Genomic DNA, 56150 nt, shown 5'->3' with positions numbered 1-56150 from the left:
TTCATATTCCATAATTTGTTCAGCTACTTCCCACTAGATGGGCATCTCCTTAGCTTCCAGCTCTTTGCCACTACAAAAAGAGTTACTCTAAATATTTTTGTACATTTAAGACTTTTTCCTCTTTTTATCTCTTTGGAGTTCAGGACTAGTGGTGACATTACTGGGTTAGAGGGCTTGCATATTTTAATAACTTATGAGGCATGGTTCCAAATTACTTTCCAGAATGGTTAAACCAATCCACAGGACAGCATCAATGTGCCTGTTTTCCTGCAGCCCTTATGACATCTGGCATCTTCATTTTTTACAAACTTCAACAGTCTGACAGGTGTGAGGTGAAATCTTAGAGTTGCTTTAATTTGCATTTCTCTATATTATTAGCTTTTGGAGAACTTAATAGATAGCTTGGATTTCTTCCCTTGAGAACTGCCTGTTTGTATCCTATGAACATCTATTAGTTGGGAAATATCTTTTTTTTTTTTCTTTTTGGAGGGCAATTGGGGTTGACTGCCCAAGGTCACACGGCTAGTTTTTGTGTTAAGTGTCTGAGGCTGGATTTGAATTCAGATCCTCTTGAATTCAGGGCTGGTGCTCTATTCACTGCGCCACCTAGCTGCCCCGGGAATATCTCTTATAAATTTGAATCAGTTCCTTGTATAGCTTATCCTTATTTATCTTTAGCAGAGAAATTTGCAAAGATTCCAGCAGGGGGCTTTCCCTCTCCTCTCCCTGCTAGTTAACTTTCCATTCTAATCTTAGATAGATTGGATTTTTTTTGTATGCAAAAACTTAAAATTTTATGTAATCAATATTATTCATTTTATCTCCTACATTTCTCATCAATCATGAACTCTTCCTCTAACCATAGATTTAAAAGGTAATTTCTTTCTTGTTCTAATTAGTTTATGATGTAACCTTTTATGTTTAAGTCATGCTTTCATGTGGTGTTTATCTTGGTGTACAGTGTAAAGTATTGGTAAATAAGCCAAATTTTTGTAGACTGTTGATCAATTTTCTTAGCAGTTTTTCTCAAACTGTGAGCCTTCACCTTTGTAGCTGGGATCCTTGAATTTATCAAACACTAGACTACTAGGTTCATTTGTTTCCATTTGTTTAGTACTTAAACTGTTCTACCAATCAACCTATATTTTTAGGCAGTACCAAATAGTTTCAATTACTGCTAGACCTCTTTCCTTTCCACCATTTTTTTTCATAATTTCACTTGAGATTCTTGACCTTTTACTCCTCCAGATGACTTTCATTATTTTTTTCTGTTTCTCAATATGGCACTGAATAAGGAAATAATTTAGGCAATAGTCATTATTATATTTATTTGCCTTATCCATGAGAAATTAATATTTCTTCAAATACACAGGTCTGTATTTAGTGTTTTGTAGTTGTATCTAGGTAGGGAGTTTCCATGTATTTTACAAATTCTATAGTTAAATGGAATTTCTCTTCTTGATGTTCCAGAAATGCCTATAATTTATGTGATCTTATTTAGTAAATATATTCTTAGCAACTTGATAGGTGTACTTCATCTCTGGCCAGGAATGTGTCAATTCTAAATTGTAATCCAGAAATCCAAATTCCATTCTTATACACCACCTTTTTTTTTGGGGGGGGGGGAGAGAACAAAAGTAATTGGGGTTAAGTGACTTGCCCAAGGTCACACAGCTAGTTAGATACCACCATAAATGTTCACTTCCTAAATTAGTGTGTGTATGTGTGTGTGCATGCGTGTGTGTTGCTTTCAAAGGGCAAAAGTGAGGAAAATACAATCCATTATGGCATTCAGTAACACTCTTAAGGTATTCATGTTCTTGACTAAGATTTCCAAATCACTGGCAATACTTTTTGGTTCCTTCTTGAATTGACATTGTAGCTACATGAATCATCATCAGAAGTATTCTTATCAATGCAAGGTTCTAAGACAACTCCAAAAGGCTCATGATGGAAAATGCTATTCACATCCAGAAAAAGAATTATGGAGTCTGAATGCACATCGAAGTATACTATTTGTGCTCTCTCCTTTGTTTTATTTCTTCTTTCTCATGATTCATTCCATTAGTTATAATTCTTCTTTACAACATGACTAATGTGATAATATATTGAATGTGAATGTATATATAGAGTCTATATCAGATTGCACGTTGTCTTGGGGAGGGAAGAGGGGAGAAAATTTTAAACTCAAAATCTTGTGGAACTGAATGTTCTTAACTAAAAATAAATAATTTTTTTTGCTTTTTTAGAGGCCACCTAGCCACCCCATAAATAATTTTTTTAAGTACATAGTTGTTACCCATTTTGATAAGTCTTAGAAGTTCTTTGTTATGTCTTGGATACATGCTCCAGAAAGAAAGTGGGCATCTCTATTATTGTTATCAAATCATCTCTCTCAGTATCATCAAGCAAAGAATCACCAATTAATATTTCTCTTTTCTGCCCCTTACTGGATGAACTCCTATCTATATTATTCTTAGAAGAACAATTAGTTTCTTTTTCCTCAAAGAATCCAGCTCTGGAGTGGCTAGGTGGTGCAGTGAATAGAGCACCAGCCCTGGAGTCAGGAGGACATAAGTTCAAATCTGGCCTCAAACAACACAAAAAACTAGCCAGGACTTGGGCAAGTCACTTAACCCCCAATTGCCCTACCTTCCCAACCTCTACAAAACAAAACAAAACAAAAGAATCCAGCTCTGTCTTTAGGAAGAGCCCCAAGTTAAATCTGGTTTTAATCTCTAATTATCCATAAAGGTCCTCCTTTCTTCCCTTTTCACTTCTGTAACATTCTTCTATTCTTTATCCTTCTGACGAGGCTCAAGTCTCCACTTGGAACCCTTCGGATCCTCCCTTTGAGCCTTGCTCCTGTTTCTTTTGGGAATTCTTCATCCTCCCAAACAACAAGGAGTATAAAGAGGTATCCCTCTAGTACCTTCACCCATCTCTGGGAAGGAGGTATGAACAGCACACATTTAACTGTAGCAGAAGTACAAACATATTCCATGCAAGTCACTACACAATTTGCCCTATTATCCACAATGCTTGAAATTTTTATCCCTTCTTGAAATTATTTGTGGGTATTTACACTTCAATATTAAATACCTAGCTAAAACTTTTTACATTCTATTAATTTTTAAAAGCTAAAACCATTTGCCCTACTTACCAATTGACTATCAATTTACTAATCTTCTGCTTCTAATTTATCTTATTTACCTTGCCTTTAACTTTTTTCATAATCTTCAGTGCATCTCCAGTTTTTCTCCTTAATCCTTATTCAAACTTTTTATATCTTTCTTAATTGTTCTTGATCTTGTTTCTTATAACCCCAAAGTAAAATTTGGACCAGCTTCTGACCCAAGATTGTTGTTTTTCAATTTTTCTCAGTTTTCCCCAAAGTTTGCCAAGTTTCTCTTCCCCAAATAAAACTTTTTGCTTGCCTAAACTTCCTCCAAGACATCTACATGACTTCCTTCTTATTCTGCTCAAGATCTCTTTTCTCCCACAGAAGCCAGAAGTACCTAACTTCTTTCCTTCCCCCCTTTATTTTTCAGTTGAAAGCCTTTTTGGTTAGATTGACAACACACCAAAAAAAAGTACATTCTTTTCACCTAACTAGGAACACTATCATTCCTGTATTTTAAGGTGTAGTTGAAAAACCCAAATCCCATTCTTAGACACCATCTTCTTTTTTTAAAAAAATTTTAAATTAAAAAATGGCTGTCTTATTTTTATATCATCTCCATTCCCCAATATTTCCTTCCTTCTCTCTTTCCCAAGAAGCAGTCCTTATAAGAGGCTCTTGGGAAGTCTTCAGTTTTCCAAAATGTTTAACCCTCAAAAAGATTAACCTGACTAGGATATAGAGATTAAAAACACAATCAAAGACTGTAACAAACATAGGAGAGATTCATATTTATGTGGACAAAATCTTAGAGCAATACATATATGAAGTGCCCCTCAGTGATTACAACTGCTATCTATAAAATGGTGATAATAGGAACTGAGGATCAAATGAGATGAAAAGAGCTTTGAAAACCTTAAAGTGCTATATAAATATTAATACATTGCTTGGAAGATGGTTTTTCAGTAAAATTATTACAGCTGTCTATGTATCCTTCTAATGAATTCTTTGATTCTATGTGACAGCAGACAACTACTGGTTCCCATAGGATGTTGTCACCTTTTTTCTCCATTCTTTCTTTTGTGATAGCACAGGAAAAAGGAGTAAGTTGAGCAATTTCCTTCTAAAGAGATCATCCTTAGGGTCAACCAATTCATCCTAGAATAGCCCCAGTCACTGGCAATTGTCTGTTGTGCTCCTATCAAGGAATCTATGGGCATATCTACAACCTCTGTAAGAAGTACGGACAAAAGTTCTGCATCAAATTGATTGGGGAACCCCCTATTATCTATTATAGTCAGCATCTAAAGATCTTCAACATAGAAGACGACAAAGCAAAAGTCTAACTCCTTACCTATAGACCCTCTGTATTTCCAGCACCTTAAGCACTAATGGGATTAATTCCCTTTACCAAAGGGGGCACTTTTGGAATGCTGGGTGTTCAAGATTCAGTCATGACATGGCTTCTACATAATTCTAGAACTGACAAACCCAATAAAATAGTTAAAAGTGCCCTCCTTAAAGGGCTCAAGAATCAGAGGATTTTTTTTTCCAAAAATTTTATTTGATGTCTATTCAATTTTACAACCAAAAGTATATTTAAACATGCACATAGCAATGGCAAATTATCAACTTCATCTCCCCTTCTGATCCTTAGAATTCTCTACATTAACATTGTTATCTACACATACTTGAACATATACTATATACTCCTTACATGGATGTGGTATTTGACCAACACATTAAAAAAAAAAAACATGGCACTTCAGTTCTGATTTTTTCGTACGGCATTACTCCATTTTGTACTTTTCTTACTTCCACATATTCTTAGTAATTGTTATATTGCATGGAGTCACCTTCATGTTGGTGTGCCATATTCTTCCTGACCCTAACCCCAATGCATCCAGGTGGGATCCAGTAGTTGGACATTTAGACTATTTCCAGTTTTCCCACTATTACAAATAATAAAGCTTTAAACAAAGTTTTTTTTTCTTTTAAAGTTATTTCCTTGGTGGGGATATTCCCATGATTAGAATCACTGGGTCACATGGCCAAGTTATAATTCTTGCTGGGCACTGCCACCTCGCACTTTAGAAAGAATAATCCATTTGTGAGGCCAGCAACACTTTTTTCTCACCATCCTACCCTTTTCATAATTTTTTATAATTTTCCTAAAGTTGGTAGAAATACTCTAGTATTATAGAGTCAGAAGGAACTTTGGAGACTATCTAATCTAACCATGCCTAAACAGAACATGCCCAATTGTGACCATCAAGCCTGAAAACTTCCAGCACTGATAAACTCACTACCTCCCCAGATAATCCCCTCTACTACAGAACAATTCTACTTGTTGAGTTTTTCCTTATAGGTTTAAATCTGCCTCAACACAAGTCTTCAAATCAACTGAGTTAGTTGCATCATTCCCCCCACCTCCCCAACCCCCCAGACAAGGAAGATTGCTAATATTTTTCAAGTCTTCCTTTGTCATTGCTTTAGTTTCCTATATATATTTTTCATTTTTCATCATTGTGAATATTCATATATTTAATGTTAGTATTCTAAATGGGGTCATTGATTATTCTATTATTTTTGCCATGATTAATTTTTGTACATTTTATCCTATAACTTGTTAATTTGCTAATTGGTCACTAGTAAAATCCCTTAGCTTTTCTAGGTTTATGATATCAGTAATGTCTTTTTCTTTTCAATGTTTGTCCTTCCAATTTCTTTTATATTTTTTTCTACTACTTTGTCACACAGTAACATCTAGTAGGCATCTGCTTCCAGTTTTTAATGGGAATGGCTTTTCTATTAATATTTGAATAGTGACACAAAAATTTTAAATAAAATACTAGTACAAAGACTGCAACAATATATTACAAAGGTCATACACTATGACCAGGTGGGATTTATACCACGAATGCAGGGCTGGTTCAATATCAGGAGAATTACAAACGTAAAGTGATATTGTCTCATTCCTTACACTTTGAATTAAGAACATCTCTCTGAAGTTTGGATAAACCTTATTTCATCATGGTAAATAATTTGATGTTGAGTTTGGCTTTTGTTTTATTTTGAGATTAAAATCATAGGGATAAGAACTGGACCTCTAATTTCACCAGTATTCCCTAGTGAAGAAACTATTCCCAATAACAGGTTAGCACTTTCACTGTAACTCAGTCTTAGAGAGTTGGCTAAAACACTGAAAAGTTAAGTGACATGCCCAAGGTCAAACACCATATATGTAAAAAACTTGAACCCTGAACTTCTTAGCTCAGAGGCAGGTCATCCATTATTTCATGCAGCCTGTTAAAAGATCAAAATTATATCTTGCCTCAAAAAAAAAATCGAGGGGCGGCCAGGTGGCGCAGTAAGAGCGCCAGCCCCGGAGTTGGGAGTCTTGGGATCGGTTCTGGCCTTAGATGCTTAGCATCCACACAAAATAACTGGCCGTGTAACCTGGAGCAAGTTACTTAACCCCAATTGCTTAAAAAAAAATCGAGTAGTGATACTGACATGTTTAGGAAAAAACTGTGATTGGTACTATTTGTTCTTTGGTTGGTTTAAAAAACTACAAGGTCCTTCTCTGCAAGACAGCAGACATGATTCTCTCATAATTCCCAGAAATTTTCTCCATAATTGATCCCTTCAACTTTTTTTTTGTCTTGCTGGGTTAACCTAGGTATAATTATGTGTCTGTCCTTTTTTATTTAACTTCTGACATTATAGCTATATAGTAATACCTGATATTTTAAAGTTTTATTTTTTTTTCTCAGTTTCACCTATAAAATAGGGTGGTGAATTACAGATCCAGTACTGAAGAGGCACAATAGTGTTTTCTTTACATTGTTAGGTATGTGATTTCTCTGATTTGGTGAGTCATCTTCTGATGATGAAAGACTCCATAAATATTAGCTCTGTTCTTGTGGTGGTGTTACTTTTTCTCCCACATAGTATATTACTGAGGAGCACCCATTCACTCTCATTCCACTTTTGTTATTCATTATGCCTTTCACATAAACATTCTCACCTCTCTCAAAACAGAATTCAAGTCAGAAAAAAATGTTACTTTAACAGACAGTCCTGCTTTTCTTATAGTAGCATCTAGATTTTTAGAAAGTGGTATGATATGAAAAGTACACTGCCCTTGGAGTCAGGAGTTCAAATCACATAAACAACTCTATATGTAAATATATAAAAGTGTCAGAACACTTACTAATGTGACTCTGAGCACTCTTAGTTACTTAAACTCTCTGGGCTTCAATGTATTCATCTGTAAAATGGAGTTGTTGTGAAGGAAAAGCCCTTTAAGTCTTTCTTTTTTTTGGAGGGGGGAAGGCAGGGCAATTGGGGTTAAGTGAGTTGCCCAGGGTCACGAGGCTAGTTTTTGTGTTAAGTGTCTGAGGCCGGATTTGAACTCAGGTCCTCCTGACTCCAGGGCCAGTGCTCTATTCACTGCGCCACCTAGCCGCCCCGCTTAAGTCTTAAAACACTAGGGAAATGAGTTACTATTATCTGTTCCATTTTAAAATGTTTCATGAAAACATGTTACTGACATTTAATTTTTAACCAGGCTATATAATTTCCACAGAATTTTAGTCTGCTTATATTTACTATTGTAACTACATTTGACACATCTTCTATCCTTTAAAAAATCTACTCCTGTTGAAAATTAGAAATGAAGTGCATGGAGGGAGGGCTTTTACAATCAGGAGTCTATCTCCTTTACAACTACTCCTTATGCCTGTCTAAACCAAACTGCCTTACTTACCGTACTCTTTAGCAGCTGTGCACATTTATATGGCCTTAGGTTCATTTTCTATTGGAGACTAGGGCTGTATTTTCACTTGTTCCTTCTCCACATCCTTCGTGTCATTGTCTTAAGTTCACAAAATAATTAACTGATATCTCCCTTTTAAAAATAAATCCTTAATATTAAACACTATACTGCTCATACTTGATTTTATCTTATGTGAGCTTGTGTACCTTAACCTATTTTCTAATCTAGTAATTGAATATAAAGAGCCTCTCTGGCCTTAATAATTTAACATGTTATACTTTTAAATGTGTTGATGTTGCCCCAACACATTTCAGAGATCCGTGTGAATGAATATGGGCTTCTCATAATGATTTCTATATGACTTATTAATTACTGAATGTTCTTCTGACTTCAGAAAGAATATTTAGCTCTTTGACACTCAATTTACTCTCAGATCTTACCCTATGTTTTGGTTTTATAAGGTTTGGAGGCCTTTCCTTTCATCTCATAACAATATCTATACAAAATTAGAAGTTGTAAACTAATGGAAACTTTTATATAGGGTGTGCCAAAAGTTTAAAATGTATTGCTAAAGCACTAAAGCTTCCTGTAATTACAGCTTTAAACTTCACTTAAGACGTGAATGTATATACTTTTTGTCATTGCTTGGAGAAATCTCCCTTTATCCGAATTTGGGAATTTCACCCCTACATGCCATGGAGTCTTTTGGTGAGGGTTCTTCTTAAATGGGAGCTAACGAATTCTATCAATTTCTATAGCTGGTTTTGTTTCAAGTAAAGAAAAATTTTCTCAATTCTCTAAAAACTATCTCAAGGGGGGGGGGGGGGGGCTATGTGGCACAGAGAACAAAGCACCAGCCCTGGAGTCAGGAGGACCTGAGTTCAAATCCGGCCTCAGACTCTTAACACAAAAACTAGCCGTGTGACCTTGGGCAAGTCACTTAACCCCAATTGCCCTCCAAAAAGCAAAAAAAAAGAAAAACCCCCAAAAAACAACAAACCATCTCAAGGTTAACTTTCTATACTTACTCTGATTCTACATTTGTGGCATAGATGATCCTAAGCCAAGTCCAGTCAGAACCTAGAAACTTGGAACAAAAAGTTCAAGGTCCATTTAAGCCTTACTTAAATCTTGGAAATACTTGTCCCGAGTACTGGACCTGGCTTTTATTAACCTCTAAATTATTTTTTATATTCTCAATGCAAGATTTGATCCCCTAGCATCCTAGTCCTTATTGCTAAAGATCTAGAACCACCCAGTAAAATTTCTTGAATTTCTCCTTTCTCCTTTTAAAAAATTCTTGTCTTCTTTCATTTCTTTAAAGACATATATGTGATCTCTCTTGTCCTTCATCATTTATCAAGTGAGTTTTGCTCCAGCCTTTATAGCATTTCCTCCATCATGCTCTTGATGCTTTGATATTCTTCCCTGCAGAGCAGAATTTTTTCAATTGTGTCCTGACCAATGACTACCATTTCTTTTTTATATCCAAGTTGATTTTAAGTATTCTGATTATATTTGTTTCCAACATTTTCATTTCTCATTGTGGGTTTTATCTAGGCTAGATACCCCACACTACTTTTTGCCTTGCTACCTTCCCTGAAATCTTCAAAAAAACAGAAAATTAATGTCTAGTCCCTTTCACTTCCCCTATGAAGTGAAAATAGCAGTTCTTTATCCCCATTTACTTCCCAGGAGGAGTCCCTTCATTTAAAAGAAAGCAAAAAACCTAAGAAACCCTTTACTGTCACTAGGATTCAGGTTGCAGCCTCTTATCCAGTGAGCATGATTACCTTTCCCACCAAACCCTACTCTAAATCCCCAGCAATTGTATTAATAATGCTCTATAACAGTCACATACTCATTTCAAGAACTTAGAGCTACACCAAGAGCTATATCCAAGAGATAAAAATCTCAATCATGTCTCAATAGGAAAAATAGACTGCATACTATCACAGGAAATGTATGAATTGGGGATCAGAAAATAAAGGTTTGAATCTCCAGTTCTGCAACTTCTCTGGATTTTAGTTTGTTGAATATCAGGAGGTTGGGACTAGACCTGGGGTGGGGAACCTATGGCCTTGAGGCCACATGTGGCCTTCTGGGTCCTTGGATGTTGCCTTTTTGTTTTGTTTTTTGCCTTTTGGAGGGCAAATAGGGTTAAGTAACTTGCCCAAGGTTACACAGCTAGTATTTTTGTGTGGGTGTTAAGTGTCTCAGGCTGGAACCGAACTCGGGTCCTCCCGACTCCAGGGCCAGCGCTTTACTCACTGCTTCACCTAGCCGCCAAGAGGGATGTTGCCTTTTTGACTGAGTCTCAAGTTTTATAGAACAAATCCTTTTATTAAAGGGATCTGTTTTGTGAAATTTGAATTCAGTCAAAGGGTCACAACACTTGAGGCCTCATGTGGTCTTGAGGCCACAGGTTCCCCATCCGTGGACTAAACAATTTCTAAGGTTCCCACTATAAATTTTATGTTTGACCCCTTAGTCCAAAAGGTAGTTGCGACTCTGTTCTTAGCCTATTCATAGGTTACATATTTCAAGAGAGGTATGAAGGACTGACCGTTCCTATTGATTTGCCTTTTCATAAGTTTGAGCTACCATCTTCTAAAAATTATAAATAACTCCTGTGTTAAAGTCCATGCTACTGTTAGTATAAAAAAATTCCTTCTATGTAGATTCCCAAGAAAATTCAAAGCTCCCATAACAACCCTGCATTATGACACAGATGTCTAACTCAACTAAATCTATCAAAAAGGTATGAATCAGGGGTGGCCAGGTGGCTCAGCGAATAGGAGCACTGGCCCCAGTGTCGGGATGACCTGGGGATTGAATCCGGGCTCAGATACTTAACACCACACCCAGAAATAACTGGCCGTGTAACCTTGAGCAAGTTACTTAACCCCGATTGCTTTAAAAAAAAGTATGGATCACCTGGAGTAGAAAAACTACAATTGGGGGCAGCTAGGTATACAGTGAATAGAACACCAGTCCTGAAGTCAGGATGACCTGAGTTCAAATCTGACTTCTGAGCAGATACTTGACACTAGCTGTGTGACCCTGGGCAAGTCACTTAACCCCAATTGCCTCACCAAAAAAAACCCAACCCAAACAAAAAGCATAATGAATTTGGGCACATGATTTCCTGGGTTACAATAGCAGACACTTTGTTACCCCTATCCTCTGTAACTAAACCATGGTACAAGTTGGTACAATGTCCCCTTTAATCTAGATCTTAACCTGGGAATCCATAAAACTTGTTTTTAAAAATTTAAAAAGAGAATTTCAACATGATTAGTTTCCTTTGTAATCCTATGTATTTTACTCTGCATTTAAAAACATTACTCTGCAAAGGATCAACTAGCTTCATCAGTACCAAGAGGGTCCATGACAAGATGTTAAGAACCCCTATCCTGGGTCTACTCCTTGGATAACAGAGGCTCTTAGTTCTAGCAGAATCATTCATGTCAGTTTCCCTGAAATTAAGCTTCAAAGAGATTAAGACATTTAGAATCAGAAAAACAATGCCAACTAAAAATATTAAAAATGAACAGCAGGATTATATATGCCATACCAGTTATAGATTATGAGGGTAAAGATAATCTTAAGAATGTTAGCGCCTATGACCTTTAGTTCAGGAATTAACCCCAGCACAAAAGAAGTAAACAGATGAAAAAGGACATGATAGAAATTCGCCCATAATACCTAGCTGTATGAAAGAGCAACAGTTAGGAAAATTAGTTATTTAACTTTTTAACTGAAGAAGTATGCACTTCCTGATAATGTCTGAATTCATTTCCCAGGTACTGAGAGAACTTTAAGCACCTGGAAGAATTAAAAACAACTGTGCATAGGAACCAGCTATAGTCATTTGTGATTCATCCCTTCAGGAAAATTAGTAGTTTGAATTCCTTGAAAAATAATCTATTACTCAAGTAAATTTTAAATGTGTACATGTGTCCAAAGATATGTGAAAATAGTTTTATATGCAAGGTGAGAGTTTAAAGTACAAGAAAATATTCTGCTGAATGATATATCTGCTACTTATGTGGACTGTGTACTGTTATATTAGAAGTGGAGTAACTTGGAGACTAATTTGGCTCTAAAATCATTGAAGATTTCTCACTTGTCTAGAGTTAAAAAGTATGCTTTTGAGATTAAAAAAGGAACTACATGAAATATGAACCATGCTAGAATAAGACAAGGTGTATATGTATGTATAAATATATTTTTATTGTTAATCACTGAACTGCTTTCTGGATATAAAATCCAAGCTGGCTTATTTTTATTACTTACTTTCACTCAGGGAATCTGCTATAATTGGCAAGGGGTATCCAACACGTAGACAAACGCAGAAGGCATAAGCAATATTAAGTACACCCCTTAAAAGAACAGCAGGAGATGCAGGTCTTATCTAACTTTACTTGTCAAGCATTAATGATCCTTCAAGAAATGGGACACTCCCTATAGCAACCAAAGGAACACTTCCATCGAAACAAAGGCTTCTGGATCTGTACCAAACAGTGACCAAGCTACTGGCTCCGCAGAATCAAGTCCAAACAAGAAGAAATTTGTTTGGATTTTACTGGAATTAAGCTTTGCAATTTGAAAAGGTATAATGCTGTGGTACATAATGCATCAAAGGATGTTATATAAAGAATACAAAGAAACCAGAGATCCTGACCTTCACTATAGTGGCCCCCTATTCCTCCTTGGTAGAACAGAACCCCTCTTAAATGAAAAGGGGGCACGCATTTAAGGATAACTTCAGTCAAGAAGGGGGACTCTCATCCAGTTCCTGTGCTATTTAAGTTCCCCCCATGGGGAACCAATCTTAAATATGGACCACTTAGACACTCTCCCCTAAAATGAACAAGAACTCAAACAATAACCTGGGAAAAGACAATAGGGAGCCCATCTGGATAACTTTCTAGCTCCTACACAATCCCTGGAAGATACAATAGGAAATATATATCAAAAAGAAGACATCAAATAATGTAGGAGGACCTCACTCAATCTAAAGACAATACTATAAAAGAAGACAAAGAGACTTCTACTCTGTGTCTACACTCATGATTTGATTGGTCAATTCAAATATCCCCAAACACCCAAATGTTCAACCACAGAATTTAATGGGCAAAGACGAGAAAGTTCATGCTACTTGCTTATATTAGTCATTTATCCACAAAAAAAGTCACTATGGGTCAGAACTAAGTAAGCATATTGAGCCCACTGGATGGCTTGAGTTAGATCCTTAGGGACTCTGAAATCAAACCCCAACACCAGCATTTCATACTGGTCAGGGAAAACTCCTAAGTCTCCTTAGTATACTCAACCATCAACTGAGCACAATAATAAGACTTTAAGTGCTCCTCTGGGCTAAATCACTCCAGTGTGTCCTGAGGACATAAGAATAAGCCTTATAAAGTGAGAGAAATATGAAGACTCTCTCCACCCCCTTGGGATTGATATAGAGAAAAAACCAGACACATGTAAGGACAACCTTTTCTGAACACCTGGCCTGGTTTATCTGCTGTCATTGACAGGACCCTATAAGTCCCTCTGACCCATTTTTTGATATATCATACACTAGAAGGTAACCTAGCTTTCCTAGGTTCTCATAAATGTGATGGATTCTCATAAATATTACTCCAACAGACATACCTTCCCAATCCCTCCCATCCCCAAGCTATAAAGTTAGCTCCAGGCTTCTGCTAGATAAACTAGTATTTAAGGATGACAAGCAGCAGGAGAGAAGGCCTCAAGACTCCTTGTGCGCCCCATTAAGAGACAGCACAGGAGCTACCGGCAATCTCCTCTCAAGTCCAGGAAGAATGCGTAACTATGAGGTCCTCTCCATCCCTGGTAGGCAGCCCACCAGTTATAAGCTAAAGTAGTCAGGCATGTTAGGACCATAGACATCAGTGGTCCACAGCACATTAGCTCGGTCAGCTGATATTAACATCTGGCGTAATTCAGCCTGAACATGGGCAAACTTCTCCTCATCCAGGAGGATAGCAGCAGGGGGTGGCCATGGCAAAATCTCATAGCAGTCCACAGGAAATGGATATACCACCAGTTGGAGCTCAGGCAGTACCTCTGACCGAAGCAATAGGGTTTTGAGTCCAGAGGTAGAGAGGGGATTGCCATAGAGACCAAGGTAGTGGAGATGGACACAGCGGCACAGGCTTGGTAAGGTGGAAATAAGATGAGTGTCCATGAGCTCACATTCGGTCACGTTCAGGAGCTTCAAAGAGGTGGAGACTGCCTTCAGCACAGCCTGAAAGGGGCCCAGGAGGGCACCTGAAAGGTTATTGCCACTGAGGTCCAACTTCTTAAGGTGGGTGGCATGTGGGCTTTGGGCCAAATACCTCAAGTCTGTGGGGAGGAGATAGCAGAAGGCCAGTTCCAGGCTTTCCAGAGGACCCTGTAGGCTGCTGCAAAGAGACAAAGATATGGTATTATTTGACATAAAAAACCCAGAGATTCACTCATACCACCAGAGGGACAAGATATATATTGATGGTGGTTCTGCTAAACAGCTTTGCCACACTGCTGGGAGATACAGGTTCTTACCACAGGGTCACTGAAGGAATCGGGGTGGGGGGTGGGGGTGGGGGGGAGAAGAACACAGGAAAAAAACAGGTTAATAAGGATAAAAATCCTTATGTTATAAAGTTCTCTCTTTGATGATCATTAATTTTACCAGAATAAAGAATTGGCATGTAAGAAGATAAGAATAGGAAGACAGACAAGGTTACTTTGTTGTCAAAACAGATTTCTAGCAACCTAAATGGTTATAATGAAAGAATCTTGGAACATTTTCTCATGGAAGCAACCAAGAACTGAGCTGGTTGAAATCAGCCTGTGCTAGAAGAAGCCACTCACTGACAACTGCTATGAGTACAAGTGAGTACAAACAGAAAACAGAAGCAGTATGAAGGGGACTCCCAGGCCCACTTACCTGAGCAGTTGACAAAGCCGACCAGAAAGGCAAGAGGAACCCATATTAAGCTCTTTGAGGCGGTTCAACTTATTAAGCTCAGCGATAAATAAACGGAAGCTGTCTTCTGCCTCAGTTGAGAGCTGCCATAGGTCCACGTAGCTGTACTGTAGTTTTAGGCTCAGCAAGTTGGTGAACTTCACAACAGAAGCCATGAGTTCACAAAGGCCAGATAACTCCAGGCTATTGAAGCACAGGTCAACTCGGCGCAAGTGCATGGGATCCAGTAACTCCAACATATCTACAGTGCTGTTCAGAGGGAGTTCTTCAGCCCGGAAATCTCGACAACAAAGGCGCAGAGGGCTAAAAGCACTTGTTTGTAATGTATCCTTTAGAAACCCATAGGAGCTGTGGGTTACCCGGAGATCTACTCGAACCTCTATAGGGGTAGGAGTATAAATTGGTGGTACTGCCTTTCTGCGCTTGGCCCGCCGACGTCTCTGTCTTAAAGATTTATTTAGCTGACCCATGATGCAGGTTTGGATCACAGACACGGTTCGGGACCACATGGTCATGGTTGTGAGGTCTTCCTCATAGCCAGAATCCAAAATTCCTGTCATGTCCAACAACTGCAACTGCAACTTTCTAAAAGAAAAGAGAGAACAGTTTCCATCCTAGAAACCACTACTACATAATTTACACTACCCAAAAGGTACAGTTCATCCAATGTGTACTTGATTTACTGTGGTGAAAAAAATCAATAGGATTTGTAGTACAGTCAGGAAAGAAAAAGTTATGAAGGGAATGGTACAGACATTCCAACAGACTTTTCTTAGGTACATAGGGAAACAAAAAAATAACTGGCCTTGATTGTGCTTGAAACCATCACTGTAGTTTAATTATTTCCTTAACGTCTAGAGGGAGGATCTTGCTATCCCTGTAACTCGTGAAATGGAAAAACATTTGGGTCAAATTCCTGGGTCCTAGGTCAGTCTAAAAGCACTTATGGTAAAGACAATCTCCCAGATCAATATTCACATGCTCAATAGCTTCATAAAGAAGCTGGATAGACTAGAAGACTATATAAAGATTAGTGTTGGGGTGGCTAGGTGGCGCAGTGAATAAATCACTGGTCCTGGAGTCAGGAGGACCTGAGTTCAAATCTGGCCTCAGACACTTGGCACACTTACTAGCCGTGTGACTTTGGGCAAGTCACTTAACCCCAATTGCCCTCCAAAAGTAAAAAAAAAAAATTAGTGTTTTAATATCAAGGTGGCCAGTAGAAAGCCCCTTTATGGAATTTTTTTACTTTTCTCTTTTTACAGTTTCTCAGAAACTGATGGTGGCACATCAGCTGCAATTATTTTCATGGCATTTGTTATAATAACTAATGGCTATAGTTATTGTATATATATATATATATACACCTTGATGGCCTAAAAGAAGCTTGCAGGATGGCTCTCTCATTCCCTCCTTAACTTTGATGAAGAGGCCTTGGAAAAACATGATCAAGATTTCTCTGATAAAGGCTTCATTCCCCCAAAATATAGGTAATAGAGTTACACTTATAAAAATAAGAACCATTCTTTAGTTGATAAATGGTCAAAGGATACAAAAAGCGGTTTTCAGAAGAAAGCAATGTTATCAATAGTCAAATGAAATGATGCTCTAAATCACTAACAATTAGAAAAATGCAAGGTACCACCTCACATCTATCACATTGGCTAAAATAACAAATTCTGGAGGTGATGTGGAAAAATAGGGACACTAATGTACTGTTGCTGGAATGAACTGGTTTAACCATTCTGGAGATAATTTGGAACTATGCCAAAAGGCAAATTATGCATATCCTTTGACCTAACAATACCATTACTAGGTTTGTATCCCAAAGAAATCAAAGAAAAAGAAACAGACATATATTTATGAAGATTTAGCAGCTCTTTTTGTGGAGGCAAAGAATTAGAAATTGAAGCGATGCCACCAATTGGAGAACGGCTGTAGGAAACGACAAAGGGGATGATTTCAGAAAAACCTGGAAAGATTTATAGGAACTGATGCAAAGTAAAGTGAACAGAACCAGGAGAACAATAATCAAATGCTAAAGACTTAACTACTCTGATCAATATAATGAGCCATGAAAATTCTAAAGGACACATGTTGAAAAATCCTATCTACCTCCACAGAGACACAGAAACTGATGAAATCTGAGTGCAAATTGAAGTTTTTTTACCCCCCTCCACTTAATTTATCTTGTTTTTGGAATTCTACCCCCCCCAAAAGAATGTTAAAAAAAAACTAAATAAAATATAATATACAGTACAAAACACAAACCATGATTGAAAGAAAAGCTCTCATTGCAACATGACAACAGCAACAACATGATGAGGATGAAGATAGCATTTATATGGTGCCTTAAGGTTTACAACCAAGTGTTTTACAAATATCCATTTTATCACAACCCTGGAAAGCAGGTAGTATTATTACTCCATTTTTCAGATAAGGAAACTGAGGCAGATAGGACAGCTAAGAAATATCCAAGGCAAGATTTGAACCCAGGTCTTCCTAACTCCAAAGTTCAGAATTCTAATACGGTACCATATAGCTCCTGAGGAATAGGGGGAAGTTGGCCACTAGAATGAGGGAAGCAGATCTCAAATGCATTATAATAAATTTCATATACTTAACAAATATTTATTAAATAAACTATTAATAGGCACTGGGGATACAAACCTAAAAATAATACAAAATCTATCATCAAGGAGCTTATACTGTATTGGAGAGAAGGTAACTGAGAGGGGGGCTGTGTGTAGATGATATACAAATAGAAGTCTTATGCAATTTGGCCATGATAAAGAGAAAAAATTAGAAAAATCCAAAGTACTTAGGAAAATCTGAGGGAGAGAACACTTTCAGGGGGATAAATCAGGAAAGGGTGGATAGAGGAGGTGGCACTGGGCTAAACCTTGAAAGTAGGTAAAGATTCTGAAGTAATATGGAGGATATTCATTCTCGGCATAGGGGACAGCCTGTGCAAATGCATGGAGGCAAGAAACAGCAAGTGAAACTTGCAAAGTAGCTATTAGGATAGTTTGGTTGGAACCTAGAATGCATTAAAATGAACGATGTAAAATAAAGCAGGAAATACAGATTAGAGCTACATTATAAGGCCTTAAAAGTCATGCTAAGGAGTTTGATTCAACTCCTAAGAACTATAATACCATAATGCAATTCTGTAGAAAGTGGAGAGGGGTGTGGTCTGTGGACAAGGGGCTTTTGGCAATAGGAAAGAGGGATGGTATGATAGCTGTGTCATAACAGGAAAGGAGAGCTTAGAAAAGAACTGTAAACTATCTTGACTTCTATTTTGGATTTAGTTTCTACCTGTTTTTATGGGCTAGCCAGAATAAGCAGGGGAGGAATTCTGACATTAGCCATGGCTATGATTGACATGAGGATGACCAATAAAGTCTTAAACTCATTACTCAAGTTTGATACTTTGTCTCTGCTTTAATGACTACAGTCACTGTTGATCAGCTGCAGTTCATAGGATAGCAGTCTGTTTGCATATACCCTTTGTAAACACTGCTAGGCAAGATGACCAAGTATTCTGAAATTATGTTTTATATTACCTATGACTGCACAGAAAACTAAGTCTGCCATTTAATTTGCTTCTTTGGGGAAAGCCTATGAGCCTTTTTCCATTTAACTCCAAGTTTTCATAAAAACTGTCAATATTGGGAGCAGCTGGGTGGCACAGTGAATAGAGCATGGGACCTGGAGTCAGGAGGACCTGAGTTCAAATCCGATCTCAGACACTTTAACACTTACTAGCTATGTGACCTTGGGCAAGTCACTTAACCCCAATTGCCCTACCCTCCCTCTCCAAAAAAAAAAAAAAGCAAAAAACAAAAAAAACTGTCAATATGGTTATGGTTCAGATCCTGCATTTACTCACTCATTAGTCTTGAGACAAAGATCATGGGTAGGGAGTACCAATAATGTTCATGCAAGTTGTCTAAAAACTGTGTGATCCTTAGCACATCCTGCCCTTTTTTTAACACTGCCATAATTATGAAGTAGAAGATCTCAGTCTTAACGGCCACCTTGCATTTTTAAGCTGTTTCTTCCCTACACACATGCACACAAAATGTAAACTCTTTCAGGAGCTGTTTTTGTATCTTCTGTGCCTACCACATAGCAAGTGCTTAATAAAAGCCATCAAATAAATTTTTAAAAAATAACATCTGATATAAAGGTTTTTTCTTTTTTTTTGGAGGGTAATTGGGGTTAAATGACTTGCACAAGGTCACATGGCTAGCTTTTGTGTCAAGTGTCTGAGGCCACATTTGAACTCAGGTCCTCCTGACTAGAGGGCCGGTGCTCTATTCACTGTGCCACCTAGCCTCCCCCTAAATTTTTTTTTCAAAGATACTTCCAAAATCATTTTTTTGTAATTGTGAGAAGCTGAAAATCACACTACTGTCCAATAACTGGGTAATAGCTGAGCAAACTCTGGTAAATTCAAGCACTGGATAATATAATAGGGACTATAAAAAAAATTTTAAAATATGAAAAAATGCAAAGTGAAGAAAGCAGAGCTGGAAGATCAATATGTATAATGATGAAAACTATAGCAAAGAAAAATATATGCACAAATAAAGGGTAAAATGGACAAAGACAATGGAAGGAGACAGGAAAAGTAATTATTAAATTGATTAGTTGTAATTTAAAGTTTGGTTATTTTATTAAAGTTAAATTCTTAAATAAATTACTCATTTTAAAAAGAAAAATATTCTAAGTGGCTTCTGTCATTCATCTTTCAGCCCCAGGAAGATGTTTTATATGATTTTTTTTGCTGGGTAACCGATAACTCAACTTCCCCAGGTCCAAGTTACCTGCGGGGGGGTGGCTCCCTTAGTCGTGCGGAGAGCCCCAGGATCACAGCCTGTACACTCTCCTTTGTTGGTCTTTCCTGTAGCGGAATCCGGCGGCAATCTGAATTCTCACGCAGTAGCTGTTGGAAGCTAAGGAGAGGGAAAGGCCACATCTGTACCAGCTTCTGCAGCACCAATGTTTTTCTGTCTAAGAAGGCTGCCTTGAATAGGACTGCATATAGCTCCTGGGGCAGGAATGCCAGGGCCTGGCATGCAAAGACCTGGTCCTGAATCACCTGGCGGGCACACAGGAACACCAGGGAATGCATGGCTGCAAGCAATGTACATCAGATGCCCAGGGGCACAGATGGGAAAGCACCTGCCAAGAGAAAAGACATTCAACACTTAAAATCAGTCTTACAAGCCTACAAACTCCAGGTCATCATAACATCCATAGAACTGAGCCATGTATAGCTGCCATTCTACATCCTTGAATGACCAAAATCAACATGGAAACCAATAACACTAATGCAGACTTTGGAGACATAAATACTAGTATCCTGGACCTGGAGAGTGGTGGCCCTAGGTGGTTCACATCTGGAATGGTGTTTAGGTCTGAATATGTAATTTTAGAAAAGCTACTGGCAACCAACCCCAAGACATATTCAGGGAAGGGGAACTAGGATGGTATGGGAAATCTGAAACCATGCCATAATAAGGGGTTGTTGAAAGAAAAAGGGATGTTTAGCCTGAAAGAAATTAAGGGAGAACAACTTTTACAGGCTGCCAAAGGTATGGGCAAGGGCTCAGAAGAGAGGTCAGGGATTGGGATATGGAAGCCATCCAACCAGATATGATAGAAGCCAAGAGAGGAGATGAACTCAGTAAGAGGGATGAATGTGGAGAAATACATTAAAGAAAGCCAAAAACAGTTCTAGGTTTGGGTCTTAGCTCAAAATATATAGAGGCTCAATGGCCCAAGTATTCTGAGGAGGAACTATGATACTGGGTTTATGTTGACCTGAGTTTATAAAGAAAACCATCATTAACATGAAATACCTAAGAGCCTAAGTAAGAACTTAGTAAGTGCTAGTTGGATTAAATTCAACAGTAATCTTCTTCCAGTAGGAGAATCCCCTCAGAACAAGAAAATCAACATCAGAAAGATACTTAGAAAATATATGGAATCAGAGCTAGAAAATTAGTGTCAATGATGAACCTGACCAAGTTCACCAGGAATGTCTATTGTCTGATCTATGGAAGAGCTGGACTGTACACTCAGAGACAACAATCCTAGCAGCTTTCTTGCCATTGGAGGCACCATGTCAACAAAAATAGTCAGTTCTGTAACATTTGTTTCGAAACATTCCAAGACAACTGAAGTATTAGGGAATAATTTGAGAATAACTTTAATTTTGTATTTTTTCATGTTTGATTTTGTCATCAACAGTGAGAATGCAGAAAACAGCATCACTTTATAATAAATCACAACCTGTAACCCTTCCAACACCCTCTTCCACAAGACAACTTCAAGTCTTTTTCAAGGTAAAGTATCTCGAAGTTCTGGAATTTCAGTCCACTGAGGCTGACTTCTGGCTTGTAGCCATCAACTTTGCCAGCCATAGTAGCCAGAGGCCATGGATGCCACCACAATTTACTGTAGCACATATTTATTTTTTAGTCATTTAACCTGCATAAAACTATGCTACTGTTTTCACTTGGTTCATCTTTTTTTATGTATCACTGATGTAGTTTTTGAAAATCTAGCCTCAGATACTGTAACTGTGTGGTCCTGGGCAGGTCACTTAACCCTGTCTGCATCAGTTCCACATCTGTAAAATGATATGGAGAAAGAAATGGCAAACCACTCCAGTGTCTTTGCCAAAAAAAAAAAAAAATCCAAAAGGAGTCACAAAGAGTCAGATACAACTGAAATGACTGATTAACAAATGTCATGTTATAGTATAACTGACTGTTCCACTGTCCTTACAGCCCTTGTGATTATACTCACATTTATTTACACCCTCTTCCATATTTCATTCATTATGTACTATCTTTCTTCACAATCACCCAGTCTCAAATCATCTCTGACAACCATCCCAACTTTCCCATAAAACTTTTGTAGAGTCAGGGCTAGCGGGTAGTTTAGAAATCCTCTAGTCCAGAGGTTCTTAACCTTTTTGTGTCATGGACCCCTCTGGCATCTGGTGAAACCTATGGACTACTTATCAGAATAATGTTTTTAAGTGAAGGAAATACTAAATTTCAGTCAGAGCTTAGTGAAAATAAAGGTAAAAAATGTCCCCAAGTTCACGAACCCCCTAAAATTGATCCACAAACAAGATTCCAGGTTAAGAACCCCTACTCTCTTCTAACTCTCTCATTTTATATAAGAGAAATCAGTTCAGGAAGGTGTTTTGTGCAAGGTCATACTGAATTAGTGTTAGAGTAGGGATTAACTCCCAGCTCAACATAAAATAAGAATTTCCCTAGGTAACCAGGAGGTAGTTGCAAAGGCCAAGCACTCCAAGGGTTCAGAAAGCAGAGGGGCAAAGGTGCAGAGAAACTGCTCAAGCTGCCATTTGGGCTCAGAACTATGGGAGAGGGAGGAAGGAGAAACAGAAGCCACATCCTTACTTCTGTTGTTATATATGCCAAATAAGCTCATAGAACTGTAACTGCTCCCAAAGACCCAATCCCTTTCCAGCGCCTCCAGGAAATTCTATCCCCCACTCCTCTCTTCCAAATACTATTTCATTTCCATTCTTTCCCTAAAACAGGGCTTACAAAGTGTGGTCCCTGAGACATTTTCATAATAAAACTAAAATGTTTTAATTTCTATCATGGCAAATATGGATAAATATAATCCACTTGAGAGCTTTTTGGGGAAATCCTCAATAATTTTTAAAAATATAAAGGGGTTCTGAGACCACTGCTCTAGAAAGTTTCTTCTGTGCATTCACCTTCCCCCACAACCCTAAAGCGACCCACTTGGGTGCCCTATCCATTCCTTCCAGACACTTCCTGCCTCAGATTCCAATTCTCCCAAGGAGCTTCGGTTCCACCATCACCTGAAGAGATGGGTCTCTTCATGCTTTACCCAGCAACCACCAAACCTCAAAGGGCTTGATGCAGTCCCTACTCTCTTTATACACCCTCCTCCTACAGCAAGTACAATCATGTGCTGTTCTATCTATATCTGCCACTCCCTTCCATGCAGAAAGTCCCCACTCACTTTTATCCTGTGCTTTGTCTGTTTCCCCTGGTCTGAAGTCCCCCTCCTCCCCTTTCTAATATAGCTTCTAAACTCAGCTCCCTCCCTCTTCATGCAATCAGCCTGCTCTCCAAGTCTATTCCTACTAGCTTGAGCCCTCCGTCACAATTTGAAGGCAAATACAGTCTCCGTTCCTGCTAGCCCCATCCTGAAGGTTATGGCTTCTCTTCCAAGGCCACTTCCTCAGGCTCGAGGCTTTTCCCAGCTAATCCAGTTTCCCTTCCTGTGTCGCCCTCTCTCCCCATGCAGCCTCCATTCTTGCCTCCCCGCCATTCAGGCTTAGTCCTTACTTGTCCCCGCACCATCTGTTCCAAGCATATTCCTCTCTGCCTCATCCCCCTTCCAGAAATCTCCTTTCTACTCCCGCCCTCCCCTCCCACAGTCTGCAGTCCAGCTTTCGGGTCCATCCAAGTTCAATGTGCTCTCCTGCTCCACCTCCCCCCTGCCTCCCCCTCCCATCTGCGCTCCTCCCAGCCTACACCGACCCGCCCCACCCTACGTGTGTGTCTGTGTGTCAGTCCGTCGGTTTCTCTCTTTGTCCCCCTCCCCCTCCGTCCACGTCCGCCACTCCCACTCTCCAGAGCTCGCCCCGTCCGAGCCGGCCAATCCGTCCCTCCTGAGCCTAGGCCTAGGTCTCCAGTGCCCGCCAACCCCAGGCCTTCACTGCTTCCCTTCTCTCACTCTCGGTTCGCAACCCGACCTGATCACCCCGGAGCCCCGGGGCCAAGCCGCGCCTCAACCCCGGCCGCCGCCTTCACCGCCGTCGTGGCCGTAGCGATCTTCCACAGTTGTACTGGCTGCCTCTCAAAGGCCAACTACCTCCCTCCGCCACAAAAAATAGGTCCGGCTCGGTGGGCCCGCGGGGCGGAGCTGGTGACGCAGCAAACTCCCATTGGTCAAAACCCTTCAGTCCTCGGGGATTGGTTGATTCTTCACCTCTACCGATTACGCACTCGTCGCCCCGCCCCTTCTGTCGTGGTGAGTTCGAGGATTGGCTGAGATCGCAGAGTCTCTACGCCTAGCGCGGGAGATTGACTGGTTCAGTCCGGGGAGGGTTTAGAGTTCCCGCGTTTCTGCCGCAGGTGCTGAGCAGAGGAGCGGCCAGTGTGCGGTCCTCCTGTGAGTGTCTGGGGTTCTGGGGGGCCGCGGGGCAGCTTGAGACAGCCTGGGGCGGGGTGGGAGGTGGGGTTGGGGAGACAGCCTTTGCGCTCCTGCCTCACCTCCCCCCTTCTGCCTTCTCCGAAGCGGGGCAGACTATCTAACTTCACTCTTGGGGTGAGGGGGAATGGAGGGGAAGTGTCCCGAGGGTCCCTGGATTAAAAAGTTTTTAGAGATCTTCAGAAGCGCGAGGTCAAACCAGGAGTCAGAGCCCCAACCCCACCCCCTACTCCTCGATTTATCTTGAGGGTCTCGGCCCTTGGAAGCCTCTGGAGGTGTGACTTCGACCCCCACGACCCAGACCCACTCTGGGGCTGTCCAGAGATGGCGAAGCATGTGGCCTGGGGCTGCAAGCATCCCCAGCCCCCCTATGCACCCCGGGAGCTCAGAAGGGAAAGGGACCCTTCTTCCTAGAGTCACTTGGGATCTGGCTGTCTGAGCAAGCCCTGCCAAGGCTCCAAGAGAAGGGGAAGGATGGAAGAAAGGAAAAATATTCTACTAATCTCCTGCTATGTGTCAGGCACTGTAATAAGTACTTTTACAGATATTATTTTATTTGATCCTTACAGCAATCTTTGCAGGTAGGTGCTCATTTCACAATTATTATCCTCATTTTACAGTTGGGGAAACTGAGACAGACTTGCCCAGTCATACAGTTAGGGAATATGAGGCTTAAATTGAACTCAAGACTTCCTGAATCCAGGCCCATCTGCTCTGATTCGCTGAGCCACCTGGCAACCTCCTGTCTTGAAATGAGGGCTGGCCTTGCTAAACAGGAAGACAACCTGGTTTTGAGTTAGCTCCAGTGAACCTAGGCAAGTGGTTTCACTTGTCAGCCTCAGTTCCTCAATCTGTACAACAGGAATTTATTTACATTCCTTTCCCCACTGAGTTTTTGGTAGATAGTGATTTCTAAATCTTAGAGTACTATATAAATATTTGTTGCTTTTATTGTTAGTAATGTCTTATGGGCCTAGCCTGATATTCTCTGTTTCCTCAGCTAATAGACTAGCCATGGAGCGGTGCCAGGAGGTGAGGGCCCTTCTGAAGGCCTGGGAGATGGCATTCCTTCAAGAACACAAAAGGAAACCCAACAAGGTATAGGAGTTTTCTTATCCATAGCAGTAGGATTGGAAGGGTGCCTTTAAGCCTGATGCCACCTTCAGCAGTTTGCCCTTGTTTATGTTCTCTGGCACACACATCTTGTTCATTCCCTCTTCAGATTTCCCTTAATCTCTACTTGTAGTTGTAGTATACTTAATTTATATAACTTGCCACACCCTCCCTTAGATTAATAGACTCTTTGAGGTCAGGAACGTGTCTTTTTAAATTTTTGGATCCTCAGCATCAAGCCAAGTTTCCATGTAGGTTCTTAATTGGTTGTCTTTCCTTCTTGAGGAGGAAAATGACATCACTATTTAGAGTCAAGTTACAATGTGTCTGACCACTGTGACTGATCAGATGACCAGTACTAACTCAAAATGTTCTACCACAGTTCAGGCACAAATACAAATAGTCCATGTGAACATTTGGGGTGGATTCTCTAAATTTTAACATCTTGTGTTCCTTTTGAGCTACTTCAGCTCTGCTTTGCTTATAAAACATAGCACCTTCTTTGATGAGGGCATACCATGCTGGGTAGTCCTGTGCCAGTGTCTCTCATATCCCATAATCCATTCCAGAGTTCTTTAGAGACCTTGAGAAGTGTCCTTGTATCAATTCTTCTGACCACCATATGAGTGCTTGCCTTGTGTGATTTCTCTATAAAATAGTCTTTTAGGCAATCATATATATTTGGCATTTGTACAGCATGGCCAAACCATTGGAGCTGTACTCTCTGCAGTGGAGTTTGAATGCTTAGCAGTTTTAGTTCAAGGAAGAACCTCAGTGTCCAGTACCTTATCCTACCAGGTGATCTTCAGAATCTTCCTAAGACAATTCAGATGAAAGTGATCAGTTTCCTGACATAATGCTGGTATACTTGTCCAGATGTCATGGGCACGTGACAGTGAAGTCAGCACAGTGGCTCTGTAAACCTTCACTTTGGTAGGTAGTCTGATACTTCTTCTATCTCACGCTTTCCTTTGGAGCTTCTGGAACACTGAGGTAACTCTGGCAATGCATGTGTCAACCTCATTGTCAGTGTGTGTATCCCTGGAAAATATACTGCCAAGTTAAGTGGACTTATTCATAGCATTCAAAACTTCTCCATTTGCTGTAACCAGTGGTTCTATACATGGATTGTGTGGTGCTGGTTGGTGGAGAACCTGTATTTTCCTGGTGTTAATTGTTAGGCCAAATTTAGCTCAATAGCATTTTAATAAATATTCAATTGAATTACATGTGGTGGTGTGTCATTCACTCTGTGTAGCTCAATTTAGCCAAGTTTCAGCCTTCCCAAGGGTTATAGGCTGAGAAAAATAAAATAATCATCAATAAAACATTTAAAAGGTAGAAGACAAGAAAAGTTCAGAAAGGGCCATACTGAATAATTATTTCATCATTGGGTCAAATTTAATGTATACTTTTTTTTTGCTTTTAGAGGGGGGAAGGCAGGGCAGTTGGGGTTAAGTGACTTGCCCAAGGTCACACAGCTAGTTTTTTGTGTTAAGTGTCTGAGGCCGGATTTGAATTCAGGTCCTCCTGACTCCAGGATCTGTGCTTTATTTACCGTACCACTTAGCCTCCCCCTTAATGTATACTTTAAAAAAAAAATTTAACAGATGTTATGATCCCTTTTTGTTATTTGTATACTGAAATATTTATGTTTGTTGATGAACAAGTAATAAAATTTTTAGTTTTACAAAAGGCCTCCCCTATTGCATATGAACTTTTGAGAAGATGGCAGTACAATTGATAAAATAATTAGCACAACAAATGAAATGAATGTCCATTTAGATAGAAGGGCTGAACTATGGGTATGAAAGATCATCAATGCATTTTTATTAGGGGCACTGACCTATGAGCAGGACTTGTGGTCCTCAGAACCCTTTTCTTCAAGAGGCCTAGAACAAATACACTGCACACAGTGGGAGCTGTCAGCATCAGCTGATGATGGGATGAAATGGACAGCATGAGTTTGACCCTTACTCCCATATCCTCTCCTGGTGAGTTTCTTAGGGTGTTGTAGAGAATAGAACCTTGAACTACTACAGGGGCCAAGGTTCTGCACAGGCACAGATAAGAGTGATGAGGAAAACATTCAAAAAGAAATTGATGCTTCATCCCATCTGCCTTCAGAGCAGCTTCAGTCTCCCCAATCTTTTTTTTTTCTATTATATAATTTATTTATTTTTGGTTTTCAATATTCACTTCCACAAGATTTTCAATTCCAAATTTTCTCCCTATCTCTCCCCACACCACAACTACCCCTTCCCCCAATCTGTCCTTCCTTCTGTCGTGCCCCCCCCTTCTCCCATCCCACTTCCCTCTATTTAGGAAAATAGGAATAGGAATAGGGCAAGATAGATTTCTACATCCCATTGCCTGTATATCTTATTTCCCAGGTGCATGCAAAAACAATTTTTAACATTCATTTTAAAATCTTTGAGTTCCACATTCTTTCCCTTCCTCCCCACCCACCCTCATTGAGAAAGCAAGCATTTCGTACATGTGTAGTCATGCAAAACACTTCCACAACAGTCGTTTTGAAAGACTAACCACATTTCCCTCTATCCTGGCCTGCCCTCCATTTATTCCATTCTCTCCTTTGACCTGTCCCCCCACAACAGTGTTTGCTGCTGATTACCCCTTCCCCCAATCTGCTGTGCCTTCTATTAGACTTCCTCTCCTATCCCCTTTCTCCCCCCCCCCCCCCTCTTTCGAGGTAAGATAGATTTTCATGCCCAATTGAGTATGTGTTATTTCCTTCTTAAGCCAAATCTAATGAGAGTAAGGCTTACTTATTGCCTCTCCCCTCTTCCCCTCCATGGTAAAAGCTCTTTCTTGACTCTTTTATGTGAGATGATTTACTACATTCTACCTCTCCCTTTCTCCCTCCAGTACATTCCTCTCAACACTTAATTTTATTTTTTAGGTATCCTCCCTTCATATTCTGATCTCTCTCTCTCTCTCTATACACACACACACATACACATATATACAGACAGACACAATATACATAGACATATATACCTATATACACACATGTAATTTACACATACATGTGTGCATGTTCACATGTGCATATATATATATATATATAGATGTATGTATTCTCCCTAACTAACTCCCTAACCTAATACTGAGAAAGATCTCACGAATTACAAATATCTTTCCATGGAGCTATGGAAACAGTTCAACTTTAATGAGTCCCTTATGGCTTCTTTCCTGTTTACCTTCTCATGTTTCTCTTGATTCTTGTATTTGAAGGTCACATTTTCTATTCAGGTCTGGTCTTTTCAACAAGAAATGCTTGAAAGTCCTCTATTTCATTGGAATTCCTTTTTTTCCCCCTGAAGTATTATACTCAGTTTTGTTGGGTAGGTGATTCTTGGTTTTAATCCTACCTCCTTTGCTCTCTGGAATATTATGTTCCAAGCCCTCCAGTACCGTAGTGTAAAAACTGCTAAATCCTGTGTTATCCTGATTGTATTTCCGCAGTACTTGAATTGTTTCTTTTTGGCTGCTTGTAATATTTTCTCCTTGACCTGGGAACTCTGGAATTTGGCCACAATATTCCTAGGAGTTTTCCTTTGGGGATCTCTTTCAGGAGGTGGACTTCCCTAATCATAAAGCCTTCCCTTGACTCTTCTGGTTCCTCCAGGTACTATCTATTCAGTCCCTTGCTGGTTAAAGTTTTTTGAAAAAGCCAACCAGACCAATGCCTCCTTTTTGTAGTTACTCTTGGTTTCTCCTCTTGTCACTGTTGTGAAACTTCTCTTTAAGATCACTGATGGCCTCTTAATCCCTAAATCTAACTGTCTTTTTTCATAAAGACCTTATGCTTCTTAACCTCCCTATACCTTTTGACACTATCACCCCCTCTTTTTGGACATTTTTTTCTTCCTTTGACCTCAGAGCCACCATATTCTGATAGGAATGTGAGGAGTATTTTTCTGTTTCCTTCATGCTCTTTATATTCTCTATATAACCTTCATATTAATGTGTATGCTCACAGAGCAGTGTTGGCCCTCTTTTCATTACATTCTCTCCTTTGGGAACCTCGGCAATTTTCAGAGCTTCTACTGCTACTTCTGCTGTAGGAGAAACGACACTATCCTGAATCCTGACCTCTCTCCTGAAACACTGATCCCAAAACCAAGCTCATTATCTTCCCTCTGTAAACCCTGTCCTTCTGACTTCACTGTGGTGCCACCCATCGTGTTTTTAATCTTGAGATAATTTTTGACTCTTCATCTCACTCAAGCTTTATATCTAAGATCCCATTGCAAATGGCAAGAGCTGAGATTTGGAATCAGAAAGATCTCCAACTTTATAATCAGTGCTTTCCTCACACTGGGCCTCTGTTTCCATATCTGTAAAATGGACTAGGGAGTCTCTAAGGTATCTTTCAGCTCTCAATCCTATAAGATGTTCCAGCTTTCTTCTGATTGTCCCAAGCTATGTCCACCTCCACCACTGTGAACAGTGGTTTAGAAATCTAAGCACCCAGCCTATAGCTGTGTACCTGACGCACTGTCCTCTTCACCTGTTGAATTCCAGTCTAGCCTTTAAAACCTGTGTCATGCCAGCTTCTCTGTAAAACTCCTAGACTCCGCATAATGACAGCCTTCTACCCTGGTCCTACAGAATACATTCTAATTACAGTTATTAGAAGCTCAACTAAATTCAGTGTAACAAATGAGTAAACAAATGCCCTGTCAAGTAAAAAGACTAGAGTGTGTATATGAAAGAGATCTCAGTAAGTTTTTATATTGGCGTATAAGCGGAGCATGTCCCTAGAACACTTTTCCACAAGGGGCCCAGAACATTCCACACAGTTATTAATAACTAAGTACAGTTACCTATTATGATTATTTCTGTTGATACCTTATCATACCCCTACCAATACTATAAGCTTCCTTGAGACACAGACCATGTCTTTGTCTCTGCCCAGGAACTTAATAAATTATTGATTTTATTGTATTACATGGTGGGGAACTAATCAAGAACTGTGTCTTACAGAATGATGTGGAGTCAGCACCAGAAGAAATGAAAGGTGAGTGTATGGCAAAAAACATCCTCCAAGGTGAAGCAGCCCAGGTCAGAAAGAGAGTGAGCCAAAACTTCTCTGTTGATCAGGAATGTGGACTGGCCACGTGAATAGCCACTGTGCTTTCAGGCTGGATGAGATAGGAAAAACCCAGCCTTTTTTGGTGGGGAGGGGTTTAAATGACTTGCCTAGGGTCACACAACTAGTAAGTGTCTAAGGCCTGATTTGAACTCAGGTTCTCCTGACATCTGAGCCACTTAGCTGCTCCTAAACCCCAGTCTTTAAAAAAAAAAATCTTCTAAGAATTGTGTGTGGAGTGAGCATCACCACAACCTGACTGGGAGCCAGAGCCATGAAATCTAAGTTGATGTAAGTAGGCCAATATATTATACTAGTTGGGGAAGATGGATCTTTGAAGAGGTGGATGTGAGCCTTTGTACTTACCATTTGGGTAAACTGGTGATGTTGGGAGGTTAGAGTCATGAAGAAAGACTGAGGTCAGAAAACATGAGAAAGCCTTAAAACAGTTCAGGGAGTTGCTGAGCAGGGGACTAAGTACCCAGTAAAGGAGGAGTCTACTTTTGTGAAATTTAATGAGCTGAATCAAGAGGTTATGGATATAGGTTGGCATTCAGGTGACTTTTGGGAGAATGGTTTCAACCTAAGATTGATGTATGGACCTGGAGCTCAGTGATGAGGAGATGAGGGATAGCATTATTCCTGTACTTGGTATAGAGCAGTAAGGATAAATTAGGGCAGGAAACTGGTAATTCTGAAGCCTGATCTGTGTGGAACTCTTCTGAACTGAATTAAGTAAGATTGCCCCATCTGTTTATGTGGTGTTTATGTGACATGGGCCCCAAGGTTCTCTTACTTTAGTAAAATTGTCTGTGCACTTTGGATAGCCAATTCAAAATGCTTTCCTAGAGAGGAAGGGAGAGGAGAATGCAAAAGTTCATGTTTTAGGTGACACCTGGCTTTGGATCAGAAAACCTTGCTTTTTTGGGAAGAAGCAGCAGCCAAGAACAACTTGTTTTAGGGGATGGGGAAGAGGCTATCCTACGCCAGATAGGATCAAAGTACATGGAGGGGATGATGCCACAAGCTGTTTGGACATGATTGTTTTGTTCATGATTGTGCAGGAAGAGCTACAACACTGATGGAGTGGACAAAATCTGGGACAGCCAGGTGCCAAGTTGTAGTATTTGATAGCTAGAAGGTCCATTGGGCTGCTGAGTAGATCTGGCTTTTATTGTGTTTCACAGTAAAATTCACAATTCCTCTTGGGTCAAAACCCTGACTTCCCCTTCTCTCCCAACCAGAACTCTACCGAGAATACCGATCCCTAAAGAGAGGCCAGGAGTTAGCAGGTCTTCCACAGTCCAGCAACTCAGGCCAGAAGAATCTGGATACAGCTGCAGAACAGGTAAATGGAGGGGGCCCAGAGCTGCAGCAGATAAGGTCAATTTTCTCACAGAAATTTGTTCAAACTTGCCAAAAGAACCAAAGAAAGGGTTCTTGATTAAAGGGGAAATGGGACAATTTTAGGGGAAACTCCTCATAAGACAGTGGAAAGAATATCGAACTGGGAAGTTAGTGGACAAGGGTCCTAGTCCAGGCTCCATCATTAGTGATTATGGATAAGTATCTTCTGTCAAGCAAGTGGTTTGGCTTAGATGATCTTTAAGACCTTCAAGTGAACTTCTTACAGTTCAGTTTCCTCATCTGTAAAATAAAAGAGTTAGATTAGATGGGTATGAGGTTCCTTCCAGCTCTAGATTGATAAGCCTTCTAGTTCTAACAATCAGTTCTGTTTCTTTTTAAATGATGAATTTCCTCTAACAAAATGCTACTTTGATGCCTCATGACATAGAGGGATTTTAAAGCCTTTCAGTAAAGCATAGGTTTTGATGATAAGGTTACCCAAGTGTAATGTTGGTGGGATATGAGATCTTCCCTGCCCATTAATAGGCCTCATGTGGAGCCCCTTAAGGGAAACTTGGTTCAGGGAGGCTTGCTTGTAGGAGGGCTTGCTTGTAGGAAGGCTTTTACACCTTTTGTTAATTTCTAATTAGGTACAGAGTCAGGAGGGTTGTGATACCCTCTGGCTCTAAAAAGGGTATATATATATATATATATATATATATGTATGTATGTATGTATGTCTGTATATATATATATTTACTCTGAGGTCAGCATTTTGATTTGGGGCTCACTCATTGGAAGAACTTTCTTATGATTTGACCGGATGAGACTCAAGGTAGGTGTTAAGGAGCGGCTGCACCCCCCACTCCTCATCCCTTTGAAAAACCCAGAAGTTGGTGCTTCTCAATCTGGTAGCTATGTATGTATTGCCTTGGTCAGACAGTTGGATGTAAAAAAGGTTGTTGACCCCTTGAACAGCTGTCTTTCACAATAAAGCAAATCTAAGAACCTGTGCTAGCAGCCATCCTGGGTATGTTAGTGTGGTTGCCACTACACCAGGCTGAAGAGACTTCAGGTGTAGACCCATGATAACTATATATCTGGTCATTCAAAGACCAGCCCTAGTTAAGTGCAGGAGAAGCTTATACCCAGGTTGACCATAGGGCTATAGTCAAAGGCCACTGTTAAAGACCATTTATATGAAGGGAGAAACCATACTGATGGGACTATAGATCCTTGAAGTAAGACTGTTATAAACTTATATAACTTTACAGGAAAAATGAGCCTAATGAACATTAAATCTAAAACTGTTTATAATTAGAAATACACTTTAATGGACAAATAACAATTTTATCTTAACTCTTTCAAAATCCCAGTGTATAGTTCTGATAACTGTACAACGTACTTACATGTATACTTAGAGCCAATTTTTGTAATAGTGTGATTGCTGTTTGTTCTTTGAATGTTAGAAAATTTCTACCTATGAAGAGGGTGGTGAGTTTGAGCAGCTTGACTAGTATTTGATAATATAATATGGGGGCAGACTTATTGAAATTATGACCAAGTTTTGGGGTGTGTCTTAAGTTTTGATTTTTAATTCTACCTATGAACCCATCTGACCAAAGTACTTTTTGGGAGGTTGGCATGATGGTGAAATTCTTTATCAGTCAAATAAGACAGCATATATAAATCACTTTACAAATCTTAAAATGACAAAAATTTATGTGTAAATATACATATCATGTATATATACATGTAATAGTGGTCTCTGTTGCTATATGTACTGTGTTCCTAGTTCTGCTTTTAGGTTAACAGGTTTTTGTTGTCATAGAGGGTACAGCTAAAAATAAAAATCCATAACTTTGTACAGATAGTTCTGTCTCTTTTGACTTCCTATGTTTCCAATAATGAGATTACTATAAAAAAGAAAATAGGTTCACAGCCTCTTTGGCTATACTGCCAACTTGCTCTCCATAGAGACTGTACCAGGTTGCAAGGCCATCAGCATTGTACTAGCATGCCTATTTTTCTAGAGTCCATTGATGCTGGACTTTCTTATTTTTATTCCTTTTTTTTTTGAGGGCAATTGGAGCTAAGTGACTTGCCCAAGGTCACACGGCTAGTTTTTTGTGTGTTAAGCCATCTGGCAAATTTGGCTTTTTAAGGCATTCTTCTCCTCATTGCCTTTTTGAGCCTCTTTTGCCATTTGAGTTAGTCTGTTTTTTAAGGTGTTATTTTCTTCAGTCAGGTTGTTGACTCTCATTTCATAATTTTCTTGTATCATTCTCATTTCTCTTCCCAATTTTTCCTCTACTTCTCTTATTTGGTTTTCAAAATCCTTTTTAAGCTCCTCTGTGGCCTGTAACCAGCTCGTATTTTTCTTGGAAGCTTTTGGTGCAGGAGTTCTGACTTCACAAGTTCCATGCTTTGATCCTTTTTGTCCCCAAAATAGGAGTCTAATGTTGGATTCTTCTGTTTGCTTTGCTTCCTTTGCCTGGTCATTTTGCCACTCAATTGCTTGACTTTTGGGCTTTTTGCCAGAGTAGGACTCTGCTACCTGACAGGGGAGCTTCATACCAAATGCTGGGATTTTCTCAGCTGCAGAAGGTATTAGTTGGGTGCCCTCTCTGAAGCCTCCACATGTTCTGGCAAGCTGGTCACACACCCCAGGGCCTCCACCCTAGACCACAATCCAGATCCAAGCAGGTTAAAGCAAGAGCAATTACCCCTCAGACTGGTCGTTTGGTCCTCCTACAGTCTGCAGGCCAGGAGCTGAAGCTGCCACATATCAGCAGCTGTGCTGCAGCAGCACCTCAGCAGCTTCTCCCTCCAGGGAATAAAGGCCGATGCACTCCCAAACTACCAGATTCCCAAAGTCCACATTGCACTGAGCTCTCACTTTGTCCTTAGCATCTATGGGTTGATAATTCTGGAAACGACCACAGCTGCTGGTGATCTGAAGTCCCTCCAGGAGGCTGGTCAGCCTGCTGTTAAAATGCCTCTCCCCCTCTGTAACTCTGGTCCTGGGGAAGGGTTTTGTGACTGCTGAGGGCTAGGGGAAGAAGGATGGTAGTCTTTGGTGGGGTTCTAAGGCTCTCCTTTTTTTTATGTGGGCCATAGACCTTGCTTCCCAAATGTAAAGATCCCTCTTTTTAGCAACAGACTCACAAGATGTTAGAACTGGAAAAGACAGGGTTGATTGCATCCAACCACTTCGTTTTACATATGGGGAAACTGAAACCCAGAGAGAAGGCTCAGTATTTCCCCAGGGACACAAAGCTAAAGAGTGGCAGAGCTGGAACCTGAATCCTGATCTTTTCTGATTCTACCCTCCCAGGGTGCTATTCCACGCTCTGTTTCTTATCCTCCCTCAGGATGAAAGCCTTCTCTGCAGTCCCACCTCACCAACTCTTCCCTCTGGCCACCTTGCTTTGGCTTCAGCTCTGTGTTCTTCTGTCTCCTCTCAGCAGGCACCAGAGCTGGACTGCTGGGGCGCACATCTGAACAGGAATATGGCCAAGCTGCCGCTACCCACCCATACAGCCCCCCTCCAGCAGCCTTTGCAGTGCTATGGGAGGAAGCTCAAGTCGAACCTGAAAGCTGCCCTGCAGGTGTGTTTTGGGGGCCCCAGGGAGGAAAGAGTCTTAGGACAGCTGACTATGACTTAAGAGTTCATAGAAAGTGGGAGTGAGGGGGAATCATTGGGCAGAATACCAGATCAGGGAGAAAGAAGCTGCGCTATTTTTCAAGGACTGTGTCTTTGCAGCCTACTCCAAACTTTTCATCTACCAAGTTGAGACAGGGTTGTTCTCACTTGTAGTACACAATTAATGCACTGATGTATCTGACCTGGTTTCTTTCTTGATGGATCTCTCTGTTCCTGGGTAAGTCTCTCTGAATCTTCTCAAGATGGTAGGGGTGATCATGGCCTAGGTCATGCAGAAGGCTGAAAGGGTTGGTATTGGTTTAATTATGAAATCAGAGGGCTGTTCCTTTTTGGGTACAGAAAGGAAACAGTTGCTCCCTTTCACAGGCAGTACCATCCTCAGGCCGGATACCTCGGCTTCCATGCAGACAACAGCCAAAGAAGTGCCCCTCATCCAAGTCTCATTTGTCAGTTCCCTCTTCCCCAATGGAAGTCATACCCAGTCCCTGTGAAGAAGACACTGCCATGCTTAGGCCCCCCATACCTCCCTGGGGCAGTGGACCAAGGCCCATTCCCCAGCCTGGAAAGATGAAGCACTTAAAACATACCCTGGGCCAGAGGCTGAGCTCTCTAGATCCTGGATGGTTGCAAAGGTGCCAGGCTGAGGCAAGAGAGAAGCTAGAAAGGATAGAACGCTCCAGCTTGCCTTCCAGTCCTCTGAGCTCACCAACTGAGACCCAAGACACTTGTCCAGACCAGGGTAAGAGCATAGAACCCCAGCACTCTGTAGAGACAGACCTGAGATTAGTCACTGAGGGTGATGGTTTCAGTGATCCTCCATTGCCTGAGACCCTAGAAACAAGGCTACTCTGTGGCAGCCTCCCTGGGAAAGAAGAGGCCCCTTCGATGAGTAAGGTCAGGAGGTTGCAAAGAAACCCCACTCAGAAGAGACAAAGGGATGGGAGCCAAGATAGAACCCCAAAGCATCAGAAAACTGACACTGAGAAGATGAGGCTCAGGAGTGAGCCTGTACCCGAGCCTGATGGGGAGCATAGCAGAGAGTCTGGGAGAGTGGCGGCTCTGGAGATCCCTAAGGAAGACCTTCTGGGAGAGCTGGTTGTGAAGAAGATGTCCAAGACTGTCATCAGGGCCAGAGCCCCCAGGTACTGCCCACAGGTTGGGTTGGGAAGACAGACTTTAAACTGGCGGTCACTGTCTCAGGGCCCAGGGTACAACAGGAAGTAGGGTGTGCTAAGATTGGTTTAGAGGCTGTGTCACACAGGCGGCAGGGCCTCTTTGCCCCTCCACTTTGGGTCTCTTTCAGGACACTCTCCAAGGCCAACGGTAACTTTGTACGTCTCAACTTAAAGAAGAAATGTTATGCTAAGGGCTTTGTTCTGCGGGGTAACCACCTACGTAAGCAGGTAAGTGGCCCCTGACCTCTCTGTCGGACCCTGTCTAAACCACCGACCTCAGCTCAGGCCCACAGAGGCTGGAGATAAAAAGGTTACCAGGCAACTTCATGGGAGATCAAGAACCTAGTGTGCCCCAAGAATAATTATGTTCCAGAGACACTGGCATGATGACAGGCCTGAGCCTCAGATTTACCTCCCTCACATCTCCTCCCCACCAGATATGGAAAAAGAAGTGGCAGATGAAAGGTGAGCAGTTTGGGGGCGGCTGGCCCAGACATCGGGGGAAAGAATCCTGCTTCAGCTGTGGGGGTGCTGGGCACTGGGCTTCACAGTGCCCCAGAAGAGGTAAGGCCTCACATGCTAACACGGGAGTAACTGCCAGACCTGGTGAAGGTCTGCTCTGGAATAGTCACATTACCCATCAGATCCTGTCCAAGGGAAGAAGTCCATGTTCCATCCCTTATGAGACTGGATAGGGACAGGACTGCATAGTTTCAGTTCAACTCAACAAGTGCTTGTTGAAGGCCTGTTCTATAATGGTAGTAATTCCCCATTTCTGTGGTTAGACATAGCTTTTCTCAAAATTAGCCTGTGAGGCAGGTAGTGCAAGGATTATTTTTCCATTTTATGAGTAAAGGAACCTGAGGTTCAAAGAGATGGCTTGCCAGTGGTCACACAGCTAGTAAATAATGGACCCAGGACTTAAGCCCAGGCCTCATACTTTTAGGTCCATTTTGATTTGGACACCATATTGCCTTATTACTGTGTTAGTTACAGGGGTGAAAGGAATAAGGGCAACAAGTGTCAGACATGATTCCTTCCCTCAGGGACTTTAGTCTGGTTCATTCAGAGAACATGAAAGACTAGTGTTTAATACGTGACTATATACTAGTCTTGGCATACAGACCTGGAAGGAATAGATCAGGGCCTTTTATCCTGCCCCTTGTACCGAAGAGAGGGCAGAAAGTAGACCACCTCCTTCTTTGTCTGGAGATGCATCAGTAATGGGAACCCCTACCCCTGTGGCTTATCCTGACCTCTTCCTACCTGGGAGAATTTTCAGGAGGGCCTTGGGTTTGTGCTAGTAAGAGCAGTTGTCTTCAAAATGTTATCAGTGACCTGACCCCATGATGTAAGATCAACCAAAAGGTGGGAAGATGAACTGAATCTTTTCTTCCCTGCCACAGTCAGCATCTCTCATAGTCACACACACACACCCCCTACCTTCCCATATCTGCCCGTACATTCAGCAATTAGAATCTACCTGCTTGTCCAGGCACTCATAACAGTAACTGTATGGGTACCACTAGGAACATTTCTCCCCCCACTGTCCTGCCTGCCCACCTTCTGACCCACATCACTTCACAGCTGTAACAGGTGCCCTCAAGAGGGCAGGCTTTGCCCTTGGGGGCAGTGTCCATGAGTAAAGGCCTCATACTTCTCTGTCCCCATTTCTGTTCTGGGCAGAACAGAGTAAATTGCACAATATACATGTGTGTCTCATTTGTAAATATATAAGCACATTGAGAGTTTCTGCTCAAAATATTTTTTATTGGTAGGGGTGCATAATCAGAAAAGTTTAGAGACCAGTGTTAGAGGATGGGGGGGGGGAAGTACTGCAGATAGTCCCTTCCCCCGCAGCTCTCACCTCTAACCAGCCTCTTAAGGAGGGAGGCAGTAAGGCCCTGGAAGAGCAGGAGGACGATGAGGAGCCTTCCCTTCCCACGCTGGAGGAGGTGGCACGGAGAGTCAGTACGACTTCCTGCGAGGTTCCTGGTGAGCTGTTTGTGGTACCTGGAGCTGGGGTGGGGGTGGGGGGGCAGATCAGGGATGGGGGTAGAAATGGAAGAGGTGGCCTCTTTAGTTCTTCAGAAGCAACATTCACTCAGTGAGCAGAGAGGTCTGTGCCTCCTTTGTCTCTACACTATGAGGGATCTCTTGAGCAGAGGGGGGAGCTTCTGTGCTTGTTCCCTGCCCTTTGCCCTGGCCTGCTCTGTGGGTACATTCCAGGCTATGAAGGCTCTCAGCCTAAGGGAGGGAGTGGGGGAGGGTGTCATTGCTTGGCACCTCTTCCCCCCATCGGACATTCTGCACTCTGGGGATTGTGGGCAGGGTTTGCTTTGTGTCTGGGCCATTTCCTTACAAGGATAACCCTGGCTTTTGGTGTCGGCTTGTAGCCTAAAGGTGGCTTATTCTGTGTTTAAAGTGGTCTCTCTTGTCCTTTCCTTTTTCCCAGAGAGTGATGGGTGGAGCAAGCAGTCTCAGCCAGAACAGCTGGTGCCTCCAAGGAGGCCAGTGCATGAGCCCCCCATTCCTCCCCGTGCTGTGGAGCCACTGTATGGCTTGGGGCCCTCTGGGCAGGTGGCAGGTGAGATGTGCAGAGATTGTGGGACACAGAGTGGAGCAGATGTGATGTTTTCTCTGCCTCTGCAGGGGTCAGGCCACCAGCCTGGGATGGCAGGCTTCATTCCATCCAGGGCCTTCCCCTAGCAATGAACACTTAGCAGAACTTCTATGAACACATGATTTCATTTGATTGTCACAACCACAGAGGCCATTAGATGGAGCCATGGATTGTGCTCTAAATTCAAATCCGTCTTCAGATTTGTAGTTCCTTGACTCTGGGCAAATTACTTAATCTCTCTGCCTCAGTTTCTCCATCTGTATAATGGAAATAATAATAGCAGGTACCTCCCAGAGCTGTTGTGAGGATAAAATGAGATATTTGTAAAGGGCTTTGCAAAGCTTAAATCACTTAAATGTTAGCTATCATTATTATTATCAACAATTTCCGGATGTAGGCAGGAGTAAGGCTCCTTAACCCCATTTTATGAATGAGAAAACCTGAGACTCATAAAGGTGAGGTGACTTACCTTGAACCACATGGTTGGTAATTGAAGGAACTTAGATTCAAACACAAGACTCCAGATCTGCTGCTGTTTCCAGTAAATCACTTTGGGGAAAGCAGACCTATCTTCCCCATCCTGAAAAATCCCTCACTAGACCCTGCCATCCCATCAGCCATCTTCCTGTGTCTCTTCTCTTTTGTAGCCAAACTCCTTGAAGAAGCTTTCCACACTCCTTGTTTCCCTTTCTCCTTTCATTCTCTTCTGAACCCTCAGCAGTCTGACTTCTAACCTCATCTCTCAGCAAGATCTGTTCTCTCCACAGTTACTGGTGACCTTTAAATTGTGGGCTGTCACGGCCTGTTGCTGGATCGTCACTCATGTCATGCCACCCAACTCTGCCACCCTCCTCCACCAAATCCTGGGATCCCCTCTCCTTTCTCTCTATACTGCCTCCCTTGGTGACCTCCCCAGCTCTCCTGGGCTCATATAGTCTCTGTTCAGATGATTCCTAGACTGATGTATGTAGTCCCTCACCACCACCTACTTACTGGACATTTCAAAATAGATGTCCCAGAAGCATTCCAAACGTAATGTGTTCAAAACAAGAACTCCTCATCTACCCCTGAGGCCTACCCCTTTCCTAACAGTGTCATCCTCATTTCCTCTCTCTTCCTCACCCCAGGTATTGTATCAGTTGTCAGACCTTGTTGCTTTATATCTCTCCCTTTTCTTTGGACTCTCATAGCTACTACCCTGTTTAGGCCCTAAGTACCTCTGGATTATTCATCTTCCTGTCTCTGTTCTATACAGTTGCCAACATGATTTTCCTAAAATGCAGCTCTGACCATTCCCTCACCACCCACTCAACCTCTCAGTAACTCCAGTGGCTCCCTATTACCATTAGGGTCAACTATAAAATTCTCTGGATTTTAAAACTCATCACAAGCTGGTCCCACCCTACCTTTCTAGCCTTCTTACACAGTAGTGCCCTCCATTCACCCTCTTCTCCAGCTGTGCTAGCCTTGCTTTCCCTCATGTAAAGTATGCCATCTCATATCTCCATGCCTTTGGTGGAGGTATGGAACACCCAGGTCTGGAACATTTTCCCCCTCACCTCTGGGTCTTTGAATCTGTTTCCTATTAGAGGTTCAACGCAAGTGACCCCTTCTGCTGGAAGCCTTTCCTGGTTCCCAGCTGCTAGTGCTTTCCCCTCAAAGGGTACCTAGTGTCTGCTCGGGGATCCTTTTGTTTATCTGTATATGTGTTGTCAGCCCTTCTAGAATGTGACCTTCCTGAGGGCAGGAACTCTTGCTTCTATCTTCATATTCTCAGCACCTGGCACACTGCCTACCATATAGTAAGGGCTTAATAAATGTTTCTTGACTGAACTACTCTGAAGCCCATGCATGGACTTAACCAGGTTTTTCCTTCTCATGTGCAGAGGCAGCTAGGTGGCATGGTGGATAGAGGGCCTGCAGTTCAGAAGACCTGAGTTCAAATCCAGCCTCAGACACTTTCTAACTATGGTTTACTCTGGCCAAGTCACTTAGCCTCATTTGCCTCAGTTCCCTCAACTGTAAAAGGGATAATAGTAGCAGCTGTCTCAGAACTGTTGTGAGGATCAAATGGTATAATATTTGTAAAGTGCCTGGCATATAGTAGGTGTTGTGGAGATAGTCATCTCTTTCTCCTCTTCTTCCCCCTGTCTAGGGGATGAGGGTGCTTTGCCGGGTTTAATTCTCTGAGCCCAACTCATGGCATGCATGTTTCTTGCAGAGACTCCATCGGAAGTGTTTGAGACTCTGACCCAGTTTGGTCACCACACATTCCGCCCTGGGCAAGAGGCTGCCATTATGCGGATTCTCTCTGGTGAGCACTTCTCAACAGGACAGTCTCCCTGGCACCAAGCGGCTCCATCCTTGGAACCAGAGCACTCCAGAGCTAACATAGGCCCATGGACTCCTATTCCTCAAGAAACATGTCCTTTAGTTTTACTGACCAAAGAGGGTGTTAGTAGTAGGTCCCTTCCCTGATCCTCATTCTGCTGCTTTTTCCACAAACACAGAGGCCTGAGGGATAAATTGGAAGGAGGCAGCCCTGGGCCTTCAAGGATGCTCCTTAGACCTAGCTGACTTGTCCAGTTTATGGGTCTGACAGGGGCCATGCCCCAGGCTGGCACTGAGGGATCCTGAAAACAGGGCATTTGTGATGGGGCTAATAGAAATAGAACAGATAGAGATAATTGGGTGCTGCTGCCTCTGTGGGAGAGGTGCCTGGGGGCTGGTGCTTCCCTCTCTCTCAGGAGACAGGGGTTCTTGTGGTCTGTTGCAGGCCTGTCCACCCTCGTAGTGCTGCCCACTGGTATGGGGAAATCCCTGTGCTATCAGCTCCCAGCCCTCCTCTATGCCCAACGCAGCTGCTGCATTACATTGGTTGTGTCGCCCCTTGTATCACTCATGGATGATCAGGTAAGCCACAGGCACTAAATTGTCCATCCCTGGGGTGAGAGAACCCCAGAGCCAGATCCCCACCCCTCAAACTTTTTGATGTCCAAACTTGCTTACATTTTGTGTAAGCCTTTTCCAGAAGGCTTCAGGACCTGGGAAATTACTGTGTCCTTTAACTCCCTCATTTCTCTCTGCTCCCTGCCCTGTCCTGATTCTCATGTCTCCCAAAGCTCTTACTCCTGGAAACTCTGGCCTAAGGCACCCTGCAGAGCTGCCGCTGAACAAAATTTGTCTCCAAAGAGAAGGATTTTTCTAGTTTCAGTCCCTCCACTTGGCCACCAAATGACCTATTTCTTGGAATCTTCCTCCTTCGTCCCCAGGCCACCATGCTAGGGTTCTCTTGTCTCTGACAACTTCTTCTACAGTTCTTCTTTTACATACAATCCATTAAGTATGGCTGTCATAAAGGATTCAATCCTAGGTCCTCCCTTCTGGGGAACACTTCTAAAGGAATTGGTGCTATTTCCACAGGTCCCCAAATCTGGCCAGTCTATGCCCTTCACCTGCTTTAAAAGCCAAGGCCTGTCCTTTACAAGAAACATCTCCTGACTCCTGTTTCTGTGTCTGTGTACCCCTAGTGTTGGGGGCCTCCACTTATTTTTTCATTACTCACATCTACATATTACTCTGTGTGTATGTATGTGTCTATGTACATGCCCACATCTTATATCTTGTACCTCACCTGGACAGCAAGCTCCTTGGGGCAGGGAATGTGCTTTTGTTTCCTTCCCTTTCCCCTCATGGCCCAGAACAGGCCTGGGAACCTCAAGTTACTGCTGTGTTTCACTATCCAGGGTCTTTGGGCATCTTATATTAGTATCCTTGGCCATAGACTTGTCCAGTAGTTCTGAGCAGAGCAGAGCACTAAGCTGTACAAGGCTAGGAACTTTTGGCTCTTCCCCTGCTTCTCTGGGTTTCCCTAGGGTAGGAATGAAGCAGGGTGCTCACTGGACTCTGACACTGAGAGCTTGTGCTACTAACAGGTGTCAGGACTGCCCAAGGGGCTGAAAGCTGTCTGTGTTCACTCCAACATGACCAAGAAGCAAAGGGAGACAGCCATGGAGAAGGTTAGTAATCTGGGAGTTGGAGACACCAAGGAGACCTTGCCTGAGTTGCTTTGCAGCCTGGTGCCTGTCTTCCCAGGCTGCCTCAGACTGCTCATGTGGCCAAAGAATGAAGGCCTGGGAGTTGTTGGCTCCACAGCTATTATCCAGGTCCCTCAACCTTGTAGACACTACACCCTCTGAACAACTCAGGCTCCTAAAATCCTACCTGGGAAGGATGGCTTTATTGGGGTAGGACTCTGGGAGAAAAAGCATGTGGTAAATGTCTGTTTCTCTGATTGACTAACTAGGCTGTGGCCCCTTGCAGGTGATGACTGGCAAAGCACAGGTGCTGCTGTTGTCCCCAGAGGCAGTGGTTGGGGCTGGGGCTGGAGGCTTCAGCTGCCTCCCACCTGCATCACGGCTGCCCCCTGTGGCATTTGCCTGCATTGATGAGGCTCACTGCCTCTCCCAGTGGTCCCACAACTTCCGACCCTGCTATCTACGGCTTTGTAAGGTGGGGCCCTGGCAAATGGTAAAGGGGGAGGGGCTCCAAAGAGGCTAGAAGGCAGGGGCTGTGGAATTATGAGGAAAAATTGAGGTTGCCCCTGAGAAGCTAATGCAAAGAAGTCCCCCTAGAACCCATGGCTGGGCTCTTTGGAGAAAGGGTTAGAATTATTCAGATTATTTCTGAGTCTTGGCCAACTCTTCCTTGCTAGGTATTTCGAGAGCGTTTGGGTGTACGCTGTTTCCTGGGACTCACAGCCACTGCCACCCGGACCACTGCCAAGGATGTGGGCCAGCACCTAGGAATCCCAGAAGAAGCCATCTTTGGGGCACACTTGGCCACAATCCCCCCCAATCTACACCTCTCAGTCTCCCTGGATAGAGACAAAGACCAGGTAGGATTCTACCCTACTTCTCCTAAAGGCAAAAGACAGGGTTAGCCTGGCCAGAATTGGTTCCCTAATTTAGACAGTGAAGAAACCTGCTGCTCCAAGTGGGAAAGGAGCCTGGACAGAAGTCCTAGGACCTGACTAGAGATTGCTTTTAGTTCTTTCTGCACTTAATATTTTATTTCTTTCCAATTATACGTAAAGATAGTTTTCAGCATTCATCTTTGTAAGATTTTGATTTCCAAATTTTTCTCCCTTCCTCCCTTCCCCCGTCCCAAGACAGTAAGCAATCTGATATAGGTTATACACGTAGAGTTATGTTAAACATATTTCTATGTTAGTCATGTTGTGAAAGGAAGGGGAAAACCATAAGAAAGAAAAAACACAAAAAAGGTGAAAATAGTCTGCTTCAATCTGCATTCAGATTCCATCCATTCTTTCTCTGGATATGGATAGCATTTTCTATCGAGTCTTTTGGAATTGTGTTGGATCACTATTGCTGAGAAGAGCGAAGTCTGTCATAGTTGATCATTGCACAGTATTCCTGTTACTGTACACAGTGTTCTCCTGGTTCTGTTAATTTTACTCAGTATCAGTTTGTATAAGTCTTACCAGGTTTTTCTGAAATCCGCTTCCTTATAGAATATTAGTATTCCATTACATTCACATGCCACAACTTGCTTGGCCATTCCCCAACTGATGGGCATTCCCTTAACTTCCAATTCTTCACCACCACAAAAAGTTGCTTTTAGTTCTGACTCATCTTGACAACATCTCAAAAGCTGGTTCTGTGAAGTCCCTTCCAGTTCTCATATTCTCTGAACCTGCACCACCATAAAATTCCTAACAATTGTGAAGGAAGGGGTATCTCTTCACTTATTTCTCCTCTAAAAACCAAGACAGTTGTTCATCCCCACAGAATACCTAAGTCATGCTTTTTACGGTTTAAAGAGCTCTTTCCTTAAAGTAATCCTGCCAGGCAAGTAGTGTTATCACCATCTTATTCTATCTTTTTTTAAAAAAAAATTTGTTCTTTTAATTTTGTCTTATTTTTATTGATGTTTTTTGTTTTAAAATATATTTCTCTTCCTTCCCTACCTAGCAAGTCATTCCTTGTATCAGAGATTTTAAAAGAGAAAAAATAGTTCAGCAAAACTAGCCAGTGCATCAGCCCTGTATACAATATTCCAGACTCATCCTATGCAATGACAGGAGGGAGAGGCATTTTTCTCAGCTGTCTTTCAAGGTCAAGCCTGATCGTTCTAATTCCAGTGTTAGGTTTATTTTTCTTTCTATTTGCACCACTGTAGTCATCATATATATTGTCATCTTGTTTCTTATTTCACTTTGTATCAGTTCACCTAAGTCTTCCTTGCTTCCCTAAAGCTTTCATGTTTATTTTTAGGGCGCAGCAATATCATGTATTTTGTTTGTTTAGCTATTCTTTATCCAGTGGCCATCTACTTTTTCCAAGTCTTTGCTACCACAAAAAAATGCTGCTATGAAGTTTTTATGTATGTGGAACCTCCTTGGAGTGTGTACTTAGCAGTGGAACTATCCCCATTTTAAAAAGGATAGAAACTCAGAGAGGAAGTGACTTCCCCAATGTCACATGACTATATCTTCTGACTCCAAGACATAATATTTTTTCTTTTCAATACATTACACTAGCTCTCCATGATGATCCTCTGTCCTTCATAAACCTCATCTGTGGAGCTCAGCTCCCTGCCTTTAGTGAGAAAGAGCTTCCCTTTGGCTCATGATTATACATGATCAGTTTTGTGATCAAGCTGCCTCTGAAGTCTTATCCTTGCTGCTTCTTGTACTGGCAAATGAAACTTTAAGACAAGACATTTTTCCAGCAAATGGCATTTCTCTGCCTTGCCCCGGTAAGGAATTTTTTCAAATCCAGCTCCCAAAACAATGATTACAGGAATTGGAAATCCAAGCACTCACAGCTACTGCACTCTTACATCTGTCCAAAGAACAGATTGGCCACCAGCTATAATCCACTCGTCCACAGGCATCTTTGCAGTTCACAAGGAAGCACTGTTCAAGGCACATTCCTGGCTTCCCCTGCTTGTTGCTAGGCAGGAGAAACAACTTGGCAGGCCATCCTTTTTATACTACTCTTCCGTCTTCAACTTTTCACAGGCTCCATCCAGTTTCTCTATTTCTGGCAAATACTTCAAAATCTTGGCTAGCCTACAAACTCCATGAAGTATAACACTATGTACTGTGGGGAGTTTTAGCTAAATGTATTAGAGACATATGGAGTGAGGGAGTCCCTGCCTCTCCAGGCAGATCCTATATCATGTTCCTTGGTGAATGATCTTCCTGTTTGGGTACAATTTACTAATCAGTCAACTAACAAATTTATTAAACACTGACAGTGTGCCAAGCAACATGATAAGCACCACAGGTAACAGTGACAGATGCTGGTATAAAAAGATAAAAAACATTAAGCACTCCCTTCTCTCAGGGAGCTTATATTCTAAGGAGGCAAGATATACATATATAAGGCTACATGTTGACGATGGGACTTCAGTCAAGTCTGAAGGAAGTGAGATACTCTCTGAAGTGGAGATGAGGGATGGCATTCTGGGAGTGTGGGATGGCTAGTACAAAAGCATGGAAAAGGGAGATGGGATAACATGTAAGAAGAGAGAAAACCAGTTTAACTGTATCTCAGAAGACAGAAGTATAAATGTATGAAGCTCGAAAAATGGATTGTGAGTCCAGGTAGTAAAGGACTTTAAATGACAAGCAAAGGAATTTCTATTTTATGCTAAAGGCAATAAGAATTTATTGAATTAATGGATTAACATGGTTAGATCTGTGTTTAGGCAATAATCACTTTGGCAGCTTTGTGAAGGATGGATTGGAGTGGGAAGAGGCTTGAGGCAAAGAAATCAATTAGGAGGCCATTGAGGTTAGTAGAAAAGTGATGAGGACCTGAACATAGGTGGTGGCTATGTGAATAAGAGAACTGGTTGGATGCAAGAGATGGTGTGGAGACAGAAATAGTAAGATTGGAGAACTGGTTGGTATGTTGCGTAAGAGAAAGGGAGGATTTGAGGATGATAGCAAGTTTACAAAACTGGGATAATGGAAGTCTGCTGCAGTTCTGTACAGAAGTTAGCAAGAGAGGCGGCTAGGTGGCGCAGTGAGTAAAGCACCAGTGCCAGAGTCAGGAGGACCCGAGTTTGGTTCTGGCCTTAGACACTTAACACCCACACACAAAAAAAAAAGAGCTGTGTAACCTTGGGCAAGTTACTTAACCCCAATTGCCCTCCAAAAAAAAAAGAAGTTAGCAATAGTGTTGGGTTTAGAAAGGAAGAAAATGAGTTTGCTTTGAATATGTTGAATTTAAGATGCCCATGGGACAGCCAGTGTGAAATGTCTAACAGGCAGTTGGTGATGCAGGCCTGGGACTCTGGAGAGAGAGTTCTGGGAGTTATCTGTGTAGGAATGGGAGTTAAATCCATGAGAGTTCTGATTGAGGTAAGATGGTGAAGAGAGAATTTAGAGAGAAATAGATAATCCAGGACAAAGTCTTGGGGTGTGATATGGATGATGAGCCAGCAAAGGGGAAGAGGATAGAATGGTCAGACAGGTTAGATGAGAAACAAAAGAACAGAAATCTAAGAGAATATCCAGGAGAGGAAGGCTGTTAACAATATCAAATGAACAGAGGGATAAAAGTATGAGGACTGGGAACAAATCCTTTGCTTTGGCAGTTAGATCCCCATTGACTTTGGAGGAGCAGTTTCACTTGAGTAATGAGGTAAGAAGTCAGATTGCAAAGGTTTAAAGAGAAAGTGAGGGGGCGGCCAGGTAGCACAGCGAGTAAGAGCACCGGCTCCAGTGTTGAGAAGACCTGGAGATCGAATCCCGGGCTCAGACACTTGGCACCCACCCAGAAACACCTGGCCGTGTAACCTTGAGCAAGTTACTTAACCCCAATTGCTTAGGGGCGGCCAGGTGGCTCAGCGAGTAAGAGCACCGGTTCCAGTGTTGGGACGACCTGGAGATCGAATCCCGGGCTCAGACACTCAGCACCACACCCAGAAATAACTGGCCGTGTAACCTTGAGCAAGTTACTTAACCCCAATTGCTTAAAAAAAAAAATAAAGAGAAAGTGAGAGCAAAGATGGAGCTTAGATGGCAGAGTAAAGGCAGGGACTAGCCTGAGCTCTCCCCCAACCTCCTCCAAATTCTTTAAAAAATGACTCTGAATCAATTCTAGAGCAGCAGAACCCATAAAAAGATCGAATGAAACAAATTTCTAGCCCAAGGCAGCTTGGAAGGTCAGCAGAAAAGGTCTGTTGCACCAGGGTGAGAAAGGAGTGCAGCGCAGGCCAAGCCAGCACAGCCCCTGTCCCAGCCAACCAGGAGCAGGCTTGGGGAATGATTGAATTTGTAATGGCAGAGGCAGGTTCTGGAGTTCACGTCCCACAGACAGTAAAAGGGTCAAACAGTTGGTCAGAAAGAGATGATAGGAGTCTTTTTGTTAGCGCTGAGCCAGCACTATTGCTTTGCCCTTACTGGGATCCACATCATAGTCCTGGGTGGCAGGTCCAGGGTGAGGAGTAGAACTAGCGTAGCAGAATGTCTGGCTGCCTTGGGGGGCGGGGGCAGGGGAAGGGGGATCCTCCTCACAGTTCCAGGGCAGAAAAGAGTAGTAAACAACTCTCCTTAGGGAAGTATACCACCTGGGAAGAACTGAAAATGTACAGGTCCCTGGAAGTATCTATGAAAACAGTTGCACAAAACCCCCTGAAACTTGAGCCAGTGTACTGTCCACCCCAGAAGCAAAGCCCTACTTTAGTAAAGAGTTAAAAGTTAAGTAATAGGCTGGGGGAATGAGCAAACAACAGAAAAAATAAAAACCTCTTGACTATAGAAAGTTACGTTGATAAAGAAGATCAAAACACACACTCAGAAGAAGACAACACAGTCAAAGCTCTTACATCCAAAGCCTCCAAGAAAAATAGGAATTGGTCTCAGACCATGGAAGAGCTCAGAAAGGATTTTGAAAATCAAGTAAGAGAGGTAGAAGAAAAATTGGGAAGAGAAATGAGAGTGATGCAAGAAAATTGTGAAAAACGAGTCAACAGCTTGGTAAAGGAGACACAAAAAAAAACCACTTTGAAAAGTGAACTGGGCCAAATTGTAAAAGAGTTCCAAAAAGTCAATGTAAAGAATACCTTAAGGGGAGGCCAGGTGGCTCAGCAAGTAAGAGCACCAGCCCCAGTGTGGGGATGACCTGGGGATCAAATCTGAGCTCAGATACTTAGCACCACACCCAGAAATAACTGGCTGTGTAACCTTGAGCAAGTTACTTAACCCCGATTGCTTAAAAAAAAAAAAGAATACCTTAAAAAGCAGGAATGGCCACATGGAAAAGGAGGTCCAAAAGCCCACTGAAGAAAATAACTTCTTAAAAATTAGAATGGGGGTGGGTAGGTGGTGCAGTGAGTAGAGCACTGGCCCTGGAGTCAGGAGGACCTGAGTTCAAATATGGCCTCAGACACTTAACACTAGCCATGTCACCTTGGGCAAATCACTTAACCCCAATTGCCCTGCCTTCCCCCTTCCAAAAAAAAATAAATTAGAATGGAGCAAATGGATACTAATGGCTTTATCAGAAATCAAGAAACAGTAACACAAAGCCAAAAGAATTATAAAATAGAAGACAGTGTGAAATATCTCACTGGAAAAACAACTGACCTGGAAAACAGATCCAGGGGAGATAATTTAAAAATTATTGGACTACTTGAAAGCCTTGCTCAGAAAGAGAGCCTCTAAATCATCTTTCAAGAAATTATTGAGGAAAACTGTCCTGATAATCTAGAGCCAGAGGGTAAAATAGAAATTGAAAGAATCCACTGATCACCTCCTGAAAGACATCCCAAAATGAAAACTGCCAGGAATATTATAGCTAAATTCCAGAGTTTCCACGTCAAGGAGAAAATATTGCAAGCAGCTGGAAAGAAACAGTTCAGGTGTCATAGAGCCATATAGTGAAGATAACACAAGATTTAGCAGCTTCTATATTAAAGGACCAAGGGACTTGGAATATAATATTTCAGAGGGCAAAGGAGGTAGGATTACAACCAAGAATCAACTACCCTGCAAAACTGAGTATAATCCTTCAAGGGAGAAAATTCACATTCAATGAGATAGAGGACTTTCAAGCATTCTTGACGAAAAGACCAGAGCCAAATAGAATGTTTGGCTTTCAAATATAAGACTCAAGCAAAAAAGTAAACAGGAAAGGGAAATCATAAGGTATTTAATAAGGTTAAACTGTTAACATTATCACATGGGAAGATGATATTTGTACTTCATAAGACATTTCTCATTTGGGTAGTTAGAAAGAGTGTGTGTGTATATATATATATATAGACAGAGGGCACATGTATGAATTGAATATGAAAGGGTGATGTCTAAAAAATAAAATTAAGGGGTTAGAGAGGAATGTACTGGAATAAAGGGAATGGGAGGAGGATGGAGCCATGACAGCAGAGTAGAAGCAGGAAATTCCATGACCTCCCCCAATAACCACCTCAAATACCTACAAAACATGACTATAAACAAATTTTAAAGCTACAGAACCCACAAAGTGAGAGAAACAAATCTCCCTCTGAAGGCAGCCTGGAAGGCCAACAGGAAGGGTTCATCGCAGCATGCTGGGAGCTGGGCACAGTCCCGTGTGAGCCACATGGTTTTAGATCCAGGGAGGCAGTGATGGCTAGAGAAGACTTCAGGAGAGTGAATCACCAGCAGCTGTGGCAGTTTCCAGACTTTTCAACCCATAAATGCCAGAAAGAAAGTAAAAGGTCAATCAGGAACTCTGTTGGAAAGGAAGGGTGTGGTCTGGCCCCTGCCCCCAGGGCGAGAGGTGATGAAGGCACAGTGGCTGAGGCTGCAGTGTCTGCTGTGTGGATGCCTCAGGAGACCCTGGCCTACAGATCATAGGGGGACCAAGCAACCATTCAGAGGGTAATCACTCTTGCTTTGACCTGCTTGGATCTGGGTCGCTTTCTTGGACAGTGGTCCTGGGGTGAGAAATGCCAGTTTGCCAGTGTGGTGTCTGTAGAAAGGGCACCCTCCTCAGACCTCTGACAACATTTGCAAAAACCCTAGCAATTTGGGACAAAGCTTTCCTCTCTGGAAGCAGAATTCTACTGTGGCAAAGAGCTGAAAAGTCAAGTAATTGATTGGCAATATGAACAAGCAGAGGAAGCACAAACAGACCATAGAATCCTTTTTTGGGGACAAAAAGGATCAAAGCATGGAATGGGAAGAAGTCATTGAATTCAGAACTCCTGCATCAAAAGCTTCCAAGAAAAATATGAATTGGTTACAGGCCATGAAGGAGCTCAAAAAGGATTTTGAAAATCAAGTAAGAGAAGTGGAGGAAAAACTGGGAAGAGATATGAGAATGATGCAAGAAAATCATGAAAAGAGAGTCAACAACCTGATCGAAGAAAATAATACCTTAAAAAATAGACTAACTCAAATAGCAAAAGAGGCCCAAAAAACCAATAAGGAGAGGAAGGCCTTAAAAAGCCAAATTTGCCAGATGGAAAAAGGAATTTCAAAAGCTCACTGAAGGGAATAATTCCTTCAAAATTAGATTGGAGCAAATGGAAGCTAATGACTTTATGAGAAATCAAGATACTATAAAACAGATCCAAACAACTGAAAAAATAGAAAGCAATGGGAATGGGAGAGGTAGAATGGGGTAAATTATCTCACAAGGGGCAAGAAAAAACTTTTATAGTGGAGGGGAAGAGGGAGGAGGTGAGGAGGACCTTACTCTCATTAGAATTGACTCCAAGAGGAAATAAGAGACACATCCAATTGGGTATAGCAATCTATCTTGCCCTACAGGAAAGTAGGATAAGAGGGGAGAGGAGTGATAGAAAGGACGGCAGACTGGGAGAAGGGGTAATCAGAAACAGCAGTTTTGAGAAGGGACAGGGTGAAAGGAGAGAAAGAATAGAATAAATGGGGGGATAGGATGAAGGGACATATAGTTAGCAATAGTGAATATGAAAAAATTTTTGAAACAAGTTTCTCTGATAAAGCCCTTATTTCTCAAAAGTATAGAGAACTGAGTCAGATTTATAAAAATAAGTCATTCCCCAATTGATAAATGATCAAAATATATGATTAGCTTTCAGATGAAGTAATCAAAGCCATCTATAGCTTTGTATAGAAAATACTCTATTGATTGGAGAAATGCAAATTAAAACAATTCTGAGATACTACTTCATACCAATTAGATTGGCTAATAGGACAGAAAAGGTAAATGACAAATGTTGGAAGGTATGTGGGGAAAATGAGACATTAATGTACTGTTGTAGGAGTTATGAACTGATTCAACCATTCTGGAGAGCAATTTGGAACTATGCCCAAAGAGCTATAAAACCATGCATACTCTTTGACCTTGCAATACTACTACTAAGGACCTACGTATACAAAAATATTTATAGCAGCTCTTTCTGGGGGCAAAGAATTAGAAATTAATGGGATGGCCATCAATTGTGGAATGGCTGAACAAAATGTGGTATGTGATTATGATGAAATACTATTGTGCTCTAAGAAATGTTGAACAGGAGGCTCTCAGAAAAACCTGGAAAGACTTACATGAGCGGATGCAAAATGAAATGTACTGTGTACAAAGTAATGGCAATATTGTAAGATGGTCAGCTGGCAATGACTTAGCTATTCTCAGCAATACAACAATTCAAAACAACTCTGAAGGGCCTATGATGAAAAATGCTATCCATCCCCAGAGAAATAACTGACAGTATTTAAATGTAGATTGAAGTGTATTCTTTTACTTTATTTTTCTTGAGGTTTTTTTTTTTACTGTTTTCTTCCACAACATAACTATTATGGATGTTATGTGTGACTATTCATGTATAACCTGAATTAAATTGCTTGCCTTCTCAATGAGGGACAGGGTGGGGAGAGAGCAAGGGAGAAAATTTGGGACTCAGTTTTAAAAACGAATGTTAAACATTTTTTTTTTACACATAACTGGGGAAAATAAAACAATTTTTAAGGAAAGGAGAGAGTGATAACAACTGGAGGCACTGGGTATACTTAGCTTTCTCTAGGAGCTTGGCCAGGAAAGGAAGGTCAGATGCAGTAAACCAACTTAAGGGGATGATAGGATATAATCAAAGTTTTTTTAAGGGTGGGGAGTCAGGCCTGTTTGAAGGCAGTAGAGAAGGAACTAGTAGACAGAAATTGAACATTAGAAGTAGGAATAATTGAGGGGGCAACTTATTGAAGAAAGAATGAGATGAATTGGAGGGTATATGTAAAGAGGGGTTGACTTTGACAAAGGGAAAAGTCACCTCTTCATCAGAGGCTGGAAAAAAAGGAGGAAAGAGTGGAATGGGGGGTGATGGATGTCGAGGGTTCTTGCTAGGAGAAGAGAGAGCTCCTGTCAAATGGCCTCAATTATCATAGGAAAGAAAGGATTGCTTCAGAGAGAGTGTGGAAGGGAGGGAATGGTGTGGGAGGTTTGAAGAGAGTAGGTTTGAAATAACTTCTATGGAGAGTGAGATAGGGAATCTCTTAGAGAACAATAAAAGGGTTACCTTGCAGGGAGGGCCCACTTAAAGCTCAAAAATAGAAATTTATGGTGTACTCAGGCAAATCAATTGTGTGATTCCTCCAGCTCTATCTGCAGCATGTGAATGAGAGCTGAAGATGCAGATGATGGGAGTAATCCAGGGTTAGGGCTTGCAAAAGAATGAGCAGTGATGGGACAAATAGCAGGGGGTTCAAGAGTAGGAGAGAGTATTGGGTTAATTATATGCTGAGGATTGGTAAGGGAGGAAAGTAAAATTTCAGCAGGCATAATAGCATAATAAATATATATTCACTTCTGCTGGTTCTTCCCCCCAAACTCCCCAGTGATTTCTCTGTACCCTGGGAGAAGTTGTAATTTTGCAAGTCCCTCCCTCATTACATTCATATATCCAGATGTTCAGCTGTTCCTTATCATTAAGCATTCCTTTTGTTTTGAGTCTTTTGCTACCATGGAAAGTGCCGCTATTTTTTTTTATATATACATGACTTTTCTGGTTTTGATTTCCTTAGTAGTGAGATTCCCAGAGCCCTCATTAAATTCTTGATGGCACTTTGTTTCTTGTATCATCATGATTTGTGTGCTGGTCCTTCCTCTTAGTAGATTGTAATCTTCGTGAACAAGTTCTGTATTGCATCTGCCTTTATATTCACAGGGCTTACTTAGCTAAATTTCCTGCACAAAGTATGAACTTTATAAAATTAAGCTGAAGCAATGAGTGGGACTTATCATTAAGACTTTCTTCACCTCAGGATAGAAAGGCTCTTCTAAGAAAAAGGTCTTAAGGTCCAAAATTTTGACCAAAATATGCTCATTGGAGCTTCAAGTTAAGCACAGCTTTGGGAAAGCTTCCACCTTATCTGGACAATGATTATTGGTTAACCAGCTTAAAATTCCTTTCTTTGTTAGTTTGGGAAATATCCGGGGAATGAGCTGGACTCTCCTTTTCTCTTTTAGAATCTTAAGTGTAGGTATTCTTCCTCAGTCTAGCTTCCATCAGCCAGGAGCACTTGCCAGCCTTTGAGATGCCCACATATTCCCTCACCACACAGTGGGGCTCGCTATCCTTTTGGATCACCCATCCCTAGCTGTTGGTTCCTTCATTTTTTCAGCTTCCACAAATAGTAGCAAGCTTTATGACGTCATTTGGCATCCTCTCTTTGGCTTAAGCGATCAAATCTCCTTCAATTTATATTCAGAGCCTCCCACCCCAGCTTTACTTAGTTTGTCCCAGTCTTTCTAAGAAAGAGTAAAGGGAGAAGCCTTCTAAATTTAAGAAATCCTGGTATCATTCTCTGTAGAGTCTTTATAACATTTTTCATTGAAGAGAGGAAGTCTAGGTTTGGTTCTCTGTTCTATGACTATGACTTCATTTTCCCAAACTGGCTTTGTTGTCTATAAAGCTGAGGTTAACAGTAGTACTTATACTAGCTACCAGACTGGGAGGGGGTAAGGCAAGTGCTTTGCTGATTCCAAAACATTCTGGGACTATGAGTTATTCTGCTTAAGAGAGGAACATGGGCTGCCTGATGCTGGACCCAGCCGCCATTGCTTCTTAGCCCTCAAGAATCACCACAACATCTTCTGCAAATGGTGTATTTCCTTCACATCTGTTGGCCACTGCCCTGCTAGTCTTAGAATCCTAATTGTTTTAGGGTGCCCCCTCTTCCACTGGTGCAGCTGTGGTCTGTCTTCTAAGCTTATAGCTCAGAAAAGACAAAGCTCTTGGAACAGATGAAGCATCTGCCAGCTGGCTGTGCCTTCTACTAGTAAAACATATGTTTATGCTGCTCTCCCTGCCCTGTTTGGCTTCCTAAAACCAATTTCCTCATCTCTAGTTAATGCCTGTATCCTCCAATAGACTTTGTAAACTTATTTCCTTCTACTTACCATCAGTACTCTGTGCTCCAGCCAAACTGGACTACTTACCTTAGGACCACTCACTCCCCTGGATTCTGGCCGTAGCCTCCTTTCCCCATTCAGCTTTCACATTCAGTCATAAAATATTCCTTCTGTATAATCATAACTCAGATGTCTATGGTGCTTTCCTCACAATAGTCCTGTGAAGTGTGTGGTGCAGGTATCATTCTCATTTCCCAGAGGAGACTAGGACTCTGAGAGGTTATGGCTTGCCTACAACCACATGTAGCAGTCCTTAAGACACTCTCTACTTATCATGGTTTCTTGCTCAAAACCCTTCACTGTCTCCCTAATGCCTACTTTTGAGTTCAGACCTTTTTGCTTAGTATTCAAGGTTCTTCATAGCCTAACACTCCCCTATCTCCCATCATTTCTATATAATCTAAACTTCTGACCAGCTGCTCTGCTCTATGTCCCCTGAACACTTCCTGCCTTTGCTTACAATGTTCTTTTAATATCTGCCTTCCTCTTACCCTCTTCAGGAGCTCACTCCCTAGTTGTCTTTTCAAGCCTCACTTTTGTA

At 41.7% G+C, this 56150-nt stretch overlaps 2 protein-coding genes across 2 annotated transcripts; one reads left to right on the top strand and one right to left on the bottom strand.

Annotated features, from left to right (window-relative positions):
* Positions 1–5897: 5897 nt before the first annotated feature.
* Positions 5898–23850, bottom strand: LOC138171431 (leucine-rich repeat-containing protein 14-like). The gene is made up of 4 exons (XM_069100934.1): positions 23696–23850; positions 19743–20100; positions 14869–15492; positions 5898–14341 (listed from the first exon to the last, which is right to left on the bottom strand). The coding sequence occupies exons 2-4, from the start codon at positions 20048–20050 to the stop codon at positions 13786–13788; spliced, it is 1488 nt and encodes a 495-aa protein (XP_068957035.1). The 5' UTR covers positions 20051–20100; positions 23696–23850; the 3' UTR covers positions 5898–13785.
* Positions 23851–23966: 116 nt separating this feature from the next.
* Positions 23967–44139, top strand: RECQL4 (RecQ like helicase 4). Its single transcript, XM_069100933.1, has 15 exons — positions 23967–24114; positions 25154–25251; positions 30280–30313; positions 31630–31733; positions 35200–35343; positions 35766–36541; positions 36703–36802; positions 37012–37138; positions 38435–38569; positions 39030–39161; positions 41419–41511; positions 41974–42110; positions 43133–43216; positions 43521–43709; positions 43912–44139. Exons 2-15 carry the CDS (start codon positions 25168–25170, stop codon positions 44137–44139), a joined length of 2367 nt encoding a protein of 788 aa, XP_068957034.1. The 5' UTR covers positions 23967–24114; positions 25154–25167.
* Positions 44140–56150: the final 12011 nt, after the last annotated feature.

Source organism: Petaurus breviceps, unplaced genomic scaffold (assembly GCF_028583685.1).
Source record: "Petaurus breviceps papuanus isolate PSGF00001 unplaced genomic scaffold, PetGlider_PUasm1.0 441, whole genome shotgun sequence".
Lineage (NCBI taxonomy): Eukaryota > Metazoa > Chordata > Mammalia > Diprotodontia > Petauridae > Petaurus > Petaurus breviceps.
This window is presented reverse-complemented; position numbering and strand designations above follow the sequence as displayed.

What these genes read in the sequence shown, in the direction of transcription:
- LOC138171431 (XM_069100934.1), bottom strand. Translation starts at nt 20,050, where the DNA reads ATGCATTCCCTGGTGTTCCTGTGTGCCCGCCAGGTGATTCAGGACCAG. An exon ending in AGGGAGCCACCCCCCCGCAG is followed by an intron (nt 15,493 to 19,742) that starts GTAACTTGGACC and finishes CTTTTCTTTTAG; the next exon opens with AAAGTTGCAGTTGCAGTTGT. An exon ending in CGGCTTTGTCAACTGCTCAG is followed by an intron (nt 14,342 to 14,868) that starts GTAAGTGGGCCT and finishes GTCTCTTTGCAG; the next exon opens with CAGCCTACAGGGTCCTCTGG.
- RECQL4 (XM_069100933.1), top strand. Translation starts at nt 25,168, where the DNA reads ATGGAGCGGTGCCAGGAGGTGAGGGCCCTTCTGAAGGCCTGGGAGATG. An exon ending in TTCACAGTGCCCCAGAAGAG is followed by an intron (nt 37,139 to 38,434) that starts GTAAGGCCTCAC and finishes CTTCCCCCGCAG; the next exon opens with CTCTCACCTCTAACCAGCCT. An exon ending in CATTATGCGGATTCTCTCTG is followed by an intron (nt 41,512 to 41,973) that starts GTGAGCACTTCT and finishes GGTCTGTTGCAG; the next exon opens with GCCTGTCCACCCTCGTAGTG.